Raw genomic sequence first — 70,869 nt, 5'->3', positions numbered from 1 at the left:
CTCGAGCAATTTAATCCGTGAAAACTATAGATTTCTAGGTTGTTTAGTGTTTCTGGATGCAATTTTGAAAGCAAAATTCAGTGAAACACAGAAACTCGCTGTCAAATGATTATATGAAGGTTAATTAATTTTGCGAAGATTCGTTGATCGAAAAGGATATTGCCGACAGTTTGGCATTAATAAAAATCAAATTAAAAATCAACTTCAGTAAATTGATCATAAAATAACTTAACTGAGAGCAAATGATGACGTTGATAGCGATGAGTAAGTTGATAACAGAAGACAACATAGTTATTTTTTTAACAATGAAAAATATTGTTAAGCTGTTTTTGGAGCATTGGTATCCATCTGGCTTGAGAACAAACATTTTCTTTTTTTTTATTTGCAGATCCTTTTTTTCGCAGTCCTTTGATCAATTTTGTTTTTAAACAGTAGAAAAATCCTTCTAAATTGTGTGTCATAATTGTCGAAGTTATTCAGTTAAATTTTTTTTAACCTTTCAAAATTAGTTAAAACAAAAGGTGAAAAAAACTCAACTGAATAATTCCGACCCATTTTATAGCAGGATATTTTTTTTCGGGCATATGTATGTTTATATTTTTTGTAGTAAGAACTTGCAATTGATTTGCGGGTCTTATGTAGCTGTGACAGTTATACCCATTTAATCGAAGGTGTTCAGTTCCAACTTAGCCCAATAATACTTACAAGACACTAGTTATTAAGAGAAAAATTGAGTTGAGTTTTGGGAGAAGTTGAATAATCATAAACTAGTCTGATTTACTCGAGCGCTGAGCATAGGCGTGGAATAACAATGAAGGCGGAACTAACCTGCCGGGAGAAAAACAATCACCGCCCCGTGATTCCTCCTATGTCCCGACTTGTCCAGATTCTCAAAAATATGAATCGAAAGTTGCAATTTTTGCATCAAATGATCCTAATTTTCAGTTAAGCTTGACTGTTTCACTTCAATTTAGAGCTTTTCACAACAGACAATGAAAGCAAAAAGATGGCTGCTGAAAAATTTCAGGAATGTTTCGACCACAGTAAAATGAAAACAACGCCAGGTTTGTTTATTTTGTCTGGCCCTTTTATTCAGACACATTGTCTGAGGTTTGCAAATTTTCAACCGGAACCCGCAGAAATTTAAAAATATCATATATGTGACAGAATCCTTTTAAAAATTGCCAAAATTAAGGCGTCAAATTTTGAGTCGGCATTCGTCTTTAAAAGGAATTCTTAGGAACCCATGGTTGACAATTATCGTTCTTTTAACACTTTAAACAAATTTTTTGATTTAGAAAAACATTCAAGCCCATAAAATTTAAGCAAAAATGTCTGAAACACTATAAACTAAGCGAGAGACTTCATTCTAAACTTTTGCCAAATTTGAAAAACCGTTCAGTGCAGTTCAGCAATTTGATTTAGGGCATGATTTAATGCATATTTGCATTGTTATTGATAATTCTCAATTAATTACTAAAAATTCAGTTGAACATACTGAAAAAAAAGATCACTTTTTTGGAATTGGTTGTAAAGTAACACGCAAAATTGAAGTTTTGAACCCTTTTGTTTTTACTCTGACAAAAATAGTTATCAACCGAGTTAAAGTTTTTAAAACAAGTGTTTCGGATTGTTGTTACATCCGATTTCAATAGTAATTCCTAGGGCATTACACCAAGAGCATATGCGCTCGTCGTGATGCCCTTGTGTGGTATTCAATGCTAAGTTTTTAAGTAAGGTTGTTTAAAATGATGCATATCGATATTTGCCCTGCTTAATAAACTAAATTTGAGCCCAATGAATATAATTTAATAAAAAACTACAAAAAAGCGCATAAAAACAGACTAAAAATCGCGTACAGGCAAAAAAAGCGCATAAAAACGTTCTGAAATCATTTCCAATAGACTACAAACAATAAGAGACAATTTTTTTGAGCGTTTGCTGAATCTGAAAAGTAGTTTCGAAAACAAAAAAAGTACATAGTTGGAAAATAAATTGGATCAAAATAATGTGTTGAAACAGAGATTTAAAAAATTAAACAAAAAGAATGCGTCTTTTTTTTTACTTGGCCGAATTTGTTTCAAAACGGCAGTTAAAACACAGAACTTAGACTTGACACAAGCAGTCTTGCATAACTTTTTTGTTTTAAAGCTATCGTCTGAAAACGCAGTTTTGCGTCGAGAACATTTTTTAAAACCACAAGCTGTTTTAAACTAGCGATTGAGTTACAGGCCGACAAATAATTTCACTGTTTATGCCAAATTGTTGGCAATATGGATGACCTTGAGCAATTTAATCCGTGAAAACTATAAATTTCTAGGTTGTTTAGTGTTTCTGGATGCAATTTTGAAAACAAAAGTCAGTGAAACACAGAAACTCGCTGTCAAATGATTATCTGAAGGTTAATTAATTTTGCGAAGATTCGTTGATCGAAAAGGATATTGCCGACAGTTTGGCATTAACAAAAATCAAATTAAAAATCAACTTCAGTAAATTGATCATAAAATAACTTACCTGAGAGCAAATGATGACGTTGATAGCGATGAGTATGTTGATAAGAGAAGAAAACATAATTATTTTTTTAACAATGACAAATAATATTCCAGAAAAGATATGCTTGAATTTTAAAAAAAATAATAGAAATTTAGTTTTGAATCAATATCCTTTAGAGTACATTTGTTGGACTGATTGGTCTAGGTCTTAAAGGTATCTTCTTATTTTATGTGCTGTTTTTGGAGCATTGGTATCCATCTGGCTTGAGAACAAATAGTTTCGTTTTTTAATTTGCAGAATAAAAACGCAGAAAATTGCAAAAAAAAAATAGAAAAGGAGCTGGGAATAAATTTATAACACAAAAAATCAATTTCGCTTAATTCCTGTGTTTACCTCGAGCATCTAACTCAATAACACTTGTATGTTTACAGCTCCGCGGGGTTGAAATCTCTCCAAAGTTGGCTTTGAAAATCTCGAGACGGGGATGGAGCTATGGGGTGAAATGTAGGTAAGCGTGTTGTATGACGCGCAGGAAAAGAACAAAGAAATCTCAGTTAGTTTGAGTGACAGCTTCATTGTGTGTGATCAAAAGCAAAAACCAACCCTCGCCTCCCCCTCAATCAAAAACACCCATCCTTCTCCAAAAACGCCACTATATAAAATCGAGAACTCGCGCGACCATATTTTGAAAGAAATAAAAAAAAAATTATTTAAAAACCAGTTTTATACTAAAAATAGTCATCAGACCTCTGCATTTCATTTTTGCAAAATTTATCTGTGCTCAAGATGCTGTAATTTATCCAATTATAAAAAATAATTTTCAATTTGACCTTCAAATCAATCCAAGTTTGAAAATCAATTTATAGATAATCAATTGAGAAAGATGTAAAAGTTGAGGCTTTTTTGAAGAAACCATGTAAAGAATAGTAGACCTGATTAAAACCTGGTAAGAAAGCTCAAACTTTTAAAAACATGAGCCCAGACAAGTTCCTTATGTATCTGTATCCAACGAGATTTTCAGTTCAATTAAAATTGTATTTTGTTTCGCATTCTAGAGAGTGAAAAGATTAGGTAGATTCGAGTGCAGTCCTCATTGACAGAAACGACAGCCCAAAAATCCTTCGAGGTCACTCTATCGGCAGCAAGTTCAAAAAACAGAAGGAGCATTCAGCCGAACAACCAAAAAAGCTTGAAAAACTTTTTGACGTTTTTTTTCAAGTTTTAACATTTCCTGAAAGCTAAATTTTAATTTCGTTTTTGTTTGTTTCTTCAAGAAATTTAGAAAGATCTTTATATAAAACAAATTTTCTTAGGAAGATATTTCTTGAGTGTTTGATCTAGGTTTACGGCAAACTTGGGACAAAATTTGATACATTCTGTTTTTCAGAAAAACACAAGTAAAAATTACGGTATTTGCAGTAGTTGAGTCTAATACAAGTTTTTTTTCTGCTTACTGCACTATCTATTAAATGTCTTCAACCAGTTGAAAGTTCTTCCCGAATGGAAGTAGCTAGAAAGTATTCTCCCTACCCACTTTAGATGTAAATCCCTGAAAGGAGATTTTTTAGGGGTACAAAACAAAAATACAGTAGGTTTCGTTCAGAAAGAAACCGCATACAACCAGACAAGAGCGGATTTTAGCTGACAAGATTTCAATTCCGCTTGTCTGTCAGTTAAAATTTGCAAAAGTAAATTATCAGTAAGGATTCATTCTAATTCTAGTGTTGAAAAACTAGATTGTTCAAAGGACAATCTGCAATTAAATTTGATTCAACAAATTTTTAACTTCAGATCGTCCTTTGAACAATTTTGTTTTTAAACAGTAGAAAAATCCTTCTAAATTGTGTGTCATATTTGGCGAGTTCAGTTATTTGGCGAGTCAGTTATTATTGTGTGTCATATTATTCAGTTAAATTTTTTTCATCTTTTAAAACTGGTTAAAAAAAAAGGTGAAAAAAACTCAACTGAATAATTTCTCCAATTCCGACCCGCTTTATAGCAGGATGTTTTTTTCGGGCATATGTTTGTTTATATTTTTTGTAGTAAGAACTTGCTATTAATTTTTGGGTCTTATGTAGCTGTGACAGTTAAAAGCCATTTAATCGAAGGTGTTCAGTTCCAACTTAGCCCAATAATACTTACAAGACACTAGTTTATTAAGACAAAAAAATTGAGTTGAGTTTTAGGAGAAGTTGAATAATAATAAACTAGTCTGATTTACTCGAGGCGCTGAGCATAGGCGTGGAATAACAATGAAGGCGGAACGAACCTGCCGGGAGAAAAACAATCACCGCCACGTGATTCCTCCTGTGTCCCGACTTGTCCAAATTCTCAAAAATATGAATCGAAAGTTGCAATTTTTGCTTAAAATTGATCCTAAATTTCAGTTAAGCTTGACTGTTTCACTTCAATTTAGAGCTTTTCACAACAAATAATGAAAGCAAAAAAATGGCTGCTGAGTAAATTTCAGGAATGTTTCGACCACAGTAAAATGAAAACAACGCCAGGTTTGTTTATTTTGTCTGGCCCTTTTATTCAGACACGTTGTCTGATGTTTGCAAATTTTCAACCGGAACCCGCAGAAATTTAAACAACTCAAAATTTGACAGAATCCTTTTAAAAGTTACCAAAATTGAGGCGTCAAATTTTGAGGCGGCATTTGTCTTTAAAGAGAATTCTTAGGAACCCATGGTTGACAATTATCGTTCTTTTAGCACTTTAAACAAATTTTTTGATTTAGAAAAATATTCAAGCCCATAAAATTTAAGCAAACATGTCTAAAACACTATAAACCAAGCAAGAGACTTCATTCTAAACTTTTGCCAAAAATAAAAAACCATTTAGTGCAGTTCAGCGATTTGATTTAGGGCATGATTTAATGCATATTTGCATTGTTATTGATAATTCTCAAATAATTACTAAAAATTCAGTTGAACATACTGTAAAAAAAAGATCACTTTTTTCGAATTGGTTGTAAAGTAACACGCAAAATTGAAGTTTTGAACCGTTTTGTTTTTGATCTGACAAAAAGAATTATCAACCGAGTTAAAGTTTCTAAAACAAGTGTTTCGGATTGTTGTTACATCCGATTTCAATAGTAATTCCTAAGGGCATTACACCAAGAGCAAATGCGCTCGTCGTGATGCCCTTGTGTGTTATTCAATGCTAGGATTTTAAGTACGATTGTTTACAATGATGCATATTGATATTTGCCTGCTTAATAAACTAAATGTGAGCCCAATGAATATATTTTAATAAAAAACTACAAAAAAGCGCATAAAAACAGACTAAAAAGCGCGTACAGGCAAAAAAGCGCATAAAAACGTGCCGAAATCATTTCCAATAGACTACAAACAATGAGAGACAATTTTGTTGAGCGTTTGCTGAATCTGAAAAATATTTTCGAAAACAAAAAAAAAATGGCGAAGAAACGCGTTATTTACAAATAAATTATCAAAATTATTTGAGAAAGTATAAGATTGCGTTGAGTTTAATTTTAAAAACTTTTGAACCAACTGAAAATACCCAAATTCAACTGAACATTTTGGAATAGATAGGTTGTAAATCAGCAGACGAAAAAAAGATTCCGTCTGGTTTTAGTTTTTAATACTTATGTCCCAAATAATGTTTTTAAATTTACTTCGAACTTTTCAGAAAAATGTTTTTTAGGAAACAAATTACCAAAAATAGAGTAAGTGAGTGAAGTTGCCAACAGATACTATTTCGATTCTACTGAGCCGATTAGGCTGATATTTTGTGAGCATGCTAATTGAAACAAACTGAACAATATTTTTAATCAATTTTTTCCAACAAAAAGTTGAATTGAATAATATTGCCCGACAAAGCGTGAAGTCAGTAACAAAATCGAAACCAATTCAGAATTTTCTTTGTTTTGTGCTGTTTTTAAAGGTACAGTTCTTACTTTTAAAACAAATATGTGTTTCAATGGTTCAATGAATGAAAGCTTCGACTAATTTGTTTTGCCATGAAACTTTTTTTCTTAAAAGACAGAATAAGTTCATCATTCAAATAATAAACATGCAGTTTCAGTTAAGTAAAACTTAGGTAAACAAAATATGTATACAAAAAAATTACTGAAAAGGAGCAAAAATTTTTTTAAAGCAATAAATCTGGAAGATTTATAAAATTGGCATGTATGTTTTTTCCATCTTTTCAAAAAATTGGGAAAGTTCAAAAGGTCAATTCCATCTTCAACTCCAAATATGCAAGAATTCTCTATATTAGAATATATATATATATATATATATATATATATATATATATATATATATATATATATATCAGTGGCGTGCGCAGAAATTTTTCTGGGGGGGGGGGCGGTTTTGTGGAAAATTTTGAAAATTTAGCCGACCTTTTTTATAGTTTAATCAATTTGATCTTCTGAGCTTTGCCAAAATGGTACAAGGACCCTATTTTGTGAAAAAAATTTTCTGCACCGCTGGCAAAGTAAAAAAAAACAGCCCAGAAAAAGCATTTTTAGGCACTTTTTGGAAATTTTTGAGGTTGTTCAGCGAAAAATGGATGTCACAAAATTATACCAAAGGGGGAACCCTTTGGAAAGTTTTTGCAACCAGAATTCAGGGGCGATTATCGATATACTGAGAACGAGTTGCTCAAAAAACTCAAAAATGACTATGTGGCAGTGTCGCAAAATGTAAGGTAAATACACGAATTCGTTTCAAATTACAAAAAGCTGAAGACATATAGAAATACTAGATTTCTGTCTATCGAGTAAAATGATTGAAAAAAGACGAACCAGGAGATAATTCTCAAGGACTGGGCGCTAGATTTGGGAAGTCGACAGTGCTCTGCGAGATTGACCGAAACTGAACCCATAAGACAATAAGCATCATCTCGTGGCACGAAGCGGGCTTTTTTGAAATGAAAACAAAGGTAGGGGAAAAGAGAACCCAAGTCAACGGAAAACACAAGCAATCAGGATCAGAGAACCTCAACGAAGTACTTGATATGCTAGGAAAAAAACTACGATAGTACTGAAAATTTTCCTGGTTCAATCGGAAACCTTCCTTAATTGATACATTTGAAAAAATATATGATGAATCTGACGGAAATGATGGCAAACTCAGTTCAGAAAGAGAAAAATTATATCAAAATTACTGAAGTGTTAATTAGAATCAGGTGTCTTGAAAAGTCCTCGAATGATCGATTGATTGCAGATGGATTGTTTGTAAAGAAACAAAGTTTGAACAAAAATTTAAATTTGTCACAAAATTTGGGCTACTTTTTTTCAAAAAATTAAACTGTTTTACATTTTTTTTGGAAATTTAGCTAAAAAAATCTAATGAAAATATTTCTATTTTGAGTATTAGCTTTGATTTCATGGAATTAGTTGGCAAAAAAATCCGACTGCTTCGATATGAAATATATATTTTTTTGAAATTCCGGAAACAATTACAATTTTTTGCGGCTATACTAGAACAACTTTTGTTTGATTATCCAATAATTTTTTTGGCTGTCCAGCAACGTAAAAATTTTTCGGCTATGTTGTAAAAAACCAAACGAGAGCATTAATAAATAAGTGTCTTGAGATGGCTCAGAGGCGCAGACGCCAAAAAAATGTTAAAACCTCATTTTACATCCAAACTTTGTCAAATGTTTGTTTCTGTCGCAGAAAATATTGCCAGAAAAAAAAGTTTTTACAGGTTCCGCAACAAGCCAAAATCAGATTTGTCGAGGAATCCGAATCCGCAACTCTGCTAGTTTTGTTTCATCATTCTTTCGATTCTCTTTTCGTTTTTCATGGCACCTTTCACCCCAATCATCTCATTTCAAATACTGATGATTTAAACTCACTCTAAACCCACTTCATTCCCAAATAAAAATTTTATTCGGCGATTGTTCCCAAATCGAGACCGAAAAATTAGCTAGCTGGGAAGCTTCATCAAATACTAAACAGTGACATACATTGATGTAATTAACCAATGTTCTAAGATTTTTTTTCTTGGATTCCGCTGACAATGGTTATATAATTTGGAATTCCGCATTGCTGGACAATCATTTCAACTCTTGTTTATAATTGTTCATATGCAACAATTGGTTTAGTTATTTTTTCAGCAAGTTTGTCAGCGTGGAGTGAATCATATTTTCGGCTAGCCGAGAACAAAAAAAAACTTCCGACTTTGCGGGAACGAATAGATTTTTTGGCCACCCGGTAACGAACTTGTTTTTCGGCTACCCTGGTGTTTGGCTCCGCGACACGCCAACGGCGAAGGCTATTTTCTGGTTATTAGTCCTCATTTGCTACTAAAAATTACCAAAAATTGCCGCGTAATCTCCACTTTTGCTTTAAAAATGTGTTCTTTTTTGATCTTGATCGATTTGATAAGACATTACCAAACACAATATACATAGGAGGGTCGATTTAGGCTAGTTCATGCTGCTTGAAACCATTTTGCAATCATCACCCAATAAACGAGCTCACAAAAAAAGATCTTTGTCTAACACAATTTGATCATACAGAAATAACTAATATAAAAGCTCTACATCAATTCATTTAGATTAAGGGCGTATTTAGATTACGGTTAAAAGAAAACGAATATTTTTTTTGTGCAGGTATTTAAAGTTATCTATAATTAGGAAAACCCAAAAAACATTTCAACGCATTTCAGCAAAAATTTTGGCATACTTGGCATTAAAAAGAGATAAGTTTGGTTTTTAGCTTAATATTTTTCTAAAATGTTTATCGTTAAGTTTGATGCTACGTATCTGGGCAGAAAACCCGAAATAATTGCTTTCAGTTTCCGATTATGATTTTTTATGTAATACAGAAATAGCACTCAAACAGTAAAAGGAAGTGACAAATCTATACATATGAAAAAGTTTGTGTGTATGTGTGCTTGTGTTACCCAAACTCCTTCTAGTGTTATGATTGTAGAACGGTAAAGCTTTACAAGTATGCTGCGTATAATTATGAGGAACCCTATGGGGTTTTTCCAGACTTCGTCGAAATTTTTTGAAAAAGGAAGAGGGACAGAAATTTCGAACTTAATTATTCAAGTTTCTTTTGAAAATATGTTTCAAAAGATGGCTGAAAATAAGCATCCGCTTCTCAAATGACTTCTATTTCCTTTGCATACTCACATTTTAAATATTTTTCAAACAGATACTAATTTTGAATAAAATATTTGAGAAACCCCTACCTTTCTAAACTACGAGCCCGGGCGCTTAATTCAATTCGTTAAAATGTAAAAAAAATCAATGTTACTGATACTTTTCCCCCACGACGATTAGATAAGTTTTAGATTCCTGTCACACAGGAAAACACTTTTTCAACTGTACTTTTCTCCCGTAATCAGAACCATTTTCAATCATTTTTTTGTTTAACTAAATATTCAATCTCGTTTTGTTGTTCGACTTTTTGAAAAATGGAGAGAAACTTTGTATTCGGGTGTGCTTAACTTTTTTCTTTTTGTTTTCCACTAAAAATCAGCTATCACAAATAATCATCAGAGAGAGTTGAGGGATACACCAGTTTAAAGCCTTTTCAATCGTAATTCGAACGGCTTTAAAAACATTTCGAAACAACATTTCTGGCGTCGAGAAAAACCGGCTTGAAATTTTTGATTTTTAAGCATGCCTGCAACCACGCAGAAAAAAACGGCAATAATTAAAATTAAAGTTTGAAAGTTTGTTGTAGTTTTTTCTACGATTATGGTCAGACATGCACAGTAACAGGCTATCCTTGTTTGTATTCCGACATGATTTACAAACTACGAAGGATTACAACACTTACCCTGCGCAATATCAGCCCTTACCTACCTTGCGCAATATCTTCACCTGACGTTCATTCATTCATGCAGTTTAATGTAATGACATAAAACTGATTTCATACGAACTGGTTACAAAACGCAAAACAAATTGGTCCAATAAAATTACTCACAGAATTAGGTTTTGCGATATAGTTTTGAAGTTTGTTTGATAAATAACAGCATTGATTTTAACTGCACTTAGAATTTATTTTTCTTGGACAATGATTGATTTAAAAATTAAACATAACACAGAGGCAAAACACTGAGCTTCGCATCATTTGCAATGCAAGGCAAGCCAATCCTTGCAAACTAGCTAACAAAAAATGAAGCGGAAAAAAAACAAAAAAAGAAAAATCTTCAGAATAATGGTCAAAAAACTCAAAAACTAGGTCTTCATTTTTTCAACGAGTGCTCAATGAGCCGAGAATGCGTTCATCGAGCCAAAAACAGCCACCCACTCTAAACAACTCATTGAGCCGAAAACAAAAAAAACCATAGAAAAAAAATTGTTGACAAAAAATTGAGCTATAAAATTTTAAGACTTTCAACTTCTGTAAGAAAAATAAACGAATTTTTATTCAATCATTGTTTCTCTAGAAGCGACTAAAAAATCAGGCTAACAAGCCTACAAAACATAAGCTAAAAACATTTAGGCCGAACGAAGCTTTTAAGCGAATTTTAAAAAAAACGTACAATATCGGGGCTGTTTTTAAAAATTACAAAAATATGTCAAAGCCGCACAATAAAAATCTATAATGTGACAACTAAACCTAAAAACCTTTGCAAACAAACAAAAAACCGTTAATTTAACTGTTTAACTTTTCCCGAAAAGTTTTCCAGAGTTTTATACATGCTCAAAAAAAATGTCCGGCCGGGACTCAAACTCCTGACCTCAGGGTACCGCTACAATTGCGTTGCCTCCAAGCCAATTAAGAAGCAGTCTCGAAGTTCTTAAGGTTCACTTATAAAGTAACTTCTTTTTCAATTTCAGATTTAAGAAAAATTGTTTACGGGTAAAGAAGTCCAGTTCCCGATTACAAGACACTTGCTTTCCCAAATGTAATAATAGCCAATTTTTTGTAAAAATAGAACGATTCTAAGCTTTAAGTTAATAAAATTTATACATGGAGATGTCTACATACTTTTTTCCCCACTGTTTTCATCTTGAAGACCAGTACACTTGAGTAAAAAACTTAATTTTGAAAAGCAAAAACTTATTGTGAACAAAACCACCAGTAAAGGTTTTTCAAAGCAATTGTTGAAGTGGGGTTCCAAATTTGGCAAATTAGTCCATAGAAATAATTCATGTGATTCCAGGTTTCTACTTATATTCGTTTCAGAAATTTTCTTAGACACGGTAAAAGGCAGTCAGAACATCCAGTTTTTTGCGAGAAATTTTGTTGTTCCGACTATTTCACTAAGACAGTGAAAAGTAACTATGGCTTAGTGTGTTCCCCTCCCAGAATCACATTGCAAACATAAAAGTCAAATGGGTTTGGGTGATATATCGTAATGAAATGTTGTCGGTCAGTAATTAGAAATTTATTTTAGAAAGTTGACTCGGTGTCGATAAAACTGATCTGAATAGTTTTCAGAATAAATTACCGCTAGGAACGGATGAGCAGAAGGAGAAAACTGATTTTACAGCATTACCTTACATATGGTTGCGATATTTTGAAAAAAAAACTAAGCATTTTGAGTTCTTCTCAATTAACAAGGAAAGCGACAAAATATTTAAGAAAATCGTTTCTTTTTTAAAATAAAATTTTCATTTCTTCAGTTTCTTATACCCGTTGTACAGGTTTTTATTTTATTTATAAGTTTCTTATACCCGTTGTACAGGTTTTTATTTAAAATAGGACTGACATATAACTAAATCTCTTAAACACTTCAAAAAATGAAGAGGTCAACTAAAAACCTGGATCGATTTTTGACTTTCAATATAAAGCTGTTGATAAAAAGTTCATGAATCCGTTATTCGTCGAGCTGATCTCTTTCTCGGCGGCGGGCTGAACATTTTTATTTGGTGTTGTGAAATTGCAACTGTTCATATAGGAGGGCACGTGATCAAATGTTGGTTGGTTGTAGTTGAAAAATACGTTGTTGTGAGTTGGTTGTATGTTGTAAATATTGAAGTTGTTGGTTTGTTGGATAGATTGCATGTGGTTGGACTGGAAATGAGCAATCTGATTGTCCCGCTGTTGTTGGTAAGATCGATTGAAAGAAGATGAATAAGACGATGACGAAGAAGAAGATGAAAAAAGTTTCTGCTTGTCCATTTTAGATCTTCTTCCGAGCTTGATGGCTGAAAAAATTACAAATAGCCTCAATTTTTCGACTGCCAGTTTGACCAATAAAAAAATTCTCGTGCTGCTTTCTTTTTTTATAGTACCCCGAATGTCACTAAATTCAACGCATATATTATACTTTATTTGATTTGGTTTTTAAAGAAAATCCATCAACTTTAAATTGATATAAAATGTAACTTTAAAAAAAGAGTTAGAGGAGACACCCCCTCGCTTGTTCAGTTATTTATGAGATGACATGAGAGAGGAGAGGGGGAGGGTTGTCCGAGTGTTTATGAGTGGTGCTGCAAACTGACCGTCTCTGGACATGCCGACTTGTAGACACTTGTGGAATCTGCAGAACCTGCACATGTTCCTCGTGTTCTCACTCACCCCACAACTGCCCTCCTTGGCACACTTCAGCCGCCGCCAGTCCTCGTTCCGGTGGTTCCTCTTGAAGAAACCCTGAAAAAAACACAAGCATAAAGAGGCGTTTTGACGCATCGGTAGTAATGGCGCTCAGCAAGCATATGATTGCGGGTTCAAATCGCACGTGTGCTGCCATTTACAAAGAGAGCTCTTGTAAAATAGCCATAGCTTAGTTAACATTATACACTCAACCTTCGGGTTACGCCTCTGGCTGTTTAATTGAAAAAAAAAATGAAAAAAATTGCAGCTTGATTTAGAAGGTGTAAACATACTAAGGAGTTAATTAATTATAAATCTGGATACCGGAAAATAGCAATCGAGTTAGTTACAACCTAACTTTTCAATTGTATAAAAAACAGCCATTCAAAACACAAAGAGCGGCAGAATGGAACTGATTTGCGCTGTTTTTCAAGAAGAAGCTCTAACTAACATTACAAATATACGCATCATTACGGGTCCCAGTCCACTATAACCGTAGAGTCCAGATACATTGTCATTAGAATTCGCAAAACCTGGTGCTGGGATCTACAAAAATGTTACAAAAAAAAATAAAAATATAGCTGCAAAACAAAAAAAAAACAATAAAGTCAACATCGGTGAAATTAAGTGGCCCATTATTTACAACCAGAAAAGCCTTTAAATTTAATATGACCTGAGGCTGACGTATTTATAGTCACTACGCAATAAAAATCACTTTAGAGCTCCTTTTAAAACAAAAATATTTCAATTTATTTTTTGAAATAAATTGAAATTTCAACAAAAGAAGTTTTCAAAGCTGGTCTTGATTTCGAAACTATGAATTAGGACAGCAAAAAACTGGCCAACGTTGAATAGAACAGATAACCAAAAACTCACTTTGCAGCCCTCGCACGTCAGCACGCCGAAATGCACCCCAGATGCAAAACTAGAACACACTTTACACAGTTCGTTCTCGGCTGGGTTAAGCACAACTCCGTCTTTCCTAGGGTCATACGAACTCGATTGGCCGGATGTTCCGAGTTGAAACGGGAACGTGAAGGAAAAGTCGTTTGTTTCAGGACTGCAGCCCCAATAGCTAGGATAGGTTTTGTTCTGGGGCTGGTATGACTTCTGCAAACTTATTTGGCTGTTTGGATCTTGTGCTGATAGTGGCGCTGAGAATCCAGTTGTCTGATATGAGCAGCAGCTGAGAGGGTCTAGAAAATGTACAGCAATTCACGTTCAGTTTCAATTTTAACTAGACAAATAAGATACTGGATATCTTTAAAGATCTTGAAGATTCTTCGAAAACTCTTGAAGAATCTCGAAGATCTTTTCAAGATTGCGCAAAAAAATCAAATTCTTCTGTTGAGCTGCACGTTGCTTCAGATGTTTTCATGTAGTTTAAACGCTTAGGTACTTGGAAAAAGACAGAAGTCATTTGAAGCTTCTTTGCTATCTTAGATAAAACTTCAAGAATCTTCATGTAGTTGTCAAGATTTTCAAGACGACTGGACCTGAGATCTGCTGACCAAAAGGGATCACCAACTGTATTTGAATTGAAAGCATAAAGCAACTTTTAGTCTATAGCTTTTAACAAATTTATCTGACGTCTTAATTTTTTGAAATAATTCTGACCTTCAAATTTAAACTAAATTAAAATACTTCTTTGAGCTTTCGCGTTTGCCTTTTTGTCGGCGTCATATGTGTTTTCTGCTCTGAAAAATTACATGGCAAATCGCTGTAGACTGAAAATGTTTTCTTAATTGTGCTTTTCAAAATAGGCAAAAACGAAACTCTCTGAAAATGCCCAATCATTTTGCATTGCTCTTTTGACAGTTCAAATACAGTTTTGAAAATTTGTTTGCAAGTTGTAAAGCCATTTCACCGTCTCAAGCTCCGAATTATTTCAAAAACCAAAGACAATGTCCCATAAATTTGTTATAAACTATATCATTATTGAAAACTTTGCTCAGAAATAAGCAATTTCATTAGTATATCATAAGCCAACAATCAGAGTGTAAGATCTCAATCGACGTAATACCCCCCCCCCCTCCCAATAGAAAAAGTAATTGTTCTGTTTTCTAATTCTAATTAAATAAAAGTGTTGCGATAACTTACTTAATTTTATTTCTCAAAACTTCTCAGGGTAAAGTCCTGAATGTTAAAAATAATCAAATTTTGATTTTCGTATGACGTCCCATACACGAAATATCAATTACAAATTGCGATTAATGACTCCAGTAAAAGCCTTGTTTGGATCAATTAGGTAAGAAAGCTCGTTGTTGAAATGATTTTGAGTGAAGAAAGTTTCAGGCGTATGCGTTTTTAGCACGTAAAATGACTATAGAGTACGAAACGTCTTTTCAAGTTTGAGCTCACGTCACTGATAGCTTTTCACAAAATTTTTGGGGAGCTTTACAAAAATGAGCGACCCGAAAAATCATAGTAGATGAAATTCTGCAGAGCAATTTTTTAGTGCGACAACCGAAAAATATATATTATTATGTTTCCTATAGTTCAAACTTTGATATATTTTCGAGAATTAATCGCGTTGTCCAGCAGTTTTTAGAGAGTTCAAAATCATTTGAAGTTTGACAAATTAGATTTTTGATTGCGCCCATTATAGCTTCCGTCATTTCAATCAGCTATTTTTGATAATCAGAGTTTCTTAAGCCACCGGAAAACATTAATGTCTTGAACCCTGATGTGAAATGCTATTTTATCAGTTTTAAATTAATGTTTGCCAAAATTAGTTGATGACGGCGAAATGGTCAAAAATTGCGTTACTAAATCGGATGCTTAGCATTCGGTACTCGCTATTGCCCCTGGGGGAGATTTGCAAAAAAATTGAAACTTAAAAGCATGAGTCTTGATTTATGTTTCGATACCACAGCGGATGGAGCTGAGACATAGAGTTCAAAAAGAGTTCAAAGCTGAGGTAGAGTTGAAGAAGTACTTCTGCCAATAATATGTCAATATTATCAAACCATCCGATTTTTTATACTATGGAATTTGACCAGGCATGAAACTAGGTATAAATTTTGAACTGTTTGAGAAGTTATTTTAGAATTGAAAATGATATCAACTTATTGATTCGACCATTTGAAAAATGTGGAGGAACTTCTTTTTGGGGTGTGCTTCAGTTTTTTTGTTTTCCTCACATGGTCAGGTACCACAAATAATCACCTGAATTTGTCGAAAGATACACCATATTAAAGCATTTTCACTCGTGATTCAAAAAAAATTTTAAAAAAATTGAAATTTTTTTCAGTGTCGAAAAGAAACAGTTGAAAAATTTTGAGTTTCGTTTCAATTTCAAGCTAATAATTTGAGGCTAAGCAGGCTTACAAAAGCTTATTTATGCTTAATTCAAGCCGTGAAAATTTAGTTTTGCTCGGGTAAATTTAGCTTTTGGGGTTTTTAAGGCAAATTTGGGAAACAAAAACTTCGAAATTCAAAAGTTTTCTGAAAAAAAAAATTTATTGAACGAGTTTTTAACATTTTTTTTTCGTTTATCTTTTGTACTTTTTTAACAAAAATGTTTTGGAATTGGTTCATTTTAATATAAATGTCGAATATGCGTAAGTTCTATGTTTTGTGTTCAGATTTTTGAACACACCACGCAGAAAAAGTGACACTACTTTGAAAAAACTTTTTTTTTGTATTTTTTTTAAGAATATGGTTGGAACATTCGGAACTATGGTCTTGCACAGTAACCGGCTATCCTTGTTGCTTATTTGTCTTGGATCATATTTTAAAGCAACTTAGACTAACAAAAACGAGATGAAAATAAAATCAATGAATTATTCAATATACAATATGGCGCGTTTAGATGGTACACGTAACCACGCTGTTTGTTTTTGTTTTGACTTTCGAAGAAAATAAAGAAAGATCTGTTATGGTGTTGGTTTTTCACCAGAGAAATTTTGATTTCTCAAAGAATCTTTTTCAATGGATTTGTATCCTCCAAAACATTTAATATCCTAAGCTCAATTTTAAAAAATATTTTACCTGTGATCATGCCCCGCAAAATTATGAGGATGATTTGAAAATTGACATTTAGGGATAATTAACACGCGACATACCTCGCGCTATTAGCGCGTGCGCGGCTATTTGTATAGAATTAAAAGTGGTTCAAAATTGAATAGATGCATGATTTCACATTTTGCTTAAATAGCGTGTGGCGATGGCTTTCCAAAAAAAACTAAGTTTTTAAAATATGGTTCCAGGTTTTTTTGGAAATTTTTTTCATTTTTTTCAAATAGAACTTTATTCCGTTAACTTTAAAGGGCAGTCGAAACATGATATCATCTGTCTTTTTTTATTGCTAGAACATTTGTTGAAAAAAGTACAATATATGGCAGTGGCTTATATCTTAATCCTACAAGTTTTGCTCATGAAATTAAATGTATGTGAACAAACGATTTGTGATCTCATAAGTTTTTAAGTTCCGACTACGATTACTTTTAAATTGTTAATTAGAGTTATTTTTTGCACAGTTAAGAGAAAAATTTAAAGTGCTTTTCATTTTTCTTTTATCAATGCGGAAGGGAATGCGTAAGATTTAGTTGAGCTGAAAATAATTAACATAAAATTAGGCTAATTGTTATATCAAAGTTTTCAAAACAGGACGGAAAATGGAGCGGTGAAACTTTCAGCAGGTTTGCAATGCAGAAACTTCAAAGGGGTGGAGGAAATTTCTTTTTTTTCTCACATTTCGTAAATTCGATAAACTAGTGATTTAGGAGAGCTCAGAAAATCAATTTGGTCGACTTAAAAAAAAGGTCGAAAAAAATTTCGAAATTTTTTAAAAATCCGCCCCCCCTCCTCGAGAAAATCGGAGATCAGCCCCTGCAAGCTTTTGGTGAGCGGAAAAGTAAAAAAAAGTTCAAAAGTTCAAAAAAATTGCTTTTAGTACAACTAGGCACAGTTTGGCACAACAGAAAAAGAAAAATGACATAAGAAAAATCATTTTTGAAGTCTTCCTTCAAAAAAGCCTGATTTTTTAATTCTATATAGAATCCATAGCCAGAGATTAAATATGCAAAAAAAAATGCGAAGTCACTTAGAGAGATGCTTACCAAAACTGGAATAGTTATTGCCACAACAGTAAGGGTAGCTGCTATTAGCACTGGAAGATCCAAATACAACCATTTTAGGGGAAGGGTTTGAATGAGATACAAGGAAGCTTATAGGAAGTTTCAATTCAAGCTCAACTTCAAATCAAGTCCGTGTCGACACTTGGATATTTGGATTTGAATTGATATGAAGTTTGACTCTTAATCTGGATTAATTTCAGCCGTTTATTTTTAGGAGTCGAGCGTCCACTGTGTGCAGATTGAAAAGTAGTGAGTGTAGTAAAATTAAGTCCCGAATTATAAAATATATGATCTCTTAGTTATAAACAGGCTCACCCGCCGTCTAGTCAGTCTTTTATTGAGTAATAAAAAGGCTGAAACTACTCTCAACCTTTGGCGAAATTAAGCGGTGCCCAATCGTCTAAGACACGAATCACCTGGTTTCTTCCATTAACACTCGATAATAAAGTACGACGACTGATTAAAAAAGAACTTATCACACACGTGTCACATTACGATCAAAGTTTTTTAACCTCAGCCCATTTCGCAATTCTAAAAAGAGATTAAAATGTTATCATTAAACTGAATTGAGTAGCAGTTTTGTTAATTTATTGAGACTGAAACGCATAAATACAAATAAAATAGCTGCCGTTTGCCGATAGCCGCCGGGGTTGTTACGTGTGGCAAGACATTAGCACTTTGCCAATTAATAGTTGCCGTAAAACCCGGCCGCTAGCACTTCGGCAAGTTTTTGAAGTGAGCCATTTTGAAGCTTTCTTTTATGACCACGTGCAGTGCTGGAATAATAAAAAATGACCAAGGGATTGGTCTGTTTCGAACTTGAAATTAGACCTGGGTCCCCCTTAGTGAGATGAAAGAGACATTAGGGTCACCAGAAGGTTAGAAAACAGAGTCGGCTATCCGGGACGGAGCTGGAAGCGGGCCAATAATTCAAAGACGATTTCGACCCTTAACAGATACTAATTAGACTTGGACGAAGTCAGCTTTTTTGGCAAAAAAACTTAGAAGCTGTTGCAGACAAGGGGGGATGTCCACTCTAGTCCTCAAAAATTCGAACCCTCCGCTGCCAAAAATGCTCCCTTTTGTTACTGTTTTACAAAATTGATGATTGGCCAAGCAAGCCGTAAACTTTTATAACATTAAAGGGAGAGAAACGCTTGTAAAAAAATCCAAACCTTAACGATAACAAAACTTTGCTTGCTTTTCAAATACTTTTGCGCGACGAGCTCTAAAAATATCTGCCAAATCATTGTTTTTTTTTCTTAATTCGAGAGCTCGGTAAATAATTTTCATATTGACATGAAAAAGTAGAAAAAGTAGAAAAAGTGACAAATTGAAACCTGGCGCATTGCAGGTATTTTTTGTCTTGAGTTGTTTATAAAACCCAAAGGTGAAGCGGCGATTTGCACCACTGGCAATAAAGCACAAACATAGCCTTGCAAGATAGCAGACAGAAAAGAAGACAAAAGCCACAAAGTCAAAAAGAAAGTTTGATAAATACATGACGTTCATTCATTTGCCTCAATTTGCATCTTCATGAGAAAAACACGCCTATTGAACGAGCAAGATTAAGTAAGGCGACAATACTTGAGCAGACAGCAATTGGGCCGAAAAAAGGGATGTCAATAAAGTCTTTGATCTTTCAAACAGTTTGAACACGAAACCCAAACACGTTAGACACATGCATAGAAATTTTTTTTCGCCGTTGAACGACGCAAATGAGTCATTTGAGCCAATTTGTTTAAAAATAAACCCCTTTCTACCAAACAAAGCCAGCGAAAAAGCATAAGCAAATTTAAAAAAGGAAAACTTAAGCCGACAAAGAAAAGAGTTTGTAAATTAAATAACATAAAGTCTCAAAAAGTAATTTTTGAGTGATCATAAATCACTCAAAGTATATCTTTTGAACAAAAAATCACTGACTTGACCAAAATTTTTAAATGATCTGCATTTTTTGAAAAACAACAAAAAAGATTCGGCAAATTTTCTTCCAAAGCAATCAATTATATTTTCGTTTATCTACACTTTCCGAAAGCCCACAAAAGTATCCACTGCAAAAGTGTAGATTGAACTACCGCTACTCGGTCAGAAAGCTAAGAAAATTGACTTAAGTCCTAGAAAAGAGTTTTAGATTTATAGGTCAATGATTCATATGGATTACATAGGTCAGAACCAAGACCGCAATCACAAAAAACAGTGCAATGGTTAAAAACATAAAAACGTTGAAGATCAAACTCTCAAATATTCTCGAAAAAATTAAGCTGTCACAAAAATTGTTAAAGAAGCTTGGTTGGTAAGAAAAAATATTCAGCACATTACATCAGTTCGGTCCTCAGACCTGTAGTATAGTTTGAAAATCAAAGTAATGCATAGCAGGTAATACAGATTCAAAGTTCAATTTGGTTGAAAATTTTGAAAATTTTCAATAAAGCAGAAAACCTGGAATACAACCACAACAAATTAGCAGACACAAATTGAGAAAGGAGCCTCTAAGTTGTGAAAACTTAAAACTACAAAAAATTCCGAATATTTGTATCAATTTGTCTAGAATAAAAACATATTAACAAAAATAAACTGAACTTGAAAATGCCTCGGAACAGAAGTTAGATAGCGATAACAACCCAACAAGGATAAAAGCGAGAAAATAAGTTGCAGGCGTAACAATTCCGTGCTCATTAACCGACAAGCAAAAAAAATTTAAAGGTTTTTTAAAAAAATTTCTTTGTAAAATTTTTATTAATAAGTTTCAAAAAGCAATAAAAAACACGCAAAAAATTGTTTGTTATGAATTTCTATGAAACTATCATTATTTTGCATAAAAGACTTACGAATATAATCGGGTCTGAAAATGCCAGATTTCTTCATCTACATTAATGTTTTCAATCCGAGGGAAAAAGTAGGAAACAGCCGAAGTCACTAAAATTTTCACACTGATTACTTCAATTTTTTATCGCATGAACAACTGGAATGTTTCACATCGCATGAAAAACTTTTTTTTCACTCCGCTCATTCGCGAAGGAGTTCACTCCGACGCAAAACTTAGTGCAGATGAGCAAATTGGGCGTTTTCAGATCCGAATTATAATTGTTAGTCTTTGATACAAAATTTTGATAGTTTATAGAATGTGTCTCTGATTATTTGCTTCTGGTCTATATAAAATTTGGCTGAAATTTGATGTTAATGATGCCCAAAATGGACATTCAAAACAGGCATTTCAGATAATAAAACTTGCCTTTGCGCTCATTTTTGTCCGCAAGTGTACATAATAAACTTGTTCGACTACGGTGTTGCGGTTCAAATTCTATTAGAACCTCTGAGCACTAGTGTACAAAAATAAACGCAAATTCAGTTGTTTCTCTAAAACTCGTGTTTTTAATGTCCACTTTGGAAAAAAATTTTTTTTTCGAATTTCGTTAACATTTTTACATAGACCTGGAGGAAATTATCAGATCTAACTTTTATGAAACTATCAATTTTTAGTTTCAAGGGCTTACAAGTTTTTCCTGTGTCTAAAAAAGCCAGTTTTCACCATCTGCATTAAGTTTTGCATCGGAGTGAACTCTTTCTCGAACAAGCGGAGACAAAAAACTGTTCATGCAATGTGAAACGTTCTAAGCAATTTTATTGAAATGTTTGGTGCGACAATTTTATTTAACGCAATTATTTCCTAAATTTTTTCGCTTTTAGAACAACTTAATTCAGATGGTCAAAACAGACTTTTTCAGACGTAAAAAACTGTGTCTTTAAGGCCAAATTTTGTTAATTTTATAGAAGGCAGCTCTGATCATTAGCAGTGGGTCTCGCTTAAATTTCTGTGGGATTACCCATTGATTTTTTCCCAAAATCATCATTGAAAGCAAATATTTTAGGGAGAAAAATCAAGAGAAACTGGCCTTATTTTTGTCCACTAGCGTAGACAATATTTTGGAAATTGGCTAAACAATCAATTAACATCCAAAATATTTCATTAGGGGCCATCTACATGTTTGAAATCAAAATTTGGTAATTCAATTCACCCAAAATTTTGCAAATCAATTCATCTAAAATTCTTAAAATTCAATTGACCAAAATTCTGCCATTCAAGTTTTATGTTTGCTCAACTGTTATAATTGAAATAAAATTGACTCAGACACAAAATTTTTTTGAGTTTCTACCTGAAATGACGATATTTGAGAAAGCTATAAGTAATTAGCACTGCTGTCTAACCAATGAAGTCTTCCAATGTTTCGATTACCCGAACGAAAACTGTGAAATTTTTTTATATCGATAAGTTTTTTTCACACAATTCTCGATAATTATTCAAAGCTATTAAGCTTAGCGATTTTGCCGAAATAAAGTTGATATCTTATAAAGTTTGAAAATACGAATCTAAATTAATTTTCTTAAACAAATAGTTTCGGACTACATATTCATAAAGGTTTTTCAACGCCGAGAAAAACGGGTCCGAAAGTTTTGCTTTTTGTTCATTTCAGAGAACAGAAAACAAAGCCCGAGTTACTATCCCAAAAATGCTGTTACTGCTCAAATACAATGAACACAGCGTGCGAATTAGTAATACTTCATTAACCCTGTAAAATTTTTAAGTCCCAATTTTGCAATACAATTCCAATGAATTATCGAAAAATTTTTAGCATTCGAACGTATGATGCAAAAATTGTCCTACCACGGCTCATAAGCTACAACTTATTGGAGGATAGGCACACATGGTACCTCTGTACCATAAAACATAGGCTAGCCTAAGTTATATGGGCTTAAGACTGGCTATAATTTGGGTGTGAAGAATAGCTTGATTTGCGTTTTTGGGAATTTTGGAAAAAAAACCCGAAATTTTATTTTTCAATTTGCTGAAGCTTTTTCAAAAAAATAGGCTATCGAAATTTCAATTATGGGGTGCTTTCAAAAGATGTTTTTTTTACACAGAAGCGAAGTTGCACTCAGCATACACAAGCAAAAATATTAGCAATAAAGCTACTGGGAAAAACTGAATGAGTAAAACTTTGAGTCTACAAAAACTTCTTAATTGACGCACGCCAATTCTGAGTCTACATAATTGCTAAATGACGCGAGCCAATAATTACGCATTAGCAGTACCATTCATTTTGAAAAGAGAAGAAATTTATCTTACATGCCTCGACTAATATAGCGGACGCATTTTAATTAGCTTACGAATAGTTCATTAAAAGCATCCGAGTCTGCCGAGTTTCGAACCCTCTTATTTTGTTGCGGGTCTCCTTCCCTATCTTTACGCTACAGATCCATGATAACTAAAAGCTAAAATGCTATTTGTAATGTAATAGTCTGTGTTAATATCCTTAGCATTGGATGTACTTAATAGCTGGATCAAAATGAACACTTTCAAAATGAAAACATTTTGTCGCAACAAATGCATCGCAACAATATTTGCGACTTAAGTTGCAAAAAAAGGTTTCATACTATAACACAAGCTATGCTTGTGTAAAAAAGGATCAACAGTACGATCCCCACTAAGTCGTAAAATTTCGTTTATTACTTTTTGTTCCGACCACTGAGAATGGGGGAGCTTTGTGTTCGGATTTATTTTTTTTGTGTCTTCCAAGCACAATTAGGTACCACAAACAATCATCTGAAGGGGTCGAATAATATATCACGTTGCAGCCCTTGCAGTGGCGATTTGATTCCTACTAAAAAACTTTCCACCCAGACTTCCACGGTGAAAAACCGGTTTAAATTTAAACGGGTTACGACAACTTCTTCCCATTCATTTTTTCTAAAAGTATTTCATCTTCTTTTAAATTTTCAATTCGAATGCGGCTGATTATTTTTTTTTGCTATCAGCGAATATCAACTTTCTCTTTCATTAACCATACGCACTTAGCCAATAAATATGAAAGGTGTAAAAATGATTTAAAAAAATCTAGATCTCATGGAACGCAAGTACCTGCCCCAATTGGAAAGAACTTAACCAACACATTTTTGTTCAATTGCTGAGCTTGAAAATATTTGAATCAATTTAAAGCTCTCAAAATTGAAAATTTTTGGAAGTTTGACCTTTTCTCGATTAAGCAAACCCAACTTGAGAAAACTGCTGGTATAATAAATAACTATTTCGCCTGCAAACGTAAAAATTAAAAACCACTTTCGAAACTAAGACTCTCGTTTCTTCAGCCACTTGCACTTTCGATATCAGAGCGCGTACAGTGCTGATTTTAATTATCCGAACACAACGAACAAAACTGGAAAATCTGAACGCGTTTTTCTCAAATTGGGTTAAGCTTAGACAAAAAAAGGGATTAAAAGTTAGAATTTCACCAGAATTAATATGGTGCATTTTTTTCCGAATTGCTTAACCAAAATTTTTACCCCAAAAATAGGTCATTTTGGCTTTTTTTATTAATCAAGAATTGCGCTACAACTTTCAAATTAATTGGTGAGAAAATTCTAGAAATAAAATTTCCGAAAATTTTTATAAAAGAATAAATTTTTGGTTGTTGATAGCCAAAAAACGTCATAACTACTATAAACAAATTAAAATCTTTGGCGAAGGAAAATTTCAAAACCTTCACTCAAAATTTTGTTGGGCTGTTTAAGAGCCTTTTTTGATATAACTTCCTCATCAATTAAATTAATCGTTTCAGCGCAATTCTTGATTAAATAGAAAAAACCCAAATGACCAAAATGTGGGGTAAAATTTTGCTTAAGAATTACGTTTTTTCCAGAAATTATTGCTAAAGGAATTTTTTCCCAAAGGAACTGCTCATACAACCTAAAAAAAGCACTGTGTAAATCTGCTTCAAAATTTGATAAACATTTGTGGTACTCGGCATCGAGAGGAGCGAAAAAACATTTCTCATGGATGTTGATTTGTTGACGCTGATAAGACCACGGTTCGCACTGATTTCGTCCGGATTAACGTGGACTTATTTCAGTACAAAACATGTCTTTGCGTCGTTAATCTATTTACAATTTCAATTTATGTAAAGACGTAAAGAGCGGAGATATTAATCTTGGACTACTGCGCGTCAGCTTATTATGTCAGCTGTTTCTAAAACTGACTTCTCGTGTAAAAATGGAGCATTTTTAGCGTGATAAGAAAGTACAACTACTCGAATATTACGAAAAATCCGTTTCGGGACCTACCCACACCCGAAACGACCTTCGTCGTTTCCAGAAAGGACGTTAATCTGCATCAATTGAGCAGAATTAATCTCTTGAACTTGTATTGGTTTTTCAAATAATTATCAGTAGCTTGAATTTCAGCCATCAAATGATTTGCGGTTTCTGTTGGACAAGCTAACAGAAAGAGTCTATGGTCCGATTTGATCAAACTTGCTAAAAAATATCCGTTTCCACTTTTTCGACATCAACCATTGGTTACAGCGAACATACTTGTCAATCAACAAATAAAATGATCACATGGCGACATTTTATTGAAACATAGTTTTGATTTAAAATATATATTTAATAAATATAATTTTTGCAGTATGAAATTCTTGCAGATTATCAGAATAGAAGCAAGAAATATGTCGCAAACCCAAAATTTACATAAAACAGCCATAAAAAAACTTACAAACTTGCTAAATTTAAAAACAAGCTGAGCAACATTTCAAGTTTTTCACTGCATTTAATTCAAACTATATCTCCTTTTTCAAACGAGACAAACTCAGTTCTTTCCACGATGACTTTACTACTACCTTGTCCGTTAGAATTTGATATGTTTTCGCCACTGTTGCGCGTGCTTTTGATCTGTTCTTGATGTGACCTGATCTGTTGTAAGACTGTTGCCGCGCAAGGCCTATTCGACGGCTCTACTGCCATTAGAACGAAGATGAGGTCGTTTAAGAAAGCCGGGAATCTGAACAAACCAAACAAGTTGTGATGAGTTAATAACTAATAGCACGAGCGGAGTCCCCACCCTTTCCTTCAACATTTCGGTCACCTCGCTACCCGCCACTCAAAGATGGTTTCCCGTTTGATACTATTTCACTGCTAACATTAGGCCGTAAACGAAATCTATTTTGTGTTACAAACACTAAAATTTGTGTCACAAGCACCAATATTTATTATTTTAAAAAACTCGCATGAGAAAATAGGATCTTCACAGAATTAAGCTCCAAAAACTATGCTGGTCGACCACTGAAAATACGTTCAGCAGACTTGGATCAGAACAGCGAACGTACTCTGACTCTTTGGGTATTCTGACATTGCATCCCATGGCCGCCAGAGCCACACTGTCTCCCCTTGTGAAGCACTTCTCGAATGGGTTTTCAAAATACATCAGAGCAAACAGAATGCACCCCAGACTCTGAAACAAAAGAATGCAGGGTTTAGCAGATGGAAAACTGGTTCAGAGGTCTTATATCAAACAGTTTCTATCACGCTAAGCTATGAATTAGCATGTGCCGGAACAATTTAAAATTTGGTTCCGACCCCTCAAAGTGGCGAATAAACATGTTTTCAAGAGTATTATTTACCTACGCAAAATCAAAACTCCCGAAGGAACGTTGTAAAAGGTCCAGAAAAATGATCCGCCTGCATAAAAATAGACATTTCATTTTGTCAAGCAAAGAGCCGTAAGACTGTTCCCGAAAACCTTTTTGCAACAAAACTGAGATCAACGCACTCAATTTGTATTCGTTGAATTACAAAATTGTAATAAAAAAATGGTTGCCCGGCAACAAATTTTTCATGTTTAAAAAATGGTTGTCTATTTTGGATTACATGCGAACACAACTTTCGTCTTTCAGAGAACGTTTGCCGATAATTCATAAGCAAACTATATATATCTCAGAAATAGAAACAGTCTGAATACAGAGCGTCTAACATTAGAAATGGTCTAAGATGAACGTGTTTTAATAAAAAGAGCCAACTTTAAATTTTTATAAAAGCAAGCGTAAGCAGAGGGGGGAAATTTTGCCTGCCACTTAAGAAAAGAGCACAGATAATAGATGACTAATGTAAACAGAAAAATATGGCTTTCGCTTACCCATATATCAATGGCAGTGTCGATAACTGACCCCACTTCGACGTTGAACAACTCAGGGGCTCTGTACAATATACTGCACTTTTCAGCTGCGTCATCCTAAGTACAATTTCTGGTTAGACAGACTATAAAATAGACCAATCAGCTATGGTTAAAACAACGAAAACTAGCTGTTACAATCTTTTTGTAACAGTTAGTCACCGCTGTATTCGTGTCTCAAATTAGTAGGTCACCTGAATGGTCATGGCCTGTGTCCGATTTGTGACATGTATTGGTGCAGTGGTCATGGACCCGAAGTCCATGATCACAGGTCCACTGTCCTTGCCGGTCATGAGGATGTTGGCACACTTCAGGTCTCTGTGACATATCGCTCCACTCTCGTGCCTGTGGAGGTAGTCCACGCCACTGCAGATGCCTAAACATTGCAGTTTGGGTGCTCTAGTTTTTCATTTGAGGAACAAGAACAGTTGAGCAAAATGCTGCTTTTGCACCATTGCTTTTCATTCTCTATGTAAATGATTATGAAAAAAAAAACAGAAACAAGAATTTAGCGCAATTTGCTGATGAGCGAAAAATTTTATCTGTAGGAAATTCAAGGTTGAAATTAGGAAAACCGATGCTGAAAATACTATAGAAAGTACATGAATATTTATAGAAAACAATCTTGTTTTCAATGTCGATAACATAGCCAATCGAAGATTGGAAAAGAGTAATTAACGCAAGTAATCATTAAAAAGACATTGACTTCCTTGAAAAAATTTCAACTTTCGAACTTCAAGGACCAAACTATATGCCCTTTAAGCTCTTGAAATTTCTAAAACGATTTATGATTGGCGCTTTTTTGATAACGTCAAGCCAACTTGAGAAAACCGGATCAACAAGCAAAGTTTTTATTCCGCTGGAAATCTAAAAACTAAATTCCACTTTCGAAACTAGAAATTGTTCACGTTTTTTTTTGCGCCATTTCAACGTTTGTATTTGGAGAGTTTTATTTACGTCATTTTCAGCAGATTAATTTCAACTAGTAATTAACGCACCTCCGGTACCTCGAAAATTTTCGACAACTCATGAAAACCGCATATATTGGAAACAACATCTGCAAATTTTTAGTGTACTCTGACTGCACCCAATTACAGGGTTGGTAACTTCAAACTTTTCTAATTCCCACTATGAAAAACCATCATCTCGAAAACTTAATAGGCCTCTGGAGAAAATGGAGGCCAGATCTGCAACCACTAAGAGTCCCTGAGAGCACCCTATAACGCTGACAATAAGGTTGCCTTAATCAAGTTGGCAGTTTCAAATTTTGTGAATTTCTTGGTAGATAAATTCTCTAAGAAATTTTGAAAAAATCAAATAAATGTAACATCTCGGAAACTAAAAGCATTTGAGCAGTCGCATGTGGCAAGATTTTTAACTCCTTCTGAGAGTACCCTGACAGCACTCAACTACAAAGTTAAGAATTTCAAATTTTGAAATAATAATTAATTCAAGTTTTCTGATAACTTTTGAAGAAATCACAAAAAACGTCATATCTCGAAAACTACAAGGATTTGAGCAGTCATATTTGGAGGCAAGACTCGCAATCCTTGATAGTACTCTGACAATACCCAACTACAGGTTGGGAACTTTAAGTTTTGTATGTTATTTTGTAATTTGAGTTTTCTGAAAATTTTTGAAAAAATCATAAAAATCGTCTTATCTCGTTAACTAAAAGTATTTGGGCATTCAAAATTGGAGGCCAAACTCGCAACCCCTTGGGGAACCCGGGCAACATCCCAATATTGGGCTGCTTATTTTACACTCGGTGCAACAACCACTAAAATCAAATTGGAAAATCGAAAAAAAATTCTTAACCATTGCAATATACGATATAGCTTAAACGTGCAAAATTCTTCCGTTAAACATGCAAAAATTATACGTTGAAAAAGCTCAAACATGGCGAGATGGTGAAGCCCGCATTTAAATATATAAGATTGAACTCAAAAAGTGCATATATTCCTAATTTCATTCATGTATGAATGCACATCTGTAGTTATTAGAGCATTTTAAGACTTTTTCCTGAAAAACAAAGAAACCACTAACACCTTTATAAGAGTCTTCACTACGTTCATTTCTCTTAAAAACAGAACTCAATGATTGGGAGAAAAAACAGTTACGGAAACATTATCTATATAAACAAAAACATCTCCAGAAACCGCATTTCCGCTACTAGCACTCCAGTTTCATAATAACAGAGTCAACAGGCAAATTTACTGGGGAATAAAAATGTACTAGCTCCGTAAAACAACAAATCATCCACGAGATTTATATCTCAAGTCTGAAATTTACCAACTGAACTATGCAGGACCCAACTTAGCCCAACTAAAATGTTTAATGTGGCAAAAAACTTCAAGATACAGTAAAATGAAATGGGGGTGTATTATGAATATGTGTGCAAAAAACAATCGCACAAAATAAAGCGAAAAAAAATAAACAAAAATAAGCAATCGCACAAAATAAAGCAAAAAAAGAAGCGAAAATAAGCGACAAATAAGCGAAAAAAATTTGTGCATTCGAAATAATAAGCCGACAGAATTAAAGCCGCTATCTAGTCAGCTGAAAATCAACAAAACAATATGTACTGCCCACGTAGAATCCACGAAAGCTATTTATGTACTAAATTCAAGGTGGCATACACAAAATGGAAACTAAAACGAGAGCTTAATCGACTTTCAAAAGACGAAAAACCAGCAAAAAATATCGAAAATCTATCATTAAACACAACTAATCGATCAAAATGGCAGAAAAAACTTGGCAAAAACACGCATAAACAAAATAAAGCAAAATTGGCATCGGACGAAAACTTACAGGGTGGTAACAAAGCTAAAAATACCTGAGCAGAAACCCATCAAGTAGAAAAAAATTCAACAAGATTTGAAAATATTGAAAAAAATTGTAAGTCCCCATTCCCCTCAACACACACAAGCACACAAAAAACATTTTGAGCTTATCAAATATGAGGCCATTAAGATGGGCTGAAGCCTATTAAGCCGAAAAAAAAAGATAAAAAACTAAATTTTAACAAATCGAGTTGGTAAAACTACAATGAACATAAAGAGACACTTTTGATTGGGAAGGATATCTAAATTGCTAAAATGCTCAAAATACATATGTAGTTTCAAACAGAGGACCAGGAGATGAATAAGTCCAGAAGAGTCCTGTGTACAAAGTTATTTATGGGAAAAAACCTAGGACCCGATTGCAATACATTTGCTGATCGGAAGGGTAATTAGTGTTGATTTATTCGGTTTTATGTTAATTTGTAACTGTATACAAGCAGTTTATATATGAATGTCGATTTGACCAAGTGGATAACATGTTTGTGAAAAAAGTATATTTTACGCAACGAAAAATTCAAATGAGCGAGACCACATTCATAATCAAAATAATTTTTCTCTAAAATTTTACATGATAGAATTTTACATGAGTGATAGAATAAGGACGCACAAAAATCGTCAGTAAATGTGCTTAACCTTCAATGATTGTACCAAAATGAGCACATTAGGATTACCTGCAAATAGTTTGAGGACCTTCAGGTGTGAGAGTCTGGTGCCATGTATCTGGTTCGCCTTCAAGGCATCTTCTAAAGATCCATTCTAAATAATCAAACTCAACAGCTCAAAACAGATCAACAGTGATACAGATACACATTAGAAAACTTTTCAAAAGGGGGATTTGTTTCAAGATCCAAAATTTGCATTTGCTCAAGTGTTTAATTCTGTAGTGGGGATTCGTTACAAGGAACCATAAGGAGGGGGGGGGGAGTTAACCAAATCCCTCTTTCGGTTGACATAACTGCAGGATAATATTTGCCTTCAGTAAAATGAACAATCCAAATAACCGATTACGAGATATGTTCATTTTCATTTCGATTCCAACTAAAAAAAATAGTGGTCCTTACTATCAAGTCAGAGCCTCGGACACTTTGGAAAACCGTCGACAACCGTATATCCGTTCTACATTGATTCCGAAACGTGGGAACGAACTGTCGTTCAAACGTTCGAGGGCAGATCGCTCATTTTTTTTCAATTTCAGAAAACATGTGAGGGACTTTTGAGTTGATTGCATCTCTCAAAGAAGAACAGTTACCTTGAAAAAAGGCAGCACCAGAAAATACTCCGCTTGAGACGAGGAGGGATTGATCACTGTTGAGTCCACTAACCTAATCAACGAGACAATTCACTATTATACAGGGGCGGATTTAAAGGGGACGCGCCTTCCCTCAGGGATTCGACCCCCTACCGACCCAAAGGGTCCCCCTTTGAACTATTTTGAGATATCCAATTGTGGGTGACCGACCTTAAAATTTTTCTTGAAAAACAAAACAAAATCAGCAAGACCTATATAAGAGTCGTCACTACGTTCATTTCTCTTAAATAATACCTGAAATAACGATTTCCTCATATGGTTCCTATCTAATATGCACATAAACTAAAAACTACTACAAATAGTTTTTCTTAAATTTTGAAGAAAATGATAGTCAGCTGGCGCGAATACCATTTTTGTCGCACATAATCTTTCACGAAAGATCCATCAAACAGAAATGTCAATTTTACTGCTCCAATTAAACCGTATCATTTACCAGATGATTCAATACTGAGCTGAGATTGCGTAATCGAGTAATGCCGATTCAACGTAGAGTATACACACACGCGCAGCGGAACTTCGCACCACTTGCAATACAACAAACATTTAAAAAAAAACATAAATCGAAAAGAATGAACAACTTTTAAAAACGTCATATAAGTTTAATGTCTCGATAGAAGTTAATTTCAGGCAAATATGCCAGACACTTGACTTTCAAATCAGCAAAAACGGAACAAAACTTACAAAAAGAAACAAATCAGACTATCTTTGAGCAGACAAGTTGAGCAAAAAAAAAAAACGATTTTATAAAAAAAAAGTTTTAAGTCCACCTTAAACAGCAATGGACAACACTTGCAAATGCAATTACCATGAAAACTGTTTACTACACAAGAAAAATCAATGATGTGGCAATTAAGCCGACAATCTTTGAGCAGACACCAACTAAACCGAAAAAAAGAGGGATTTTATGATTTTTTTGAATCTATTTTTTTATCTTTCAAGTCTCTCCCTGAAATCAGAATGAACAACACTTTCACTAGCAACTACAATGAAAACTGTCGACAGCACAAGCCAAATACTCTGTGGCAATTTGGCCGACAAAACTTGAGCGAACAAAAGAAAAACCATTAATAGATTTCTCTGATATTTTTTGCCAATTTCTTTGCTACCAAAAACACCAAGTCCGGCCACGACTCGAACCCCAGACTTAAGGGTACAAAGGCAATTGTTTTACCTCGAAGCCAAGGGGGAAACAACTTGGAAGATATTAAGAGAAGAGAAGTGAAAAGAAGTCAGCAAGTGATTTAACTGATTTTGTTACACTATTTGTTAACTAGAAAAAAAGTATAATCCAGTTTAAAACAGCTTGCTTATCGCACGCGTGATGATGAAACTAATTACTCCGAAAAAAATCTTTCAACGTTAACTGCGTAAACTTAGACAGACAAAACTTTCCAGCACAGAAGCTTTCCAGATCTTTGATCTTTCATGCAACTTTTTCCCGATCCATCATGCAATGACCTCCTACACAAAACTCAATTCGTAAGTCTAACTTCTTATCTAACAATCGCTACTATCTTATATTGAACAGACTTCCTTAGAAAATCAATTGACTATAACAAACTCATTGCAAAATCTCTCCAACGCATTCGACTATTGATCATGGATTCTTACAAAAAAATTTCTTACAAGATGTTAAATTTTTCGGAACTCAGACACATACACAAATTTTTCATAAGCAACGGCCAGCAAAAAAAATTGTGCATGGTTTTGTATTACAGAGATTCTCACTTAATCAAGGGGTCATGCAGGGTAGTGTATTGTGATCCCATTTTTTTCAATTTATATAAAAATGACCTTAATAAACAATTGGTCGTTATAAAAAATTGAGAAACCATTCCTGTACCATACCAGACTGTACAACATGGCAAAGACACAATGGTATTTTCTAAACAACAAGATGATAATCTTCCACTACATTAACTGGAAGTATTCTGCAAAAAATCCGAAAGTTTCGAATCCCTCTATCGTAAATTGGATACAAAAAAAGCCTGAAAAATTATGCTCAGTTGAAAATCTGCAACAAAAACGAAAAAAAAAATAAATAAATTACTAAATGAAAATTTCATGAAAAGTTTTTGATATTCTAAGGAGAAGATTAGATGAGCTAAGTAATACAAACGTGTGGAATTGATAAAATCGATAGGTCAATACAACTACTCCAAATGAAACAAGAATATTAGTCACGAATGTGTTCGTGATAAGTCACCTACACTATCCAGCCATTCGTTTGAACGGAACTGGTACAATTTTGAGCTTACTCATGAACGCGCTCGTGATAAGTCACTTACAATATCCAGCCATTCGTTTAAAAGGAAATATAAGTTTGAGCTTATCACTTCAAAAACAATTGAATTGCGCTATGAACACTTGAAATTAGAAATTCAAAATCCAATAACTGCTAGCTAATGAAAAATCAGTTATGCAAATTGTCAAATTAAAAAAAAAATTAAAAAAAAGCCATTATTTGTTGAAAGATATAATGATCAAAACAAGGAAAAAAAAATTGCGGAAAATCACTAACAGTATAGAAAAGCATTGAACACAATATATCCTCAGATGACTTTTGACTTAAAGAAAAAAGAAAGGAAGGTTTAAAACTAATTCATATCATTAGTTAATGAAAAATACACCATTAACTATGGTAAGCTTTCATGGGGAAAATTTAAATTTACTTAATGTTTCGGTCGATTTTCATGATGATAATTCAAAATTTCATTACTCATGACCCTAATACCAAACTAAGGCTCTTTTCCAGTTCCCCCCCCCCTTTTCAAAATACCGAGTTTTATTTTTGTTTTCACGTGTTATTACGGCTAAATGCGTGATGTTACGCTGTAAAGTATGAAGAACAAATCTGTTCACAGTTGTCGATTTGTTCACCACGCCAAATTTCATTGCATTATGACAACATTAATTAAGCTTTTCAAAATTGAATTTGAAAGGGGGGGGGGAAACTGGAAAAGAGCCCAAACTAATTATACATGTAGAGGTGAAGTTAACATACACGTGCCTTTTGAATAACTTTTTAAATTGAAAATAAAGTTTATATTTTAAGGATTCTCAGCTCACTGTCTTCAAACTTAATTACCAACGTAGCAATTGTTGACCAAGAGGCGAAGCTTCGCTTCGCAACCACTAGCGAGAATACGACAAGAAGCAGCTATTAAGTGCAATCTCAGATTCAATCTGCGACCTAGTGATTATGAGTCTCACGCACTCAGCAGTCAGCCACGGACGCTAAATGACCTACCGTAGAATGCCCTCCCCAAGCATGTATTAAATCTGAAAACTGATTCCGTATAAGATATTCATTTCATGATATCGCGCAAATAAAACTGATTTCGAGATTTTTGTATGCTGGATTGTATTTGATTGCTAATAATTGCCTAGATTAATGTTTCAATTAGTAAAACGCTTAATTTTGAAATAATCTAGGCTATTGTCGAAATTAGATCCAGAAAAAAATCCATACCCCCTTATTTGATTTGGGGAAAATTGTACGGTTGATACTCCAATGCTACAGATTGGGATTATAGCAAAAGTGACGCCAAATAAGTGAACACTTTTAATTGCGAGTTAGGTTTGAAAAAAAGGTTCTTACTAATACACTACGCTTTGTCAGCTCGCAAGTGTAAAAAGAAAACGCAATAATACCTTTACGCACTTCTAGACTTACCCTAAGTAGTACATTTTCTACCTTGAAATAGTTTTAAGATCTACGTCATTCGGCTCCACCTTCTCGTCTTTTGGTGACCAATACTTTACCATTTGACTATAACGTCAATGAGAAGCTGCATATATAACAGGATATGACGTCAATATTATGCAAACCAACCAAAATGCAGCACACCGAATTCGCTCCTATTCAAATAGCTACTACAAATATACCACAAATATTCACATTTACTTTCACATTTTGCAGTAACACAGGCCTTTACGGTTACGTAGCAATATCTTTATGTACGTCAGAGCTAGAACATAACATCACAGTAATACGAGTTTAGAGCTTAAAACTGCATTCGAATCCAATCAAAAAACTCAACAGTCTAAGTTGCAACTGAAATTTAACAACCGAGTAATAATTATTTATTGCTTACTTAAACATTGACCATTCATCATTTTGTTGCATACTTCGAATCGCAGTGTTTGAAAACTGTGCTTTAGCCAAAAATTCAAACTATCACGTGAAACGAGATCCAAAAACTACCGAAACCGAAATGGATACTAGCCAACCCGAAGACATCCCTCAGCACTTTCTGTGCCCCATAACTCTCGCTGTTATGAACGACCCGGTGATTGACAACGACGGCGTCAGCTACGAACGCCAGGCGATCTCCGAATGGCTTAACGCCGGAAACTCAACCTCGCCTACCACCGGGAAGGAACTGACTGTCAACGATCTTCGACCGAACAGGGCATTACGAGAGGCAATTGAGAAGCACCTTGGAGTGGAAGGAATGGTACATTCGCCTCCTCGCAGCACGGAGAGCATGCCTGAAAGTGGATCTGCTTCGCAACCACAGACAACTTTGACCGGAATGGTAATTGATCAAGGTGAATACAATAATTTGTAATCTAGAAATTTCACTTTTCAGAAAAATTTTTCAGAAAAAAACTACCATTATTATTTTCATCGTAAATCCGACCAATAGTAGTCTTTACAAAAATGTTTTTTTTATCAATCATCCAGTCATAAGAGGTCCTAGGAAGAATCGATTGAAACATTTATCCGAGGATCGATTCACGTCATTCTTTCCTAATCGATCCTCATGTTCCAGCATCCAGCTCCCAAGTGTCTGTGGAACTTGACTTCAACATGAAATACGACGGACATAACATGCTCATCTCCATCGAGCCTCCCGAATCAACACAGTGCGTTAGGAGCTCTATCTGCTGTGTTGTTGACGTCTCTGGATCTATGGGAACCGAAGCCACAATTCAAAACGAGAAGGGCGAAACTGAGACGTTTGGATTGTCAGTTCTCGACGTCACTAAACATGCGTTGAAGACCATCGTCAAAAGTCTCACCCCTCAAGATGAATTCTCATTGGTCACTTTTTGCAGCACAGTTTCAGTCGAGTTGGAACCGAGACTTATGACGCCAGCTGCAGTTGAAAATACTTTGGAGAGGATTGACGGGCTGTGTGAACACGACATGACTAATTTGTGGGGAGGACTGAAGAAAGGGTTAGAACTTCTGACTGAAAGCAGACCAAAGACCGACAACGTGGCACTGTTTCTCTTAACAGACGGACTGCCAAACATTGGGTTCGTTCAATTATTACTTAATGTTTTTTTTTTTTTAAATTTTATTAATGTTGTGGCGCATCGGTAGTGATGGTGCCCAGCAATCACATGATTGCGACTTAAAATCGCACGTGCGCTGTAATTTACAAGGTGAGCTCTTGCAATATCGCCATAGCTTAGTTAACATTAAATAAATAACCTACGGGTTAGGCCTCGGGCTGGTTAACAAAAAAAAGTAGTCAAATTCTGATGACCAGCGGGCAAAGCATTACTTTTGTGCGAATTCTAAGTTTTTGCACGGTGTGCTGATTTTTCAATTCGTTTTAGACCAGCAAAGGGCGAGTCTAAGACCCTTGAAGACTTCAAAAAGAACAACAAAGGTCTGCCCGGTCGCATCCACACTTTCGGCTTCGGATACAGCATGAACAGTGTCATGCTCTCGGAAGTTTCCTCAATTGGAGGCGGACTTTATTCCTTCATTCCCGACTGCTCATTTGTCGGAACTGTCTTCGTGAATGCTGTTGCAAACCATATTACTACTGCGGCTTATAACTTGACTCTCGAGGTCAACGGAAAAAACGTGGTAATTGAGAAGGGCGATCACTTGGCCTACGGTCCGCAAGCCGATGATAAGAGTCTTGCGATTTCGTTCGGATCGATTCAATTCGGCCAGACTAAGGACGTCGTGTTTCCACTCAAGAAAGTCAAAGGTTTGCTGGGTCAAAGTAAGCCTTCATTGGATGTAACATTGAAATACTACACTGGAGGAAATAAGGTTGGTTTGGGAAATCTGTAATTAATATGAAATTATAAAAAGAATTCCATTTAAGCTGTGGTTAAAAATTTAGTGGATCTACTAAAAAGCCCCAACCCACTATGATATATACTAAATAATCACCACCCATCCCTCTTTAAATATAAACAGTAAATCAGCACTTTATCTTTCTACTGCGAGTTCTAATTTTGCTGCATTCCGATTTGAGAGGGGAGGGAGATTTTTAAGTAGATCCGATTTTGGTACTAAATTGTCTTGATGGACATTCGTTTTTCAGTGAACTTTATGTGAAAACTAAGCAAATTAAATGCGATACAGCAAAAAAATATGTTTAATGTCGATTCCATTGACTTTTATTGCAGAAAACGTTGGAAAAGAGCTACGACTGGGACAGACAACTTGAACAGAGCGAAGATATCCAGTACCAAAGAATGCGCCTCGCACTTGTCAAGGGTATCCAAGACGTCCTAGACGTCAGCGGGCTCACGTTCCAGAGCCATAATTTCACTGCACGGGAGCTGAATAACAAGGGCCGCAAAAGACTTGGAACTCTTGAGAAGCGACTGAAGGAGCTCGTGGATAAGAATGAGCCAAGGTCAACTGACCTTCTGAAAGACTTGACAGGACAGATAGCGGAGGCCTTTTCCAAAGACGAGTGGTTCTTCAGATGGGGCGCCCATTTCTGCCTGTCAATCACACTGGCTCATTTGCACCAGATCTGCAACAACTTCAAGGACCCCGGAGTCCAACACTACAGCAGTGAGCTTTTCAGCGAAACGCGCGATAAACTGGATGAAATTTTCATCACGCTTCCAGCTCCCAAACCTTCTGCTAGAACCAGCTACGGAGGATCCAACTACAGGGCAGCACCTGTAAACATGAGTTCATTTATGAACTTTAATTCGGGTTGCTTTCTGGGCTCCAGCTTGGTCCATATGGCTGGTCAAAAATTCCGAAGGGCTGACCAGATAAAGAAAGGTGACAAAGTATTCACAGGCGCCGGTCTAATTGATGAGGTAGAATGCGTGTTAAAGACTTGTTACGACGACGACGAACCTCAACTTCTGTATCGAATTAATGAGAACCTCGTCGCCACTGCTTGGCACCCTGTAAAAAACGAGGCCGGTCAATGGACATTTCCAGCTGAATCGAGCTCAGCGAAGGCCATCACAGTCTACACAGAAGGCGTGTACACTTTCCTGCTCAAAAACAGAGGTACTATTTTACTCGGTGACACTGAATGCGCAACTCTTGCTCATGGTCTGCAAGGTGAAGTGATTGAACACGAGTTTCTGGGAACTGAGATTGTGGCAGCTGATTTGAAACGATTCGATCAGTTCCAATCTGGACTGGTAGAAGTGACACAAGAAGCGTTCCAGAGGAATCCAGATACCGGAAGAATCAATGCTATCAGGATGAATTAATTCATCCGCTTCAAAGACAAATCGCTTCCTAAGATGTATTTTTGCCACAAGTAATACTATTAATAAACTTTCATCTCAATTTTCGAGAAAATTACAGAGCGCAGATATCAACGTTTTTAAATTCAACGCATAAAAAAATAAGGATAGCTGGTTACTGTGCAAGCAGCACAGAATGTTCCAACTATAGCCTTTAAAAACAAAAACAATTTTTTTTTCAAATGTGTGTATCTTCTGCGAGGATCTGACACAAACTATAAAATAGGCATTTTTGACAGTCATAGTATTATAGGCAAAACGGACAAAAATTTTTGTTGAAAAATGACAAAAAACAAAGAAATCAAAAAAAAAATTATTGAATTTTTTTTTTTGAAGTTTTTGGTTCCCAAATGGCGCTAAAAACTCCAAAAACTAATTTAACGTGCTTGAAAACACGTTTTCAGGGCCTAAATTAAGCATAATTAGGCTGTTGTAAGCCTGCTCGCTCACTTTATTCGCTCAAAATAGAAATAAAAATCAAAAATTTCATACCAGTTTTTCTCAATGAGAATTTTTTTTTTATTTTAAAATCTCCTTCGAATCACGACTAAAAGGGCTTCAATTTGGTATAACCATTCCAATGATTATTTGTGGTACCTGATTTTGCGTTGAAAACAAAAAAAACTAAAACACACCCGAATACTAAGTTCCTCGACATTTTGCAAATGGTCGGGACAAAAACAATTTTTATTTCAGTAAACAGCAAATTTGATACAAAACGAGCAAAGTGGAGAGCAGCTAGCAAAGTGGGTGGCTAAACAAATCAAACATAGCCTAAAATATCCTAAAAAAAATCGTAAACGATTCCTGGAAAACATGACAAAACGATCCTTCCAATTTGTATGATTGCTCATTTCGGTAAATTTGTCTTTTGGTTTTCATTGGCGACTTCATGCCAGAAATCGCTTACTTCAAAATATACGCAACATTGAAAAACAATGGATCATATGCGTCAAACATATACGCTATTACCGCTTCTCAAATGACGGCAACACACCTAATAGCTGAACTCTGATACTGCAGACCTCAAATGCAACTTTATGACGCCATCGCCACCAACTCCAAACAAGCTTAAAGTCTACTTGACTTAAAAAAGCCTGCTGCTGAAAAAAAGCCTTCTGCTGAGCTAGAAAAACCAAAATGGCATACTTATGAGTTGGGATAGAGTAATTTCAGATAAGGTGCACCGTCTGCTCGTCACGCTATCTTATTTTCGGCCGGATAGATTCGTGCAAATTCTTAGTCTAATACCGATCTTAATTTTACTATTATATCTCTTAGTCTCAATAGATCTAGAGTATACTGGTTTGTTACGAGTCGGTCTCTTGGAGAAAGCAACTAGGTTGTAAGTTAAATTCAAAATGCTCTGGTGCTGAAATTACAAGTAATTTCAGCACTTACAAATAAGTGGGTTGTTAGTTTGATGGAGTGTGATCGGTTAGTCTTTAATAATTTAAAGGGATAAAATATCTAATTTATAACCAATAATAATATATAGTTTGGATCAGGTTCCACTTAGCTAAACTCAACGACATTTTCAAAATTTGATATCGGCTAAAACCTTGTATACGCCACTACTTGCATTTCTAAAAATTAGTGGCTAAGCTTAAATTTGAGGTAACTGTTTTATCATTTTTAAGATAATGTTGTGATGAATATGTTGAAATACTTTTTCTGAAGCCAATCGCGGTTTCCCTACCAAATCAAGAGAGTTACCGTTCATGCAGGGGAGCTTAAGCACCTGTTCTTTCGGTTGAAATCTTTATCTAAAATTTAGCAGATCCTTTTGGAGAAAACGGACAAGTCCAAAAGTGGGTCAAGGTTACCTTGGTCCCATGACTGTAGTACACAGAGAAGCTAATTTTTGCTTAAATAAATGGCTAAATTTTTCAAAAAAGGGGCAAACCTTCCCCCTACGCCCAGTTTAAAAAATAAATGACCATTCTCAGATTGAATTGGGATTCCCAGATTAAGCCGATTGAAAGATTCTCAAAACCGGGTTTCTCGATTGAAACCGAACACTTAACCTAATAATTGGCAGTATACTTCGAGAAAAATTAGAAAAATAATTTCCAAAAACTGTCAAAAAATCAAAAATTAGACTTTTCTGCGAATCGCACTTTTTTGTGTAGAATCATTTGGGCGTGGCCGCTGGACAGAATAAATTCACACAATCTGGTTGAACGCAAAAACTCAAAAATAATTCAAAATTCGAGACATAAAACCAAGTATTGAATTTTCCGAGGGCCATAACTTTTGCCTAAAACAATTGGTCGTAGTGAATATGTATCGGAGCTTTCCACAACCTGTTGTTTTGATTGAACGCATCATCTCAAAAAGACTCTTCCGAGGGCCATGAACTTTTGTGGAAAAATGTGGGGGCTAGCCGTTTATGCAACGGAGCTTCCCAAAACCCATTGAATCCAGATTTATAAATATAGGAGGTAATTTATTGAGAAAATGAAAAAATCCAACCAAAAATATGGGTAAAATCTTCCCCACAGACACTTTTGAAAGCTATAGACAGTAGGGTGAAGTGAAGAGACCAACAAATTCTACAGGCGCACAGAGGAGTAGGCGGTCTTTGCATTTACACAATTTTTTTGAAATTCGGTAGAGTAGTTTTCTACTGAATTAACATTTATGCAAAAATGAAACAACACAATATAATTTGTCGAAACAACACAATATAATTGACAAAGCCGGTACAACATCAGCCGAAATCATTTAGTAAAAAAAACATTAAAAACAAAAAAAATAATTCAAAATCAGACTTGGTAAAATGACAATTTACAGAGCTTTCCAATGTTATGCCGACTTAACAGAAGCAGACATATAATAAGCCGACAATTTTTTGCAAGGAAGAATATCCTGTTTGAAAAAAAGTCCTGGTCAGATTAGAACCCAGGACCTTTGCAGTCCCAGGCGTATTCGTTGCCTCCAGACTAAGCGTACCAGAGATGCGTACAAATTTGAACTCATTATGAACCAAGATACCAAGTGATTCTGTTAAGCACGTTGTTCATCCGAAGTCTATTCCGATTTGATAAGGCTTTCTAATCGCAAGCGTAATGAATTTCAAAAATACTTCAATAGTGTTCGACCTTCTAAAAGCGTGCACAACGATCCTTTATGGACGGTGATAAAGCCTGTTATAACCAAGAAAGAGAATAACTTTTCAATCACTATTTCCATTCCCTCTACAGCAATAATCAGTAAGAGCCAAAAATTGACACCGACAGCGGCAATGAGACCCTTTTCAGTCACTTCCCTTTTGACGTCGAGAAAGTAAGATTTTGTATATAAAAAAACGTAAATAAGTCGAAAGGCCCCGATAGAATGGGCAAGAATCTCAAGTTCCGTCTGAAAGTCACTGCTTTTTTTTTCACCACCATAGTCAACAAACAGCGTTTCCCCTCTAAATGGAAGACAGGTGAAATAGAACCAATTCAAAGAGAACGACAAACAACTTACCTCGAACAACGACCTACAAGTCTTATTATTGCTTGGGAAAAACTTTGACCAGATGTATTTGGCGGTTCGACCGATGCTGCATTCACTACTCGCAACATGGTTTCTTTCAAACAACAATCAACCTGATACGCCATCTGCATGAAATGTATCTACTCTTTGACAAGAACAAACAGTCTGAATCGCTGTACCTTGACTTTGAAAAAGCCTTCGATGAATTCAACCAACAAAAACTCGTCGAAAAGGTGGGGTTATTCAAGTTCGATGAGCCTTGCCTTGGACTGCGCAAAAGCTACTTGAGCAGCAGGTTCAACAGGTTCGTATCGGAAATTGCATCTTCACGAACTTTCAATAATTAATGAGGTTCCTCAGGGCTCTTTACTCGGCCCGCTAATGTTCAACATGCATGTAAATGACCAAACAACGACTGCAATGTCCATCTGCCACGCCGATGGCTACAAAGTTGTCTCAGACAAGGCTATGACGCTGAATTTAAATGCTAACAAAAATGGAATTTATGCTCAATTTGGTCTTTATATGAGCAAAAGCAAGTTCTCCAGTTGAAACGCAACACATCTGTTTTCATGACAAACAACATACCGAAAACAGACTCCATGAAAGATCTCAAACAAAAAAATGAACAAACTTGAACTGCAATCACAAGCCAAATCCAGATCCGCCACATCTTTGAAAGCCTTCTTAGCTCGCAAATAGCCCAGCAGTCAATAAAAAAAGAATGCCTATAGAGGCTACGAAGTGCCAATAATTAGCTATCGCGCGTCCTTGTGCAAATCGTCCAAGTTCGACCTAGCAGCAATCGAGAAAGGGCGGCGCCGAGCAAGTAGTTGAATCCTGGGCACAAATGAGCTCTATACAAAGCTCGATTGGGAAATGGCAATTTGGACCATTATCGCCATATCACGAGATGCAGGTGGTGCTACTTTTTGCTGAATTATTACCTCAAAAACTGATATTGACTGGTCAAACCTTGTTCAGGTTGCCAGAACTGGTGAAACAACATCCCATGCAGATCCTATTTATGCCAGCAAGTGCTTCTGTCTGCATAAATGTGGTCCAGATTTTTGACAAAAAGCCAGCTACCTTACAAATCTTTGAATCGTTATCAAAACCAAGATATCGTTATTTCGATGAAATGCGAGGAAATACTCACGAGAATCTATTGGCAATACTTCATGGAGAAATGGATCGACAGTTTCACCTGCACGTTATGTCGTGACTGCACAAACTTCATTAACTGTGTCATGCTAAATTTTTGAGATACCAAAAAAACTGACCGTGTCTTGGAAGCTACTCCAATGAATAATTAATCAAATCCATCATTAGCATTATGATTACGTACTTATTAACGCGTTATTTGAACAATTAGCTTTACTCAATTCAATTTCGAATGATTTATGAATCGGCATAAATTTCCGCCTGCGCTACATACAAGTTATTATATAAACTGCTAAATAGCCCGAATTATTTATCCAAAATAGCCCAACATTCATATCTCCTTAACTTCACTAAAAAAGATCACAGGCAAAAAATCAATTTCACTGCGAGCTAAAGGAATCAATTTATGCAAAATTAAGAAAGATCTCAGACAAAAACATGAACAAACTTGAATTGCACTCACAAGCCAAATCCAGATGCGCCACATCTTTGAAAGCCTTCTTAGCTCGCAAATAGATCAACAGTCAAAAAAAGAATGCCTATAGAGGCTACGAAGTGCCATTAATTAGCAAGGGGCGTCCTTGTGCAAATCCTCCAAGTTCGACCCAGCAGCTATTGAGAAGGTGCAGCACCGAGCAAGTAGTTGAATCCTGGGCACAAATGAGCTCTATAGAAAGCCCGATAGGAGAAATGGCAATTTTGACCATTATCGCAACCTCACGACATGCAGGTGGTGCTACTTTTTGCTGATTATACCTCAAAAACTGATACTGACTAGTCAAAATTTGTTCAGATTGCCGAAACTGGTGAAACAACATCCCATGCAGAACCTATTTACGCCAGCAAGTGCTTCTGTCTGCATTAATGTGATTCAAATTTTTGACAAAAAGCCAGCTACTTTTCAAATCTTTGAATCGTTATCAAAATCATGATATGGTTATTTCCATGAAATGCGAGGAAATACTCACGAGAATCTATTGGCATTACTTCATGGAGAAATGGATCGACAGTCTCACCTGCAGGTTATGTCGTGACTGCACAAACTTCATATACTGTGCCATGCTAAATTTTTGAGATTCCAAAAGAACTGACCGTGTCTTGGAAGCTACTCCAATGAATAATAATTCAAATCCATCATTACCATTACGATTACGTATGTATTAACGCGTTATTTAAACAATTAGCTTTACTCAATTCAATTTCGAATTATTTATGAGTCGGCATAAATTTCCGCCTGCGCTACATACAAGTTAATATATAAACTGTTAAATAGCCCGAATTATTTATCCAAAATAGTCCAACATTCATATCTCCTTAACTTCATTAAAAAAGATCAAAGGCACAAAATCGATTTCACTGCGAGCTAAAGGAATCAATTGATGCAGAAGTGAAAAAAAAGCTTTCAAACGCTTCTCAAAAAAGTAAAAATAAAAAACCTATCCCATACATTTTCATAAGACATCATTTTATCGAACAGGAAAATTTTGGCCGTCGAAACAACGCAATATAATTGACTAAGCCAGTACAACATCAGCCGAAATCATTTAGTCGAAAAAAAAAATATTAAAAAAACAAAATAATTTAAAATCAGACTTGGTAAAATGACAATTTACAGAGCTTTCCATTGTTATGCCGACTTAAAATAAGCAGACATATAATAAGCCGACAATTTTTTGCAAGGAAGAAAATCCTGTTTAAAAAAATAGGTCCTGGTCAGATTAGAACCCAGGAACTTTCCAGTCCCAGGCGTATTCGTTGCCTCCAGACTAAGCGTACTAGAGACGCGTAGAAATTTGAATTCATTATGAACCAAGACACCAAGTGATTGTGTTAAACATGTTGTTTATCCGAAGTATATTCCGATTTGATAACGGTTTCTAATCGCAAGCGTAATCAATTTCAGAAAAACTTGAATAGTGTTCGACCTTCTAAAAACGTGCACAGCCTGTTATAAACAAGAAAAAGCCGAAATTTTCAATCACTATTGCCATTCCGTCTACAGCAATAATCAGTAAGAGCCAAAAATTGACACCGACAGCGACAATCAGACACTTTTCAGTCACTTCCCCATTGACGTCGAGAAAGTAAGAATTTATATATTGAAAAAAAAAAGGAATTAAGTCGAAAGGCCCCGATAGAATGGGCAAGAATCTCAAGTTCTGTCTGAAAGTCACTGCTTTTATTTTTCACCACCATAGTCAACAAACAGCGTTTCACCTCCAAATGGAAGACAGGTGAAATATAACCAAATCAAAGAGAACGACAAACAACTTACCTCGAACAACGACCTACAAGTCTTATTATTGCTTAGGAAATTTAACTTTGACCAGATGTATTTGGCGGTTCGACCGATGCTGCATTCACTACTTGCAACATGGTTTCCTTCAAACAACAACCAACCTGATACGGTATCTACATGAAATGTATCTACTCTTTGACAAGATCAAACACTCTGAATCGCTGTACCTTGACTTTGAAAAAGCATTTGATGAAGTCAACGAACAAAAACTCGTCGAAAAGGTGGGTTATTCAAGTTCGATGACCCTTGCCTTGGACTGCGCAAAAGCTACTTGAGCAGCAGGTTCAACAGGTTCGTATCGAAATTGCATCTCCACGAATTTTCAATAATTAATGGGGTTCCTCAGGGCTCTTTACTCGGCCCGCTAATGTTCATCATGCATGTAAATGACCAAACAACGAATTCAATGTCCAGCTGCTACGCCGATGGCTACAAAGTTGTCTCAGACAAGGCTATGACGCTGAATTTAAATGCTAACAAAAAATGGAACTTATGCTCAAATTGGTCTTTTTATGAGCAAAAGCAAGTTCTCCAGATGAAACGCAACACATCTGTTTTCATGACAAATAACATACCGAAAACAGACTCCATGAAAGATCTCAAACAAAAACATGAACAAACTTGAACTGCACTCACAAGCCAAATCCAGATCCGCCACATCTTGGAAAGCCTTCTTAGCTCGCAAATTGCTCAGCAGTCAATAAAAAAAGAACGCCTATAGAGGCTACGAAGTGCCAATAATTAGCTATCGCGCGTCCTTGTGCAAATCGTCCAAGTTCGACCTAGCAGCAATTGAGAAATGGCGGCGCCGAGCAAGTAGTTGAATCCTGGGCACAAATGAGCTCTATACAAAGCTCGATTGGAGAAATGGCAATTTGGACCATTATCGCCATATCACGAGAAGCAGGTGGTGCTACTTTTTGCTGAAATATTACCTCAAAAACTGATATTGACTAGTCAAACCTTGTTCAGATTGCCTAAACTGGTGAAACAACATCCCATGCAGAACCTATTTATGCCAGCAAGTGCTTCTATCTGCATAAATGTGGTCCAGATTTTTGACAAAACGCCAGCTACCTAACAAATCTTTGAATCGTTATCAAAATCAAGATATCGTTATTTCGATGAAATGCGGGGAAAAACTCACGAGAATCTATTGGCATTACTTCATGGAGAAAAAGATTGACAGTTTCACCTGCAGGTTATGTCCTGACTGCACAAACTTCATATACTGTGCCATGCTAAATTTTTGAGATACCAAAAAAACTGACCGGGTCTTGGAAGCTACTCCAATGAATAAGAATTCAAATACATCATTACAATATGATTACTTATGTATTAACGCGTTATTTGAACAATTAGCTTTACTCAATTCAATTTCGAAAGATTTATGAGTCGGCATAAATTTCCGCCTGCGCTACATACACGTTAATATAAACTGCTAAATAGCCCGAATTAATTATCCAAAATAGTCTCACATTCAAATTTCCTACCTTCACTAAAATAGATCACATGCAAAAAATCGATTTCACTTCGAGCTAAAGGAATCAATTTATGCAAAAGTGAAAAAAAAACACTTTCAAACGCTTCTCAAAAAAGTTTTAAAAAAAACCTATCCCATACATTTTCATAAGAACACATTTTATCGAACAGGAAAACTTTGGCCGTCGAAACAACACAATATAATTGACTAAGCCGGTACAACATCAGCCGAAACCATTTGGTCGATAAAAAAAACATTCAAAGAAACAAATTAATTCAAAATCAGACTTGGTAAAATGACAATTTACAGAGCTTTCCATTGTTATGCCGACTTAACATAAGCAGACATATAGTAGGCCGACATATTTTTGCAAGGAAGATTATCCTGTTTGAAAAAAAAGTCCTGGTCAGATCAGAACCCAGGACCTTTGCAGTCCCAGGCGTATTCGTTCCCTCCAGACTAAGCGTACCAGAGATGCGTAGAAACTTGAGTTCATAATGAACCAAGATACCAATTGATCTGTTAAACATGTTGTTCATGCGAAGTCTTTTCAGAATTGATAACGCTTTCTAATCGCAAGCATAACGATATTCAAAAAAACTTGAATCGTGTTCGACCTTCTAAAAGCGTGCAGTGAACCTTTATGGACGGTGATAAAGCCTGTTATAACCAAGAAAAAGCCGAACTTTTTAATCACTATTTCCATTCCGTCTACAGCAATAATCAGTAAGAGCCAAAAATTAACAACGACAGCGACAATGAGACACTTTTCAGTCACTTCCCTTTTGACGTCGAGAAAGTAAGAATTTATGTATTAAAAAAAACGGAATTAAGTCGAAAGGCCCCGATAGAATGGGCAAGAATCTCAAGTTCTGTCTGAAAGTCACAGCTTTTATTTTTCACCACCCTAGTCAACAAACAGCGTTTCCCCTCCAAATGGAAGACAGGTGAAATAGAACCAAATCAAAGAGAACGACAAACAACTTACCTCGAACAACGACCTACAAGTCTTATTATTGCTTGGGAAATTTAACTTTGACCAGATGTATTTGGCGGTTCGACCGATGCTGCATTCACTACTCGCAACACGGTTTCCTTCAAACAACAACCAACCTAATACGCTATCTGCATGAAATGTATCTACTCTTTGACAATCAGAAACACTCCGAATCGCTGTACCTTGACTTCGAAAAAGCATTCGATGAAGTCAACCTACAAAAACTCGTCGAAAAGGTGAGTTATTCAAGTTCGATGAGCCTTGCCTTGGACTGCGCAAAAGCTACTTGAGCAGCAGGTTCAACAGGTTCGTATCGGAAATTGCATCTCCACGAACTTTCAATAATTAATGGGGTTCCTCAGGGCTCTTTACTTGGCCCGCTAATGTTCATCATGCATGTAAATGACCAAACAACGACTGCAATGTCCATTTGCTACGCCGATGGCCACAAAGTTGTCTCAGACAAGGCTATGACGCTGAATTTAAATGCTAACGAAAATGGAACTTATGCTCAATTTGGTCTTTATATGAGCAAAAGCAAGTTCTCCAGTTGAAACGCAACACATCTGTTTTCATGACAAACAACATACCGAAAACAGACGCCATGAAAGATCTCAAACAAAAACATGAACAAACTTGAACTGCACTCACAAGCCAAATCCAGATCCGCCACATCTTTGAAAGCCTTCTTAGCTCGCAAATAGTTCAGCAGTCAATAAAAAAAGAATGCCTATAGAGGCTACGAAGTGCCAATAATTAGCTATCGCGCGTCCTTCTGCAAATCCTCCAAGTTCGACCTAGCAGCAATTGAGAAAGGGTGGCGCCGAGCAAGTAGTTGAATCCTGGGCACAAATGAGCTCTATACAAAGCTCGATTGGAGAAATGGCAATTCGGACCATTATCGCCATATCACGAGATGCAGGTGGTGCTACTTTTTGCTGAAATGTTACCTCAAAAACTGATATTGACTAGTCAAACCTTGTTCAGATTGCCTAAACTGGTGAAACAACATCCCATGCAGAACCTATTTATGCCAGCAAGTGCTTCTATCTGCATAAATGTGGTCCAGATTTTTGAAAAAAACGCCAGCTACCTAACAAATCTTTGAATCGTTATCAAAATCAAGATATCGTTATTTCGATGAAATGCGGGGAAAAACTCACGAGAATCTATTGGCATTACTTCATGGAGAAAAAGATTGACAGTTTCACCTGCAGGTTATGTCCCGACTGCACAAACTTCATATACTGTGCTATGCTAAACTTTTGAGATACCAAAAAAACTGACCGGGTCTTGGAAGCTACTCCACTGAATAAGAATTCAAATCCATCATTACAATATGATTACGTATGTACTAACGAGTTGTTTGAACAATTAGCTTTACTCAATTCAATTTCGAATGATTTAGGAGTCGGCATAAATGTCCACCTGCGCTACATACACGTTAAATAAACTGCTAAATAGCCCGAATTAATTATCCAAAATAGTCCCACATTCAAATCTGCTTAGCTTCACTAAAAAAGATCACAGGCAAAAAATTGATTTCACTGCGAGCTAAAGGAATCAATTAATGAAAAAGTGAAAAAAAAACTTTCAAACGCTTCTCAAAAAAGTTTTAAAAAAACCTATCCCATACATTTTCATAAGAACACATTATATCGAACAGGAAAACTTTTGCCGCCGAAACAACACAATATGATTGACTAAGCCGGTACAACATCAGCCGAAACCATTTAGTCGAAAAAAAACATTAAAAGAAACAAAATAATTCAAAATCAGACTTGGTAAAATGACAGAGCTTTCTATTGTTATGCCGACTTAACATAAGCAGACATATATTTTTGCAAGGAAGATTATCCTGTTTGAAAAAAAAGTCCTGGTCAGATTAGAACCCAGGACCTTTGCAGTCCCAGGCGTATTCGTTGCCTCCAGACTAAGCGTACCAGAGATGCGTAGAAACGTGAGTTCATTATGAACCAAGATACCAATTGATCTGTTAAACACGTTGTTTATCCGAAGTCTTTTCAGATTTGATAACGCTTTCTAATCGCAAGCATAACGATATTCAAGAAAACTTGAATAGTGTTCGACCTTCTAAAAGCGTGCACAGTGAACCTTTATGGACGGTGATAAAGCTTGTTATAACCAAGAAAAAGCCGAACTTTCCAATCACTATTTCCATTCCGTCTACAGCAATAATCAGTAAGAGCCAAAAATTGACACCGACAGCGACAATGAGACACTTTTCAGTCACTTCCCTTTTGACGTCGAGAAAGTAAGAAATTATATATAAAAAACGGAAATAAGTCGAAAGGCCCCGATAGAATGGGCAAGAATCTCAAGTTCCTTCTGAAAGTCACTGCTTTTATTTTTCACCACCATAGTCAACAAACAGCGTTTCCCCTCCAAATGGAAGACAGGTGAAATAGAACCAAATCAAAGAGAACGACAAAGAACTTACCTCGAACAACGACCTACAAGTCTTATTATTGCTTGGGAAATTTAACTTTGACCAGATGTATTTGGCGGTTCGACCGATGCTGCATTCACTACTCGCAACATGTTTTCCTTCAAACAACAACCATTAATTAGTTCCTTCAAACAAAGTGCCATTAATTAGCTATCGCGCGTCCTTGTGCAAATCTTCCAAGTTCGACCCAGCAGCTATTGAGAAGGTGCAGCACCGAGCAAGTAGTTGAATCCTGGGCACAAATGAGCTCTTTACAAAGCCCGATTGGAGAAATGGCAATTTTGACCATTATCGCCATATCACGAGATGCAGGTGGTGCTACTTTTTGCTGAATTATTACTTCAAAAACTGATATTGACTGGTCAAAAAAATTTATTCAGATTGCCGAAACTGGTGAAACAACATCCCATGCAGAACCTATTTATGCCAGCAAGTGCTTCTGTCTGCATAAATGTGGTTCAGATTTTTGACAAAAGCCAAATACCTTACAAATCTTTGAATCGTTACCAAAATCAAGACATCGTTATTTCGAAGAAATGCGAGGAAATACTCACGAGAATCTATTGACACTACTCCATGGAGAAATGCATCGACAGTTTAACCTGCATGTTATGTCGTGACTGCACAAACTTCATTAACTGTGCCATGCTAAATTTTTGAGATACCAAAAAAACTGACCGGGTCTTGGAAGCTACTCCAATGAATAATAATTCAAATCCATCATTACCATTATGACTACGTATGTATTAACGCGTTATTTGAACAATTAGCTTTACTCAATTCAATTTCGAATGATTTATGAGTCGGCATAAATTTCCGCCTGGGCTACATACACGTTAATATAAACTGCTAAATAGCCCGAATTAATTATCCAAAATAGTCCCACATTCAAATCTACTTAACTTCACTAAAAAAGATCACAGGCAAAAAATCGATTTCACTGCGAGCTTAAGGAATCAATAATGTTCAAATGGTACAGAAATACCGTCAGAAATTGATCGCTGAATTTTGTTTGGAGAAAGAACCACCGAGCACAAATATTCCGTCAATTTCTTCAAAACCCGAACCAATTACTCAAAAACACGATAAAAAATAGAAGAGCTAACTTGATTAAGTTGGGGTGATTTATCAACCGATGAAATTTGACCTCCTCTAAAACTGCTTTTTCATCTTCGACGGTTCGGGTCAAGATTCGTTTTACTGCGTACAACTTCTTTTCCCTGCTTGACTTATCTACCATCAAATCTACGACACTGAAGCCCCTGAAACACAGAACTCAACCTTACTTTCTATTCCTCGAACAACAAAAAGCAACAACAATCGAAAATTACTTTCCCTTCTGCAATTCGGTTTACATTCTCGAAAGTTTTTCCGTGGATAGAGAAGCTTTCTTTCGTACAGAAACAGCCCATGCATTAATCTGAAGAAATTGATGTTATTTCAATGTAACCATAAGCTATCTAAACAAGACAGCTCGTATCTGATAAAATCCTTGAATAATCTGACCGCCCAGAAACATGTGCTCTAGTTTTTGCCCCTAAGCAATTTTGATTTTACACAGAGGCGAAGCGGAACTTCGCACCACTAGCAATACAATACAGCAAAGCCTGTAAGTTGAAAAAAATCGAAACGGTCAAACAAACAGGATCTATCAAAACGAATAACGCTAGTTTTGGAAAAAAAAACGTGAACAGACAATGAAAAAGTATCGATTTCATTGTCTGATGATGATGGCAAGCATCGTAAGAAAATTAATACGCCTTGAAAACGTTGAAGATACTTGAGCAGACAACCTACTAGCCGAAACAAAAAATTCAAATAGACTTGAACACCAATTAAACTTTTCAAGTTCCCCTAAAAAAACACGATACATGAGGCCATTAAACCGATATAGTACAGCTCGAAACCTATTAAGCCAAAAAAAACCAAAAAAAACTATGAAAACAAAAAAAACCGAATTGGTAAAACTACGACCAACATAAAAACCCTATTTCGAGTATAACGGATATTTGAAATGCTCAAAATAAGTCTGTGGCAACACTTCCAACACAGATGAGCCATGCGGGAAAATAATTACGGGCAAAATATAGTACCCGTTTTTAACACTCTTGCTAAGAGCAGGGGAAAAGATTATTAATTATACTATGGAAAAAAATGAAAACCTTGCTACACACAATAACAAGCACCAGTACAAAGTAGCCTATTTCGAGATCAAAAATCCTTACTTGAGTCGGTAATCTGTCTTAATAAATTTGGAACAATTTTCAAGCCTAACAAGCTCGCCGCTTACGCTATCCAATAATAGAAAGGTGAAGCGCGCAATTATTATCTAACTGACCAAATCATCAATTTCAAAACAGAAGAAAAAATGTAGCTGACATGGTTCCCAAGCTTATCACCCCGCGTTTTTTAACCCCCTTTCTCTTAATTCCTCTCATATAACCACAGAATTAGATAACACAACTACAATTTAACCCCTTTTTAATACCAATTAATAGAATCAAAGTGAAACCTACTTGAAAGAAGCTCGGAACCATAGCGTCGATAAACATCAAAATTTAATTGCGAAAAATTTCGCGAATCAAAACGAAATAACATGCAAGCTGCTAAATGCTGTTTAGATTTGAACAAAAATGAACTTGCCGATAGTCTAGACTTTGATATGAAATTGAAAACCATTCAGATCTGCATGATTCAAATTATTAACCAAAAATGATTAGATTTCTCCAAAATTGAACTTGATCTTGAAAACAATCTTGCTAATAATAAATTAAGAGGCTTAAATTAAACGAATTATGGAAAGAAAACTGGTTGTGACCAAAACTTTGATCGATCTTATCTAAGTTTTTTTTTTTTAAATGGCAATAATTTTTAAGTAAAACTTAACTAATTTTTCGAACCATCTAATGTTTGTCAATTTTTTTTCAACTGTCGGCATACAACGCAATGTCTAAAGGGTTTGCCAGCCCCAAGTCCCAACCAAGCTAGCTTCCCACCAATGGAGCAGTTGTTCCGGGATTAAAATGCTAGAGACAGCATTCTTCAATGCGTTTTTTTACGTCTCCGAGATAAAACATTTTAGGAGTAGCTTTGAAAGTTCCGTCAGCCAACCAAAACTTTGACTTTTCGAGCACACGTAGCATTTCTGGGTCACCGAAAAATATAATCCTTTGGTGATCATACTGTACACTATCAAATCTTTCGAAGTTCCTAAATAGCTCGGGTATTTCGAAATTTCTTGTTGCTGAGGAGACTGGTAAAACATGTTCTCGTTGCTGGCGCATGCGTTGTGCAGTTCGATCTAAATTTGCATTAGTGGCAAGATTGTTTGTTATGAGAGCTGAATTACTGTGGCGACTGCGACAGTCGGAGTATCACACTCGCTCAGGTCCTTGATATGTTTCAAAAGTAGTCGAGCATCAGGTTTTCCCGTGGATATGTCGTGATTATGCTCACCCCTCGTTTGAAAAAAAAATTTAGCCGTCTGTAGTTGCTGTTGCTCGGCATTTATGAGTCTGGTATTTTGAGCAGTTCCAGTTAGTAGTGGTTTTGTTCTTACGTTTAAGATATTACTCGTGGCCTGATGCTACTAAAATTTGTTAGTGTTTGGAGGATAAAGTAAAATGGAAAGACCCTTCAAACATTTTAACTCAAAGAATAGTACAACAATCTTTCAAGTATAAGGCAGTATGATTTAATGTTCTTTTTTTAAAAAAATTCTTGAGTTGCTTTCAATTAGCACCATAAAGTTGTCTCTGTTTTAAACGCGTGAATGAGGGATTATTTCTCTAACTAATCGAAATGCAATTATTTTTGAGAGGCTAGAGGCATCAAGTGAATTAAGAGTGGCTTTTCAGGCCTCAATTAGGGCACATAATTGCAAAACTCCTGTACTTATAAAAAAGGACTGAATTTGAAACAAATTATCGGTATTACTAGGGGGTCAAATTGTTGAGGGGTTATCTTGTTACGGGGTTATAAATAAGGGGGTGTAAAAATTGGGGGTTAAGAAACGTGGGGTTAAAGAGTGGGACACCGCTGAAATATCCTTATAAAATTGAGCTCAAGGCAACAATATCTTTCAGATGATAAAAACTTCGTTATGAATTTAGTTTATTAACTGATTTTATTAACTTAGGTTATAAACTGAAATTATGAGAAATAAACTTATGAGAAAAAAATTTTTGTCACAAAACTCAAACACGAAAAAAATGACAGACGCGAATCTTCTCAACCTCTTAAAACACTTAACTCAACCTCTTTGAAATTTGATTCATTGAAAGCCATTTATGAAAATTAAAAACTTGACGCGAATGATATATATTCCAAACTGGCAAATTTCAAACCTTCAAGACTGTACAAATTGTCCCAGCTAAGATAACTTTTAATTTTGCGCTTAAAGCATCAATATCTTTCAGACAATATTTTAAAAAGTCTGTCAAAAAGGCTGAGTTAATATTGTCAGCAAAAACTACCCGATAAGATATTTCATTTTCTGGTATAGAAAAGAATCAGAGCTCGAACATTTTCGACAAAACTCAGCAACTTTTTCACTTTGTGACATTGAATAATCTTGTGCTTAAACTTGATGCACAACACAGATCGCTGGGCCTGAAGCAGCAAAACAGATAAAAATTGTTAAACAAAAAACTTAAATAGCATTTAAGTCATTTTCAAAATTTATACTCAACTGGTAGGAAGGATTTTATAATTAATTTGAAGAAATGATGTATATAAATGCTTTGGAGGCGAAGCTCATTGAAAAAAAAAGAAAACCTTTCTACATGGTCTGACCGATTTAAATAGGTCCAGGCGGAATACACTGATTTCTTTCATTTCTTCTAAATTCGACAAAAAAATTTCGTGATACTTAATGCCTTGAATATGGTCGACAAAAAAATTTCGTGATACTTAATGCCTTGAATATGGTATTGGTTTTGATAGTTGAACAATTAACGACTATCAGTAGCGGGCTGAGAGGGAACGGGTGGTAAGGGCAATGTTTTCCAATACGTTTTCCAATACGTTGATTTTGGTTAGCTGTCAATCCTAAAAAAAAAACTTTAAAACGCGCTAACTTTTCTTTTGAAAGAGAACAAATGGCCATTACAAATCCTAGGACAATTGCCGTCGCGGGCTAAATCACAACCTCTAGATCAAGAGGTCCGGAGAAGTTAAGAAATTTGAATTGATCATAAGCGAACTATCCAACAATTTAACTGATTTTGCTTAACAAGTTAATAATCTGAAAAAATCGCGAACTTGATGACATAATAAAAAATTTTAAATTTTTGTGAAATACCAGTTTCTGCAACTTATTGACAAAAGTCAACTCAAAAAATCACATGGGTAACAGCCAATATCAAATGTGTTTTTTGTTCAATTATTGCATTTAATTATTTATTCAATAACTTATGGCACACTCCTGGTTCTGTATATCTAAATTTTCTTAAATTGATCGTTTAATTCGCAAGTTTATGAAAATCCGACAAGTCTTTAAACTTCATAAAATAACTTGTGTTATATTTAGTTCGATTGAATTTAATGAATGAAGTCAACATACACTTTAGGCGAAAAGGTAATCTGCATTATTATTGTAACCCAACGAGTACTGGTATCTGGAGTTTGATATGATATTTCAATAATGGCATGCCTTTCTATCAAACGCATATTTTCTATCTCAATTTTCGTTGAAATATTTTACTTGACTTTAGCTGGTCTGAGCATTTCGAATAACGCATTTATACGAGACGCTTCTACCGAATATCAAGTAAGTTGTAAATTTTTCACAAAATCAGACTGGCAAACATTCAGCAAAATTGAAATTTAGATATCCGGTAGTTCATTGAGTCTACAGTACTTACAGCGATATACCGGACAAACAAAAATTGGTTCATATGAAGGAAACATTCGTGGCTATGCAGTTTCTGGACATTCCGAAGTGAAAATTGCACTGGAGTCACAATATTATGAGCTTGCCGACAATGTCAGCGCACAGATTTTCAGACAGACATTTCCAAATGGCCTGACCAACACTTCTACTGGTGAAAGGTTATAACAAAGCCAACTAACTATTTGATCTATTCAGAAAAAAATATGTTCAACTCAGGATTAGGTATTTAGTTTTTTGACGGTCAGTACACAAGCTGGATAGGGCCATACCAGCTATATTAAAATGCATATATATCAGCAAATTGTAACAATGAAGTCATATATCAGCATTAAATGCATCATCGTAATAATTTATCTCAGCCGTCCTTCCTCTACAATGGCGCTTATACAGTTGTCGATTAATTGAATTTTGCACAACGATCTGCACCACCTTATAAATGTATCGAGCTTCAGAGGAGCCCGACGCTTATTTAAGTTCTTATGTAGCTCATCGATTCCGGGTAGCTTTCTTGTTTTTTCTCACTTAGTTTTTCGGCTTATTGCTGCTTCGTCCGCATTGCTGTCAGAGTAGCTCTAAGTGTCAACTTCTTTGCTAATATTTGAATTCTTCAGCGTTTCTTGATATTTGTATCCGTCTCTCAGCAGTTTTTGAGATGGTTTGGCGTGGGGGTTAAATAATTTCAGCTTTCGCCTTGCAACGGCTGAAATTTTGGCGCAATCTCGATGTCATGGCAAACCTCGTGTGTTAATGTGTTAATACTATTCCAATGTCGAATCACATGTTATCAAAAAGCTGTACAAGTGCACAAAAAGCGGAACCAATACGCATCAGCAAATAAATCTTAGCTTAGAAAAGAATAAGGTTCTTAATAATAAAATAAGTTGATGCTAGGCTAAATTCATTTGTTCAAACCTGCTGATGCTCAAATGTGCAAAAAGCTCTAAAATCACGTTAAATTTTTTCTTTTTTGTACTTTTTTCTCTCAAAGTCAAATCGATAGTAAAACTCTCCAGGCAACCTTTACATTTAGCGTCCTGCATCATGTCCCAATTCAAAAACTTGGTCAGTATCAACAGCCAGTATTGAACTGGCGTAAAAAGCTTCGCATTAGGCTCTACATTGCGCTACAATATAGTCAGGGGAAAAAAGACAGCCAAAATCAAAACGAAAATAAAAGACAGAAACATAAAAAAAATTGTGTCCGCTGAAGTTTATAAACATCCTGAAAAACAATTGAAAACCATTCATCGAACGGCAACAAAGGCGAAAGTTATCGGGTCTAAATTTATTGAGCCGAAAACAAAAAGCTGTTATAAAGAGTTTCATGAAACTTTTTGAAAGATTTTGTGGTCCATTCATACTGAAGCACATAATCTATACGAACAGCCAGTGTCGGACAATTTCACGCGCAAATTCAGGTTTTAACCCTCTAAGATGCCAGTTTTCAATGTCCATATTCAACAAAATTTTCTTCGAGTACTGCGAGATTTTACATAATCCAATAAGAAATGATCAGAGCTATTGTTCAAAGTTTAGTTTTCAGTTATAAGTGTAAGTTTCTTCAGGTCTCTACAGTTGTAGCATTCGCATAAAATGCGCCAAGTGCATGTGTCTGATTCGTTGTAGCAAGTTTTGAAACACTTTGTGTACATTCATAGAAATCTGTTTTTGCATTCTGAGTCAAACAATATGTCACATTTGAAGTATTCGTTGTACAGATTACCAAGACGACATGCCCGAAACCAGAAATCTGACTCGCACTTCTTCAGACGCATTTGTTTGCAGACGAAATTTCGTGTCATTTGAGCTCTTCGGTTTCCAACGTCAGTGATGCTTACATGGCTTCTCCAATCGATGTCAACTTTTCCAGCTAGTATTTTTGCAAACAGCAGTCCAACATGAAGCTCTTGGTAAAGAGACAAAGGAAGGATGTTAAGTTTCACGAGTTTGTCGTCAGAGGAGATATGGCTATTGCTTGTCATGAAAATCCGCGATATCGCCTTCCGCTGCACACTTTCTTTGATTCCTAAGTCACCTTTTGATGGTTTCGAGATAGCTGAACCGTAGCACAGAATTGGCACAACGTAACAGATATATGCGTTTTTTCTGGTCGCGAAATTCGCCTTTGGGAGATTCCTTTTGAGTACGAAGAGAGTGTTTAAGGCTTTCTCAGCCCTCTTTTTCGTGTGTTGCGTCCAAGAGAGCGTGTCGGTTATCAGGATGCCCAGTGGTTTCGAAGCTGTAACTGGGGAGTGCAATCGTAGCTGATCCTTCGATACAGAGGACTTTTTTTTTCGTCAGGTTCATGGACATGCACTTTTCCTCGCACCACCTCCAAAGTCTCCTAACATCTATGTTGAGGGTTAAAGGGTTGTCTCCAACAATTTTGTAGTCGTCTGCATAACCAAATGTTGCGGACATGACACAGGACGGTAGATCATTTATGAAGACTAGGAAGAGAAGCGGCCCGAGTATAGAGCCATGGGGAACGCCGCTGAAGACTTCCAGCTCTCCGGAAATTGTGTCATTCAGCCTCACGGTTTGCTTCCGGTTCTAGAGGTAGCTGTGTATCAGAGATAAACAATTTCCTCCAATTCCAGAAGTCGATAATTTCTCCATGAGGATTCCGTGCGAGACTTTGTCAAAAGCCTTTTGAAAGTCCAAGTAGAAGGTGTTCAGGTAGTTGCAGTTTGGCGAATCTAGGCAGCTAAATATCTCGTGTAGATACTCTATTAGGTTTGTTATCGTCGATCGTTTAGGTATAAAACCGTGTTGGTCTGGTGTTAGGGTTGGGTAGACAATTTGGGCCAGTTTATCAAATATTAGTTTCTCAAGCAGTTTTGAAACTGCTGAGAGCAGGCTGATCGGCCTGTAATTTGATACGTCTTGTTTATCCCCGTCTTTGAAAATTGGTGCAATTTTGCTGATCTTCCATTTTGATTGAAATATCGCTTTATTTGCAATCAAGTTGAACAGTAAGTGAAATGATTTTGGTAGTGACTTTGAGAGGTTTTTCAGAAAAGTATTACCCATCATATCTGGTCCATTTGCCTTATTTAAGTGCAGCTCGTTCAGGGCATCTTCTATTTCATTGATAGTGAAATTGATACTGTTCAGAAGAACATTATCTTGTCGTTCTGCTTTCCCAACGTTGGCGTTTCGTGTGAAAACGGATTGAAAATAAATGTTAAACAATTCAGCTTTTTGAGCGTCTGTATTGGCTATTTTTTGATCTAGGAAGATCTCTGAAGGGATCATGTGAGACTTGGTGATCGATTTCAAATATCGTTGTATTTCGCTAAATTTCCCATTCTCAAAAAGCATTTTTTCGTGGAGATGTTGGTCATTTTGAAGGGACAGTGTTAGTTCAGTTTGCAGATTTTCAATTTTGCCTTCGTTCGATGGGGTAGGTTTTCGCTGATTTTTAAGTTGGAGTGTATTTAATTTCTTGATAAGGTTGGAGGAATTGCTTCCCACCCAAGGAGCTAGTTCAGACCTGTGTTTTCTAGTGATAGGTAGCAGGTCCTGTAGTATTTCGTATAACCACTCGTCCCAATGATCGAGCTTCAGTTCAACGTTGCTCAAGCAAAATGGTTGGAAGGGGTGTTGACGAATGAATTCATTCACTTCTTCCCAGTTTGTTTTCTTGTACGCAAAAACGCCAAAATCTAGTTTTTGTTTGATGGCTGGTGTCTTTTTATGAACAGGTCGGTATTCAAACGAGACTTGCGGTTTGTTACTTAGGAGAATGTCTAGTGATTTTCCATCAGAGGTTTTTATTAGTTGTTGGAAGTTGGACTCACAGAGTTCGTCAAGGATTGACTGCTCATCTAGAGAAGTTGAAGTCATTGACGGCCAGTGTGTACAGTTAAAATTTATATCTCCAACTATATACGAACAAATTGCACTTTGTTCAGATTGCTTATGCCTCAGGAACTTTAGGAGTTCGATTAGATCTGAGATTTCCCATGTGTAGGTACTGTTTGAAAGAGCGCTGTAGATGCAGCATATTAAAATCGGCTTGTTCAGTGATATGCGGATGATAACACAATCTTGAAACGCGGAATTGATTTGGCTACTTGGAATGTTACGGTTTACTGCTATGAGTACGCCACCATGTTTTGTCAAGCCTTTGTCACTCGGTCTGTCATTTCGGTGGATAACGTAGTTTGCCAGAAAAAGTGCAGCGTCGCCGATGCTTTCTGTCAACCAGGTTTCAGTTAGGCAGATGACTTGATAAGCGTTTTTTACTTGGACAGCATTAGAGAAGGTTGTCCGCCGTTGATACTCAAGAATACTTTTAAACATTTTAAACAAGGATATTCATCGTCGCTGCTAGTCAATTCAGTGCTTCGGGATCTGGAAGTTTCTCTTTTATCCACTTTCCACCTTTTCGAACGTACAGAGTTGCATCATGGACTTTTATGTCCTTTCTGTCTACAGATTTGTCGCTGATAAGTTGCCGTCTTCTGACGAGGGCAAGGTTTTCTTGATCAGCTTCTTCCTTCGTCAGTTGTCGGCTGAGGTAAAGTTGGTTGCGGGGAGTTTTTCAGTTTCCTCGCAGATAGCAATATCATTCGTCGTTGATATGCATTGGACACTTTTAATAGGATTGTTCTTATCTTGTTCTCGTCATATCGACCCAGAGGCATTGACATCCATATGGGTCAATACTTTTTGAAGTTCGGCGAGATCGTGTGCTTGGCGCAATCTTGCTTCCTTCTCCGTTTATTCAGGGATTCCTCGTATGCGAATGCCATCGAGTTCCTCGGCGGGTTTCGGTGGCGGTTTTTGGCGATTGAGCTAGGTTGGGTTGGATATTCTGAGTCAGGTTGTTTTGTGCTTAGCAGTGTTTTGATTTTGGTCACTGTTTTTTTGAGGTTACCATTGCAATTCGGTTCTGAAAATGCAAAATTTCCTCATCTGCCCTTAGTTTTTCAATCCTCGTGAAATAATATGAACTGGCCAATTCTGGTTGAGTTTTTCACATTGATGCTTCATTTTTCTCGCTGAGGTTTCACGTCGCATGAACGACATCTTTTTTACGCCGCCTATTCGAGAAAGAAATTGTTAAGATGCAAAACCAAGCACAAAAAATAAATCTGTCTTTTTCATTCCCGGAATACATGGGTAAGTTTTTGAATCCAAAAACTGATAGTTCCAGAGGGGGTAGCTCTGATCATTTCTTAATGGTCTATGTGACAATTTTGATGAAATTCGACAAATTGCCCACAATCGACCTGGAAAACAGGCATTTTAAAGAATTAAAACATGAATAAAAACGCGCCCTCAAAAATACGCAATTTAAATTGACTAAGTCGGACTATAAAAATGTTCTTTGTAGTAAAAATGAAAATAAAACTATGCCAAATCAAAGTTTACTAATCACAGAATTTTCAGTTAATGTAAAAAACTCTCTGCATTCAAAAAAATCATGCTTTGAAAAATGAGCTAAAAAAAACCCACCAGGTGGAGTATACAAAATTGATTACACCGTAAAAAGTCTTTACTGATCTAAACGTCTACTTTGAAATGTACTTTTTTTGAATTTTAAGAATTTGAGCAAGTCAGAAAATCAGTACCCGAGCAAGTGTTATAAATTGAAAATCGGTAATAAAATTTAAAATAATGCATTTTAATTACACAAGGAAATGATAGAGATGGTAATCTCAATATCTTATCGCTTCCAGGTGGCAGAATTAGGCACGCATACCATTTTTTTCCCGCCTGAAGGTCGTTTTGAAGTGATCATTCTGTTCATTGAAGGACCACTTCTTCCATGGTTTTCAAACGTTTCCAAAGAGTCCCTATCAAGTCGCACAAGAACTCGTCGCTCTACACGACTTTGTCTCCAAGAGAACCGTTAGCAGTGCTTTCGTCCTGAACAAGACGAGAATTGATCGTGAGCGACTGTATCTAATGACATTCTCAAAGCAAGAGCCGAAGGAACCTGTCCCATACAGTAGGCGAAAGTTAAGGGAAAGCATCGAAGTCTAAGCAACCATACGTCTGGTAGACATTACTTCAAACCCGAGAGCATCCATTTGAACAAAATTGGACTGAACAAAAATGAGAAAAACATCAAAAAAACTCCTGTATAAACAATACAATAAAGAATTTAACGACGCAATCTAGCAATCAGCGAGTTTTCGGAGGCCAGACAGACAACTGTCCGTGCTCTCATTTGTGAAACAATAAACCAATCAACTACAAAAGAACGATTGATAGTTAGTTTTCTTTGTCCAAAGGAGCTCTCAGGTTCCAATGGTCTGGCAAAACTAAAAGTTCCAGTTTTTTCCAAAGATACCTTTAGGTGCCACCGGTTAAAACCAGCAACAACCCTTGTTTTTAGTTTCATCCAAAAATACTTCCAGATGCCAACAGTTGAAGCTTGTGAGCACCCCCAAAAATGGCGGAAAACTCACATACATGCAAAAGCTGCAATCATTCCCTAGTACAACTGGAACCGTCATTCGATTGTATAACATGGGGGGGGGGGGTGTAGTATGCTTCTAACCGAAAAAACTGTTAAAAACAATTCGAAGACCTGCCGAAGGACTAAGGCATGAAACTACTTCTCTTGTGAAAAAGCTCTGTGGTTTCAAATGTGCGTAAGATCGCAATATCAGCCTTGAGAGAATTAGACCCGATCAAGGAAAAAACTGGAAAAAATGAAAAACGAGATGAACGAGCTGAAAAAAAATTGTTTTGAAAATAGAAAATGTACTATCAAAATCCTTACAACAAGCGGAAAGAAGACCCAATCAAAATGAAGCAACGACAAATCCACCAGCAAAATCAACGCATCTAACAATACACCGCCACTAACAATAAGGATAAAAAGAGTGAAAGAGACAGGATGCGAGGACATGCCAAGAACGCATTATTAATGAATTTCACAAATTCTTTTCCCAGTTGAATGTTAAGACAAATAAGCCAGACTGAGCCAACAAGGGAGAAGAAGAAGAAGAAGAAGAAGAAATAAATTTTATTAGTGAATGATACTACATATAAAATTAGACCCGATCGTTGATGAGAGCACCGTAAAGGAGAGAACCGACAGTTGTCTGTCTGGCCTCCACAAGGAACGATCGAAGCCGAACAAAACATCTCAAATTACCAATCGTCTGACAAAAACGGCTGATATTATTGTTAGCTAGGAAACTGAAAAACTACGGAACACGCGCGTATACGAGTAAAGGACTGACAAATGAAAATGCAGCTTTAGAAAAAACTCCTAGTCAAAGAAAAGACGAGTTTTTATAGAACAAAACCAAATGAATAAAAAAATGAAGCATTTTTCAAAACAGACGGATACCAGCGGAACCTGATACCAACGAAAGTTGAAACAGACACAAGTCGACTAAAAACAAACCCAGTTTGCTACAAAATAATGTAGGAAAAATGCTGGATTATTCAAAAAGAGTTCTTTTTCGGATGCCATACAAACAAAAAACATATCTGACATCATTTGCCTGACTGAAACATGGTTAACACAGAATGTAACCACAAGTTCAATCTTGATCGAGAAGTTTGAAATACAAGGAAATGATTGACAAAACGTTAATGGCAATAAACATGGAGGTGTGATGATTGGAGTAGACAAAGACACACCCCACTGCTGTAATTTTCCAATTTGCGTTGACTGCTTGATCAAAAAATTTCATTTAGAAAAATCCACTACTAATCGCATGTACTTACTGCACCCCACAAGTCATTAAATTTGTTTGTCAACCAATATTTTAACAATTTTACGTCTTTCATTTTAAAAAAAGCAAGTTGAACTGAATGTAACAGCTCTGCTTTTTGTTGGATACCTCAATTTCGCTGATACTGACTGGTCGACCTTAAAATCCTCTGATGAAAACGAGCAGGATAACCTGGATGGGTTAGCTTATTCGAAATATTAAATAGTTTCATATAACGTTAAGCCTGGATCGTCGGCTAGAACTCGACTAGCATCGAAGCATGTCGAAAGGGGAGAACTGGATCTTATGTGAGAGGTGTCAGAGGTGGACACATAATACTTGCATGGGACATTCGAAGGATGAGTTCAAGTTTTTGGAGAGGGCAAACGTGACCTTTACATGTAACAGCTGTCTACAGATCCCTCCAATTGATGCAATTGATACAAAGGAATTGAGCAGAGATATCACGGAGCTCAAGGAGAGTGTGGAAAGTACTCGGACTATGGTGGAGGAAGTTCTCTCAATTAGACAGCCCCAACAAACCGTAGCTAAGTATAGCGATGTTGTTGAAACGGAAATTGATTATGACCATGAGTTAAGGTTCAGTGGTATACCTGAATATAAGCATGCGGAAAATGAAAGTACAGAAAGGGTTGATCGTTCAAAAGTTTTTGAGCATGATGAAAAACTGATACGAAGTACTTTCGAGAATTTGGAATTAAACTCAATTGAAATTTGATCTTTTCGGCGACTCGGAAAATTCGAACTTGGGAAAACACAACCCAGGCAGATCATTGTAAAGTTTCGTGACGTTTTTACAGTAAAAAAAAAAAAACTCGCACGCGCCCCTAACTTAAAATTGTACGAACTGGAGTATATGGGAAACAAATACTCGATTTTTATTTCAAAATCTTTAAGTAAAGAAGAGCAAGCAAAAGAGAAATCCTTATTGAAAAAACGCAGAGAGCTACTTAATGAAGGAAAAGCGTACACTGATATCAAGATACGAAAAGGCGTTTTATACTTTTATAACAGGCCAGTTGACATTTCCAAATGACTAAATGATTCAAAACTCAAAATTTCAGCTATGTTTTACAATATCCGGAGGTTGTTTAAAATATCCAGACGTCAAGATTTTCAAGTTTTTAATAGCAAACCCATATGATTTTGTTTGCATAGCAGAGTCTTGTTTAATAAATGAATAAACGGATTCATAGCTGTTTTTACCAAAATACCAATGCTTTCGCTCTAATCGTAAATTGCCAATGAAAACTACAGCCCATCGTGGTACCATGATATGCGTTAAATGAAGCTATAACTCCGAAAAAGCCTTTTTAGATTTTGACACAAACGGTTCTGCAGTTGCTTGTTACGTTAATATCAATCAAAAGAAAATTCTGATTGTATGTTGCTATAACCCTCCGGCAAATAGTAATTATGCGTATACAAGTGAAAACCTAACAAGACTTTTCAATAGTATAAATCATCTGACAAGAAATTGCGATGATATTATCTTTCACGCCGATTCCAATTTTTCCACGATTAACTGGTGTAGCTTATCTTCAGAAAATTTTTTGGAGCGAGAGTTTTTGAGCATAATCGAAGAAAACAACTTTCAACAAAAAATAGACTTTAATACAGCAGCAAGCGGTATATTAGACCTCATTTTGGTTAGTGATAACATAGAGTGCGTAAATGTGAAGCAAATGACCAGCGACGAATGTCAAATCGCCAAAATGTCAAATCACTAACCAATTCATCTTAGTTTTTCGGCTATAGGGCAGAACAATATAAAAAGATGTTATGTAAAAAGTGGTGTGTCTATTTTTTGTAGCGAAGACTATGAAAATTTAATGCGCCTTATTTCAACCACTCCGTTCAATTTCTTTTGCTTGTCAAACCCAAATTGCGTTCCTGAAAATTGGTACCTCTGGCTGAATGTTTTTCTGAATGAAACTATACCACCTTGGATAAGCCAGAGTACAACTCATCTAATTAAATGTCTCAAGATAGCAAAAAGAAGATATAAAGATATGCATCCAAAGATTCTGAAACTGAAATCAATGCTGAAAAAATGCTGTGGAAATGACAAGATAGAATATGAAAAAAGTCTAGCAGCCGAGAGATCAACTGGGAAGCTTTTTAAGTATTTCAGGGCCTTCAAAAAATCAAATATTCCCAGCCTTGTTTTTTTTATAAAAATCAAAATGCAGAAAATGACAGTGACAAAGCCCAACTATTTTCGAAGTTTTTTGCATCCGTTTACGTACAATCTTCGGAATTTTATGAGCTTTTTCAAGATTGTTCAGAGAAACGTTTTCTAAGCAACCTAGCATTCGAAGAAACTGAAATTGGAAGCATATGCGAAAAACTAAATGTCAACAAAAGTAAAGGGTCCGATGAACAACCACCAGTGCTTTTTCGGAAAAGTAGAAAAACGATTTACCATTCACTGTTTGAAATCTTTACTAAAATTCGACATTCTTCTATCTTTCCAAATTTGTGGAAAAACGCAATAATTAGTCCGGTTTTTAAAAAGGGTAATAAAGCAGACAGAGAAAATTATAGACCTGTTTCTCTTTTATCTCTGCCCTCTAAAATTTTCGAAAGAATTGTCTTCATTCGACTATATGAACATTACAATAAGATTTTCAACAAATCTCAATTCGGATTTCGAAAGAACTGGTGATCAATTCAACAACTCCTGACCTTTCTAAATGAAACATATAAACGAATCGAAAATGGAGAAGAAAATGAAATTATTTTTACAGACTTTAGCAAAGCTTTCGACAGAGTTGATCGTGGAATTTTGTTACAAAAACTGTTTTCAACAGGAGTCAGGGGTAAAATTTTAAAACTGATCAAGTCTTACCTTACCAACAGGCACCAGTTTGTTCGAATAAATGGCAAAGAGTCTTCAAGAGAAAAAGTTACCAGTGGAGTGCCACAGGGTAGCATAATGGGTCCTTTGTTTTTCTGGCCTTTATTAACGACCTACCAGATTACTGTGTAAACCTTAAAACTATGTTATTTGCAGACGATGCAAAAGACCTCAGTTCTGGTCGGGCACAAGAGCAAATCCAAAGAGACCTAAATAATGTGTTCAATTGGACCATTGACAATAATATGCCCTTCAATTTAGACAAATGTACGTATCTAAAATTAGGAAAAAATACAATTGATTTTTACTTCAACGGACTCAAGATAAAAGAAATAGACGTTCAAAAAGACCTCGGCTTGACAATATCAAGTGATTTAAACAGGAGTATCCACATAAACAATGCATGCAAGAAAGCAATCCGTGTATTTTTCAAGATAAAACGGAATACAAACAATCTGAGTCGTACTGCAAAATTGAACCATTATAAAGCTAACGTAGTCCCAGTTTTAACATATGCCAGCCCCTGCTATGGATTAAGCAAATATGTCACAAATGAACTTGAGACTTTTCAAAAAAGAGTCCACAAATGGATTTTTCCTGGAACATTCACATACAACGAAAAAATTGCTAATATTTAGCTGTTTTCAAAATCGGATTGGGAAGATACGACAATATACATGTAAATGTGCCCATACTAACAGAGTCTTCGTGGTGTAATGTTTCAGCTGAAACGGCCTAAACGCCTGAAAGCGGAACAAAATTTTTTCAATCAAACTTGCAGTCTGGTCAATACTTTAAAGATAGACGTGAGAGTTTATTGTGGTCTCAAACAGCTACTACTGAGGAAATTCTTGTTGAAATTTGGAGAATATAATGAAGTTGACAAGTGCACGAGGAAAATTGGGTGCGATTGTGCGGCGAACAACTGCCGCAGCAAGACGTACATATGACGATACAATGAAGGTGCCAGAACCCCATGTCGAAACACAGAAGCCATCCTACTACTACTACTACTACTACTACTACTACTACTACTACTACTACTACTACTACTACAACTACTACTACTACTACTACTACTACTACTACTACTACTACTACTACTACAACTAATTTTTGAACAAAATTGCAGGAAAAACCTCAGCTAGACTTATTAATGAGATCAACCCAAATATTACGTTCGTGAAAACGGACAACTGATTGAAATCGGTACACACCACCGATCAGTTTTCTTACCACACGAAATGTATCATGGAAAACTGGTTTAACTCATACTGCCATAGCAGTTACAATCTCATGATCGAATTGTAGTACAATTGGTAACTCAATAAAATCACTAAACGCTAAGGAATTAGAGCATAGAAGCTCGTTAGTACCTTAGCTGATCTCAGGAATAACAAACCTCATCAAAGTAGTTGAATCAAGGAGACTAAAACTGTGAACGAAAACTAATGCCGAAAATCGAGTAAGCAAATTAAAAATCTCGAAAACAACTTATAATGATATCAAACGAAAATCAGACATTAAGTACAGAAGCTGTGTTTATCGTCGGAAAGTTCTTAAGAACGCAAAGATAATTTGAAATTGTCCAAAAAACACCTCAAAAGTTTTTCAGAGAACCAATCTGATACAGCTAATATGTTCAACCTGTTTTCATGTTCAACAAGTTTTTTTAATGGTTTTCAGCCACACCGCCCATATTCCTGCAGATAACTTGCAAAAATGAGGAGAGTAGCGATTTTTCTTTTTGAAATAAGAGATATTGCTAGAATACTCAAAATTATGGATATTAATTGAGCAAAAGGACATGATAAAATTGCAAATCTTCTTTTGAAGAAATTCTGTTCTGTCTTTAAAGCTTTGTATTTAGAACTATACGATAGCTAAAAAAGCATCTTTCCATCATAGTAGAAAGTAAGTGAAATTGTCCCAATTTTCATAGCAAGAGACAAACAAATAACTTCGGTTTACCAATCAATAAGTCTAATTAAAGTGACTTCAAAAGTTTTGGAAATGTTAAAAATGAACAAAATGATAAACTCGTCGAAAATGACCAGCACAAGTTCTCAATACGGTTTAAGACCAAAAAAATCTACCGTCAGAAATCTAATTGAATACCTGCATGAAGTATACCCTGGCTATGATAACATTGGAAAAACTATCAGGCTTGTCTCTGCTTAGATTAACAAAAAACATTTGACAAAGTTAATCATGGGATGCTTATTGGAACATTCAAGAGTTTTGATTTTCCAGGCCCATGCTTGAAATTATCAAAAAGTTACGCGTGTAATAAAAAAAAACATTCGCATCGAATCAGCAGTCTCTGATGCTTTGAATGTATTCATTGGCTTATCTCGGGCGTCCATTCGCGGACGTTCGATGTTCATCTTCAATATAAATGGCCTCACCCGACTTCTCAATTTAATCAAGCTAAAAACTCTATGAAATAAAGAATTTGTAAAACTAGAACACTTGGCATCACAGCTAGTTCAATTGTGGAAGTAAAAATTTCAATAATTGAGCAATTACACTAAATGAAAGACTTCGAACTTATAGTCACTAAGATTTCGAAGTGGCAAAAAATACGAAACCAAAATCAGTCAAAATTCTACGCACGTTTTACTCTTTTGAAAGAATTATCTCGAAAATTACAAAAAAAGGTATATAACTATAAAAATACAAAACATTAATAGCCACAATTGTAAACTATGGCTGATTTTTTTGGGAACCATCAAAAAACGTTCTTAAAATTTAGAAAAGTAGCCGCAGAAAAGCAACAACCTTCTTTACAGCGCATTTCTTGGACAAAAACTGAATGATTCAACTTAAGATTCTACTGCACAAAAATCACAAAAATCAGTCTTCAAAAATCTGATTCGGATTTTTTTCAACGTGCGTGCATTCTGACTAATATCTTTAACGACTATTTGAAATATGATATCATTGACTGCAAAAACATCTAAGTTATCTTTACGAGTTTATACCGGATATTTTCAAAGAAACAATCCTGTAAGGAAATTCGTGCTCCTGGAACATTAAAAGCAATTGCACAAACTGTTTAAACATTAGAAAACTAAATGTTTGATTTGATTTAAATTTTGAAGGGAAGTCTTTTCCCATGGGCCTTTTCCCTCAAATCTTTGAGTATTTTTCTAACTATTGTGATTATTATAATAATTGTTCTGGTTGTTATTATGTTTACAAGGATTATTATTAATGGACTAAACATAGGGCTAAAAAATGGATTTAAATGATGGTTTCGATTTGGATTTTTAAAAAACGGATTCTGTTTGAATCGATTTTTTAGTTGGTATATATTATTAACTTAAACCGGTTTCAATTTGATTCAAATCAACACTATTAGTTTTTATTTTTTCTTCGTGTTTTTTTTCAGGCCAAAATTGATCTTAATTGAATCTACTTACTTTTTTCATACTAAAATCGATCCTAATCCCTTTTTGTCAGTGCATCTAGTTTCTAGTTAGATAGTGTGAGTCCAATAAGACCAATGTATCAACTCAAATCATGTCCAAACAAAATTAAGTTTGGTTGATTTAGTAGCGCTCTAGCGTTTTGAACTTACGCGTCAATCACACTTAGGTTAGTTGAAAAAGTTTTTGACGTTTCATCTTTTCATCAAAAATTTTTCATCAAACCTTCTCAGCATAACCAATTCTTTTTCATGTGTACTCCGTTAGAAATTTTTTTTTTCACATATGTCTTTGTCTTCCCTCGTTTTTATGAAAAACTGGGAAAAAAAGTATTTATGGTCGAAGCATTTCGAACTAACGCGTCAGTCACAGATAGGTTAGTCCAATTTTT

At 35.6% G+C, this 70,869-nt stretch overlaps 4 protein-coding genes across 6 annotated transcripts in view; 2 read left to right on the top strand and 2 right to left on the bottom strand.

Annotated features, from left to right (window-relative positions):
- Positions 1–12,172: 12,172 nt before the first annotated feature.
- On the bottom strand, positions 12,173–18,130 carry LOC134846883 (nuclear receptor subfamily 1 group D member 2-like). The gene is made up of 4 exons (XM_063864296.1): positions 18,040–18,130; positions 13,853–14,172; positions 12,886–13,033; positions 12,173–12,588 (listed from the first exon to the last, which is right to left on the bottom strand). The coding sequence occupies exons 1-4, from the start codon at positions 18,110–18,112 to the stop codon at positions 12,221–12,223; spliced, it is 909 nt and encodes a 302-aa protein (XP_063720366.1). The 5' UTR covers positions 18,113–18,130; the 3' UTR covers positions 12,173–12,220.
- A 7,312-nt stretch (positions 18,131–25,442) lies between these two features.
- Positions 25,443–52,007, bottom strand: LOC134846919 (serine/threonine-protein kinase 16-like). Of its 3 annotated transcripts, none has more exons than XM_063864354.1 (8): positions 51,917–52,007; positions 51,692–51,847; positions 31,148–31,220; positions 30,570–30,654; positions 27,250–27,431; positions 27,020–27,115; positions 26,214–26,338; positions 25,443–25,888 (listed from the first exon to the last, which is right to left on the bottom strand). In XM_063864354.1, exons 2-8 carry the CDS (start codon positions 51,823–51,825, stop codon positions 25,663–25,665), a joined length of 921 nt encoding a protein of 306 aa, XP_063720424.1. In that variant the 5' UTR covers positions 51,826–51,847; positions 51,917–52,007; the 3' UTR covers positions 25,443–25,662. The 3 variants fall into 3 exon arrangements, with proteins under 3 accessions (XP_063720424.1, XP_063720423.1, XP_063720425.1); XM_063864353.1 differs by having other exon boundaries at positions 51,692–51,848; positions 51,922–52,007; XM_063864355.1 differs by lacking the exons at positions 51,692–51,847; positions 51,917–52,007 and adding an exon at positions 34,884–35,003.
- LOC134846918 (uncharacterized) lies at positions 35,106–38,767 on the top strand. The gene is made up of 4 exons (XM_063864352.1): positions 35,106–35,761; positions 35,986–36,475; positions 36,782–37,229; positions 37,592–38,767. The coding sequence occupies exons 1-4, from the start codon at positions 35,425–35,427 to the stop codon at positions 38,651–38,653; spliced, it is 2,337 nt and encodes a 778-aa protein (XP_063720422.1). The 5' UTR covers positions 35,106–35,424; the 3' UTR covers positions 38,654–38,767.
- A 4,136-nt stretch (positions 52,008–56,143) lies between the features above and the next one.
- The window catches only part of LOC134846734 (uncharacterized), a 67,633-nt gene continuing 52,907 nt past the window's right edge, over positions 56,144–70,869 (top strand). Inside the window, exons 1-2 of the mRNA XM_063864121.1 lie at positions 56,144–56,355; positions 56,416–56,636. Coding sequence (XP_063720191.1) covers positions 56,230–56,355; positions 56,416–56,636 — 347 coding nt within the window. The 5' untranslated portion in view covers positions 56,144–56,229. The remainder of the gene's footprint in view (positions 56,356–56,415; positions 56,637–70,869) is intronic.

This window comes from Symsagittifera roscoffensis, chromosome 5, assembly GCF_963678635.1.
Source record: "Symsagittifera roscoffensis chromosome 5, txSymRosc1.1, whole genome shotgun sequence".
NCBI classification, from domain to species: domain Eukaryota; kingdom Metazoa; phylum Xenacoelomorpha; order Acoela; family Convolutidae; genus Symsagittifera; species Symsagittifera roscoffensis.
Note: the sequence above shows the minus strand (reverse complement) of the source record. Positions and strands in the feature narration are given on the sequence as shown.

Coding starts and splice junctions, on each gene's coding strand:
- LOC134846883 (XM_063864296.1), bottom strand. CDS start 18,112: ATGGTTGTATTTGGATCTTCCAGTGCTAATAGCAGCTACCCTTACTGT. Junction 14,173..18,039: donor CAATAACTATTCCAGTTTTG/GTAAGCATCTCT, acceptor TACATTTTCTAG/ACCCTCTCAGCTGCTGCTCA. Junction 12,589..12,885: donor AGTCGGCATGTCCAGAGACG/GTCAGTTTGCAG, acceptor TAATTTTTTCAG/CCATCAAGCTCGGAAGAAGA.
- LOC134846918 (XM_063864352.1), top strand. CDS start 35,425: ATGGATACTAGCCAACCCGAAGACATCCCTCAGCACTTTCTGTGCCCC. Junction 36,476..36,781: donor GACGGACTGCCAAACATTGG/GTTCGTTCAATT, acceptor AATTCGTTTTAG/ACCAGCAAAGGGCGAGTCTA. Junction 37,230..37,591: donor ACTACACTGGAGGAAATAAG/GTTGGTTTGGGA, acceptor CTTTTATTGCAG/AAAACGTTGGAAAAGAGCTA.
- LOC134846919 (XM_063864353.1), bottom strand. CDS start 51,997: ATGGGCTGTTTCTGTACGAAAGAAAGCTTCTCTATCCACGGAAAAACT. Junction 51,849..51,921: donor TGTAAACCGAATTGCAGAAG/GGAAAGTAATTT, acceptor TTCTGTGTTTCA/GGGGCTTCAGTGTCGTAGAT. Junction 30,655..31,147: donor TGGTGCTGCCTTTTTTCAAG/GTAACTGTTCTT, acceptor TTGATTATTTAG/AATGGATCTTTAGAAGATGC.